Source organism: Pleurodeles waltl, chromosome 10 (genome assembly GCF_031143425.1).
Source record: "Pleurodeles waltl isolate 20211129_DDA chromosome 10, aPleWal1.hap1.20221129, whole genome shotgun sequence".
Classification (NCBI taxonomy): Eukaryota; Metazoa; Chordata; class Amphibia; order Caudata; family Salamandridae; genus Pleurodeles; species Pleurodeles waltl.
This window is the reverse complement of record NC_090449.1, coordinates 566,156,747-566,228,835: the sequence shown is the minus strand read 5'-3', so window position 1 is coordinate 566,228,835 and position 72,089 is coordinate 566,156,747.

The window sequence follows — 72,089 nt, the reverse complement described above, 5'->3', positions numbered from 1 at the left end:
ATTCTCTAAAATCCTCGCAATCTTTTCACACAATCTGCGGCAATAAGCTGTGCAAGCGCAAAATCCTAACTTCACTCATACCATCACTAGTACCGCCAACGCTGATGTCACACCTCCATTCTCTTCATTCGCAAGCTCCGAGATCCCGGGAAAGTCGCGGTGGACTTAGCCCATCATCATTCTGTCAATCTGTTTTACCCAAGAAAAATCTAATTCAACTTCTCGAGTGGGATCTCAAAAGTCGAAACCGTTAATTCAACACCATGTATGTCTCGAGTGGGGTCCCAAAAGTCTAAACCGTCCTCTGCTACCATCTACTGATAGAGCGTTCTGTACTAATAATTTACCTGTATCTTGGACGCTCTTTAGGCCGATGAATCTTTTGGCTAAGTGGGACTCTCTTCACCCGAGATCAGTCAATTTAATCAAATCAATAATCAATAACGAACGTAAGCAATGCCCTGATCAACATAACACTTAACAATTAATCCAGAATACATGTCGGCGAACCATGACCTTCCGGTCATGAATAACCACACCAGTTTATTCAAAGTTAGTGAATTTATTTCCCTATATTAACAAAGCTAGCACAATATAGATGTGTCTCAACACCAAATGATAAACGTAAATGAACATTAATAGCTGTCCATAACGACGAAACAGGTGCAATCTATGCAGCATTTGAATAACAAGGCATTCGATGATAGCAATGCAAATCACTAAAACTATAATCTGTAATGGGCTAATTGCGTACATTTAGTCAGCATAACAAGGTCTCAAATTGCATCGTGCAACAAAAGGAATCCTCATCTAACCTCAAATTAGCATTGGCATGTGGGACTTCATGCAAAAACAATTTAGCAACATTAATTTGGAAAACTCCTAACTAGGGCTCTTATCAAAAATCAGCAGTTGGTTACCTAAAAGAAACACAATGCAATTGTACAATTTCCTTTCATATTTACCAATTACAATCAGCATTCAAGGAAGTCTTCGTCTCACAGGTACCGTTTCTCGATCAGCATGGGACGGGGCAAAGGGGCAGGGGTGGACGGGGCAGTTGCCTCACGGCGGCAAGATAAACTACTACTTCATGCAAAGGGACAAATCAAAGTTAAAGTCTCTAGGGTAAGAATCATTTAAAGTCTCTTTCTCTCGATTAGAGAAAGCATCAAAGTCTCTTTCAAAATGGCGTCGCAGCAAGGTGGGCCATATTAGCTGCAATGTCCTGCAAAATGGCGGGTATCGGGCTGGTAATGGCTCCTTTCTTCTCGTGCACCTGGTTTAAATAGACAACAGTTCAAATCCAGTAGGGTCTTCCATTGGAGGGTTCATAGGTTGGCTTCAAATTGTCCAATCAAAAACAACAGTTCTCAAGCTTTTACTTAAGCATACATTATCCTTGGAGACGGGTACGCAAGTTGCAACATTTTATACCAATTAACTCACTTTCAGAGCTTCCATTGTCCGCACCTGCAGATTGACCTTGGAGCAAAGAGAAAAATGCCAGGCTGGCACGAAACCTTAAGATAAGCATGTGAACGATCTCAGTGGAAAAGTACAGCTTCAAGCAGAAATACACGTTTATTAGCACATTGGAAAAATACGAACATCTAAACCGTGAGACCAGGCAACTAGGCCGAAGCCTCCACTAAAGTAATGCTAAGCTAAAGCATTTCAAACAAGCAAATCATAGCACACGTTTACGATTATGTCAGATTAGTACAGTTCTAATACATCACGTTATATAAAGCACGCTTATAAATGTTGGCAAACTACTCTGAGGGCACATTTTGTCCCCGTACAATCTTTATTAGTTCGGTTAAAGTCACTCTTGATTATTGCAGCACTACGTTTAAGCGCTAATAAATGTAAAACCTTTATTTCTGCGTCATCACCAGCCACCCCCACGAGGGCTCCGATGCAGCTATGGGCAGCACCTCCAGGCAAAAGGAGAAAAAAGGCCTTTCACCTATCGCCACATCCGAAGCCCTTGGGAGGCGATCCTCAAACAGCTAAAAGAGCAGGTGAGAGAAAAAAGGAAGCTCTCAGGTGCTTGAGCAGGCACAGGCCAGCGTCAGTGATCGTCGGGCCAGGCAGCAATGTGTAATCTGGGCAACCTTGCCTACTACTTAACATGTCCTGCTGTCCCCGATGACCTCCCAGGCGACCCTGCCACCAATATGAACAGGCAATGGTTGTTCCCCGTGGAAAAGAGGGAATTTCAAAAAAGCTGACCACTGCCCATGACCAGTCCAATCCAGCTCACACATGTCTTCGGTGCCTGGGACCTGGCGGCTTGGCCCCTAGTCCAACAGTCATTGCATTCAACAGATGAAAGCGTTCTACTAAGACAGGAAATGCAAGTAAACACCAATGGGTATAAAGAATACACCTACTCTCACACTACATATGGGCTATGTAGGCTGAGCCAGTTTTTGATTGCCATTCAAAGTAACAAATGGGAAAGCAGCGCTGATTCAAAGCCCCCTTTCTCTAGTACCTGTATGGATAACAATGTATTATTTCTCTGAAAACATAAGCCAGACTCTGGAATGACTACTGAACATTTTGTGGTGGGTCAGAAATTTGGAAGGCTGCTGTTGATAAGGAAAGTTGACAGAATCCAGTTATTTGTGTGTAAATGTCTTCGCTCCAGTGTAGATCCCGAGGAGATGAAGGTTGGGATCAGTTCGGGTCAATTAGATTTCACCGAGGTGCCATATGCTCCCTCCATGCTTCTACTTGCAGTTATTTCTCCTCCTTACTTTCACTGTTTTCTGCCAATCAATACGCATTTCAAATGCTAATCAAACGTTTTCTATCAGTGATAGTGAAAACTGAAACATTTAATGCAATGTACCAAAGCTAAAACCAACCTTTGTAAATAACAAAGCGCCCGTTCTACATTATTCATTGTTCTTGCTGTGCATGTACCTGAATCAGAAAACAATAGCACAATATGTAGTTTAAGACTAATAAGACATCAGCATGGCACTATATTTCAGAAGTAATGTAGAATTACCTATTGATTTATATTTTTTTATTTTATGTCTTAATTATAAAGGTTCCAAAATGATTTGATTATTTCGACAATTGTAGAAGAATCTGTCAGCTGATTTACAAAGAGTCAAAGTATGGCCTTTATAAAAATAGGAACAGATTTACTATTATTTGACGCTGTACTGCGTTGTGCGAAAGAGAGACAGCAGAAATGCGCCATATCTACTAAGATAGGATTTATTTCTACTCTCTCACTGCACTGGTTCACAGTGTGCTGCCTACCCATAAGACAGGCACACTTGCACCATGCCCCTCAAGCACTTGTGGCACAGGGGGGCCTCAAACCATTCACGGGGCCCCAACCATTACCAGTGGCCCCATTGAGCCCAAGATGAAATAATATCTGTGAGATATGAAAAACTCCTGGGCCTCTCATCCTTTTCTACAGGGGCTCCTTTCTTTTGCGTTACGTCACTGTGAGCAAGGTGCCTGTGTTAGGATGACGATTGCTTTTGTGAAGGAAGGGATGCCCTCCTTTACAAACACAATCTTTAAAGACATCTTCCTCTTTCTTTGTGTGTTGCAGAATGGAGCACACATCGAAATTGAAAGTAAGGTATTTCTCCTTGTTATGTCCTGCTCTAGGAGGCACATCATTTTGACACAATCCCAGGTTTACTGATCTTCCGCAATCGGGGATTGTGTCAAAAACCATAGGTGGATAGATGGGAACGGCCATACTTCATCCCTGCTGCTATGCGCTTCCGTTTTCCTACCCTGTTTTATACTAATGAAATGATGTCACTTCTGTATAATGACTTTGACAATGGATTAAGGTCTAATTTCAAATCACAATACCCAGCAGGTTTCCAATGTTTTCTAGAGGAAATAAAAATAAAGTTAATAGTGCATATCCCCAGTGTGCAGGCAGGTTTTAATATATTTATTGAGGTGACTAGTGTTGCGGGACCCAAACTATTTTGCATCTACAAGCAGTCTAGTCACTTGACTTTCAATAGGAAACTTACCACTGACCTCCCGAAAACTCTGTACTAAGACATCTGAATAGTTCTGTGTGGTGTAGTATTGCCATACCGATGAACAACACATACCTTATATGCTGTGGGAAACTGGTGTGAGGGCAAGTGCACTCAACTCTCTTTTATTGACAGGACCTTCTGACTAGTGATGCTCGTGAGTGATGGCTGTGCGAATCAATGTTAGCCCCTGCTTCAATGCCTATTGAGAGTGTATACATGACTAGACAGAGTGATAGTGGACACTCTCTGTGGTTTCACCCTTCTTTGTTGTGTCATTTCTGATAGGGGCCCAAATGTCCCCATTGGTGAAGGAACATCCTGCACTTCTAGTAGTTTCTCCGGTGAAAGGAAAAAAGTCAGGTGGCTGTGGAGCTTTACTGATGCAGCCCTCCCTTGTGGTTCAAGTCTTTTTCTTCATATCTCTGGGTGAAAACTGCAAAAGTGGTGTGCAAGCGGGCAGTAACAAGTTTGGTGAGAATAGGGATTTGCACCGAGACAGGCCCTCTGAATATCTTCTCTAGTTTATTTTTGTTGGGAACTTCAAAGTTAGAAATTGGTTCTCTAGTTGGCAGAGGTATACTCCCTGTTCAAGTAGGGACCACAATCCTAGTCAGGGCAAGACAAGTATACAACCTAAATTAACCTGTGCTCACTCTTTGGTAGCTTGGCACAGAGCAGGCAGGTTCAACTTAGAAGGCAATATGTAAAGTATTTGTGCAATACACATGCAGCAAGTGCAGTGAGAACACCATAAAATGACTCCACACTGGTTTTATGGTAAAATAGAAATTCTTTGTTTGGCAAATCAAGACCAAAATGGCAAAAATGCAATGGACATAAACTATTCAAAGGATGTCAAGATTAAGCGTAATTTGTGTGTGTGTGGGGGGGGGGGTCATTGCAGAGCCTTTATGGTAGTTCTGAAAAAGCATGTGTATTTCCCTATGAAAATGCAGTGAAGGCTTGTCGGGGCCATTCGGGTCAGACCAGAGTATGGGATTCAAATTCCTAGAGGTGTTGGTTCCTTCATTGCAGAGAGCAAAATGGCAGTGCCATGATCACCCGGTCCTCCATGAAGCTGATCATTTTGCTGTTCCCGTAAACATTGTAGGTGCTCCTATTATGGGTTGGACAGTCCCCCTACCTTGGCTGTAGCGTTGGAGCATCCGTGCACTTTTCAGGAGAGAATTACAGTGGTGAGACTCCCCACTGAGCTCTTGTCTCCGGGACGGAGCACGGTGCATAGGGGCTCTCTTTGCTGTGTTCAGGGCTGGCGGCGGGAGTCCTCGTTACCTGTGATATTGCCCACAAAGCTCATGGTGCGGGTTTAGGTTGCGCTAGCGCAGGGCCCATGCAGGGATGAGTGGGCCTGTGGCATGGCACTATCAGATCCCTCGGGCAGTCCCCCAACTCTGGGAAGAGGACACAGCAAGTAAAGGCTTGGCACGCCGAACAGCACGAACAGATGAGAGTGGCCCTTGTGCTGCCTTAATCTCCAGTGGTGGTTCAGCATGCCTGGCCCTGGGGATCAGCACTCAGTCAATGGGAGGGCCCGTGCTCAACCTTTCTGTAACGAGAGGCTCACATGGTCATTCTACTAGGCGAGGGGGTCTTTGATGTCCTGGAGACCCTCAGTTAAGGCAAGTCAGAAAGCCCTTGGAGACACTCTGTAGGTGACTATTAGTCCTTAGAGTGCGGGGCAGAGATCAGCAGGCAGCAGGGTGGCACCACAGGGCAGAGCAGCAGTTCCAGGGAACAGTCAGGTGCGGCAGAGTGGCGATCTTGGAACACAACAGTCTTTACTCCAGCAGAGTTTCCTTGAGTCCAGAAGTGTACTGTCTTTAGTGAGTGAGAGACCCAGTACTTTTACTAGAAAGTGCCTTTTATGTGGGGGATGACTACAAAGGGTTTTTGTGAAGTGCACAGATCCCCATTTCAGCTCAGCCTTGGCTCCAGGCAATCAACGGAGGGCTACCAGCCCCTTTGTGTGGACTCTGGTCACTACCCTTTAAAGTGTAAGTGTGATCCCTTTCAAATCTCCACTCCAGAAGACCCATCAGTATGCAGATGAATGTAGATGCAGTTGAATATCCTGTGTTGTGCGTGTCTGGAGGGAATGCAGAAGTGTAGCTGTCATCTAGGCCAGGGCAGACGTGTATTGGAGACAGGCTGTAGACTCACAGGACAGTGAGAGCAGAGAAGTGCCCATTTTCTAATCGCGGCATTTCTAAAATAGTAATAATAAATCTGAATTAACTAGTAAAGAGGATTTATCATGTTCATTACAGTGATACTAAACGTGATGCAGCTACTTCTCGCAGATCAGAAATTACAGTTTAAAAGTACTTTAAGGAATTCCCAGTGCTGGCCTAAGAGAGGGGCAGGCAGCACAGTAATGAAAAACGACTTCAGGATTTTTTTCATTACCAGGACATGAAAACTTAAAAGTACATGTCATGTTCAATCAATCAATCAATCAAATTATTTGTAAAGCACATTACATACCCGTGAGGGTTTCAAGGCGCTGTGGGGGGGGGGGGAGTGCTGCTACTGCTGGAAGAGCCAGGTCTTGAGGACTATTCTGAAGGAGAGCAGGTCCTGGGTCTGTCTTAGGTCAGACAGGAGAGTGTTCCAAGTCTTGGCAGCGAGGTACGAGAATAATCTGCCGCCGGAAGATTTGCGCCGGATGCGGGGGATGGAAGTGAGGGAGAGGTTGGTGGAGCGGAGCGGAGTTGCCGGGTGTGGGTGTAGAAGTTGAGTCTGCTGTTCAGGTATGCTGGTCTGGTGTTGTGGAGTGCCTTGTGTGCGTGGGTGAGGAGCTTGAAGGTGATCCTCTTGTCAACAGGGAGCCAGTGAAGGTCTCTTAGGTGGGGGGTGGTGTGGCTGTGGCGAGGGATGTTGAGGATGAGTCGGGCGGAGGCGTTTTGGATGCGTTGTAGGTGTTTGGATGGGATGCCGGCGTAGAGGACGTTGCCACAGCCGAGTCTGCTGCTGACGAGGACCTGGGTTACTGTTTTTCTTGTTTCTGTTGGGATCCATTTGTAGACTCTGCGTAGCATGCAGAGGGTGTTGTAGCAGGAGGAGGAGACGGCGTTGACCTGCTTTGACATGGAGAGGGATGAGTCGAGGGTGAAGCCGAGGTTTTGTGCGCTGTCGGTAGGTGTCGGTGGGGGACCCAGCGAGGTCGGCCACCATGAATTGCCCCAGGCAGAGGGGGTGGGCCCAAGGATGAGGACCTCTGTTTTGTCCGAGTTCAGTTTTAGCCTGTTGTCTCTCATCCAGTCGGCAATGGCTTTCAGTCCCTCATGGAGGGTGGTTTTGGCGGTGCGAGGGTCCTTGGTGAGGGAAAGGATGAGTTGGGTGTCGTCGGCGTAGGAGATGATGTTGAGGTTGTGCTGACGGGCCACCTGTGCCAGGGGGGCCATGTAGATTTTGAACAGCGTCGGGTTGAGGGATGAGCCCTGGGGTACGCCACAGACGATGTTGAAGGCCTTGGATTGGAACGGGCGGAGGAGGACTCTTTGGGTTCTGCTGGCGAGGAAGGATGCGGTCCACTCGAGGGCCTGGTCTTGGATTCCTGCTTCGCGGAGGTGGGTTTTCAGTGTGTGGTGACAGACAGTGTCAAAGGCGGCCGAGAGGTCTAGGAGGATGATGGCTGATGTTTCTCCGTTGTCGAGGTGGCTTCTGATGTCGTCTGTGGCTGCAAGGAGGGTGGTTTTGGTGCTGTGGTTACGCCTGAAACTGGACTGGGAGGGGTCGAGGATGTTGTTGTCTTCGAGGTGCTGAGTGAGCTGAGTGTTGACGATTTTCTCAATTACCTTTTCCGTAAAAGGGAGCAGGTAGATGGGCCGGAAGTTTTTTAGGTCCTTGGGGTCCGCCTTTGGTTTCTTGAGAAGAGCGTTGATTTTGGCGTGTTTCCAGCTTTCCAGGAATCTTGCAGTTTCGAAGGAGATGTTGATGACTTTCCATAGGTGTGGTGCGATGGCTGTGTCTGCTTTGTTAAAAATGTGGTGTGGGCAGGGGTCTGATGGTGATCCGGAGTGGATGGAGTTCATGGTCTTGCGGGTTTCGTCATCGCTGATGCTGGTCCAGGAGGTCAGTCGGCTGGAGCAGGTGGAGTTCGTGGAGGGCAGAGTGGGGGTGTCCGAGGTGTAAAGGGAGTTGAAGCTGGCATGGATGTCGGTGATTTTCTGGTGGAAGGCGGTTGCTAGGGTGTCGCATAGTTCTTGGGAGGGGGTGATGTCGTTGACGGAGGTGCTTGGGATGGAGAGTTCTTTTACGATGTTGAAAAGTTCTTTGCAGTCGTGGGTGTTGTTTTCTAGGCGGGCTCTGAAGGAGGATCTTTTTGCTATCCTGATGAGTTGGTGGTGTTTGCATGTAGCATCCTTGAGTGCCGTGTGGTTGTTTGGAGTGCGTTCGAGTAGCCATATTTGCTTGAGTTTCTGGCAGTGGCGTTTGGAAGCTTAGAGGTCGTCTGTGAACCAGGTGGCTTTTTTGTTGATGTGGTTGTTGGAGGGTTTTCTGAGTGGAGCAAGGCGGTTGGTGCAGTCGTTGATCCATAGCTTGAGGTTGTGTGCGGCGATGTCAGGGTCGGTGGGGTTGGCAGTTGGTTTCTGGGCTAGGCCGTTGGTTAGTTGATCTTCGGTGATTTTGCCCCATCGTCAGTGGGTTGGTTGTTCAATGAGGTGGTTTCTGTTTGTTTCTTGAAGGTGAAATGGATGCAGTGGTGGTCGGTCCAGTATAGTTCGGTGGTATGGTTGAAGGTGATGTGGTTTCTTGTGGAAAGATGGGGTCAAGAGTATGACCGGCTGTGTGGGTGGGTGTGTTGACGAGCTGTTTGAAGCCGAGGTTGGCGATGTTTTCGGTCAGGGTGGTGGAGTTGGTGTCATTGTTGTTTTCGAGGTGAAAGTTCAGGTCCCCGAGGAGGATGTAGTCTGTCGAGGCGAGTGCGTGGGTGCTGACCAGGTCGGCGATGGCGTTGCTGAACGGTGCCCTGGGTCCTGGAGGTCAATAGATGAGTGTTCCTCTGAGCGTGGTGTTGGGGTTGGTGCGGACTTGAAAGTGAAGGAGTTCGGCGGCGCTGAAGGAGTCGTCCAGGGTGGTCTTGACTTTGAGGGTGGCTTTGTGGACGATGGCTATACCTCCTCCGGTTTTGTTGGTGCTGTCTCGACTAGAGACTTTGTATCCGTCCGGGATGGCTATGGCGATGTCGGGTGCTGAGGAGTCATTCCACCAGGTTTCGGTTAGAAAGGCCACGTCCGGGGTGGTGGAGTCGAGCAGGTCCCAGAGTTCGATGACGTGCTTGCGTGCTGAGCGGGTGTTGAGGAGTATGCAGCGGAGGTGGTTGGTCTTGGTTCTGGGAGGTTTGTGGGCTCTGGTGCAGGTGAAGCTGCAGTTGTGGCAGGAGAAGGGTCCGTGCGTGCTCTTTGGAGAGGCCTGGAAGCAGGTGGTGTCTAGGCCGGTGTTGAGTGCACGGAGGGTGTCGGCGTTGTAGTGGATGCTGATGGGGATGCTGTTGCTGTTGCCGGGGCCAGGGGTTCTGGCGCTGGGCCCGGTCGATGCACGGACTGGCACGCCCGCTGCCCGCGTTTACACATCGACCGCCATTAAGAAGGGAGTGGGGAGCAGCTGGGAGGCAGGCGGAGTGGGCGAATGGGAGTGCGGGGAGCAGGGAAAAGGAGCGGGAAAACAGCAAAAGCAAGGAAATGGGAAAGGCAAAAGAGAAAAGATGGAAAAAGGTAGAAAGGCAGAAAAGAGGTAAAAAAGGAGTCAAATGCTTGAAAGCAAAGAAGAGAGTCAAGGTTGACTGAAGGAAAAAGAGTGAAGGCTGTAGGGGCAGAGAGACACTCTAATGGATCGAGTCCCGAAGGGCCACGATCCCTAGACGCAGCGAGGGCGGGGAGGGGGAGACATGGGCATGGCTCGGTGGTGCTGTGCACGTGGGAAGTGTGCTACCTGGCCAAAATAGGTCAGTAGACACTCGCCCTAGCGTGCAGCGACCGCCATTAAGAAGGGAGGAGCAGCTGGGAGGTGGGCGGAGTGGGTGAATAGGGGTGCAGGGGTGGGGGGAGCGGAAATAGGAGCGGGAAAATGGCAAAAGCAAGGAAATGGGAAAGGCAAAAGAGAAAAGATGGAAAAAGGCAGAAAGGCAATAAAGAGGTAAAAAAGGAGTCAAAGGCTTGAAAGCAAAGAAGAGAATCAAGGTTGACTGAAGGAAAAAGAGTGAAGGCTGAAGGGGCAGAGAGTCACTCTACCCGATTGGGTCCCAAAGGGCCTCGATCCCTAGACGCAGCGAGGGCGGGGAGGGGGAGACACGGGCACAGCTTGGTGGTGCTGTGCACGTGGGGAGTGTGCTACCTGGCCAAAATAGGTCAGTAGACACTCACCCTAGCGGGCAGCGACCATCATTAAGAAGGGAGGGGGGAGGGAGGAGCAGCTTGGAGGCAGGCGGAGTGGGCGAATGGGAGTGCGGGGGCGAGGGTGCGGAAAAACAGCAAAAGCAAGGAAATGGGAAAGGCAAAATAGGTCAGTAGACACTCCTTCATGGCACAATGCCCATTGGGCTACCTTAGGAGTGACTTATAAGTAAAAGAAGAAATGAGAAAAAGGGGAGTTCAGGGCTTGGCAAGAGGTCTTAAATGCCAAGCCGGGGTGGCAGTGAGACTGCACACACAGGCTCTGCAGTGGCAAGCCTGAGGCATGTTTACAGAGCTACCTAAGTGGGTGGCACAATCAGTGTTGCATTGCCATTAGTACCATTCCATTTACAGCCCCTGGGTATATACCCAATTTATAAGGGACTATTTTACATATAAAATAAATGTGCCATTTGTGGATACACCAATGTTATCACGTTTAGGGGAGAAGCACATGCACTTTAGCACTGGTTAGCAGTGGTAAAATGCTCAGTGTTCTAAGGCCAGCAAAAAATACAGCATCAAAACAAGACGTAAAGTCAAAAAGTCTGGGGTAAGACCACCCTAAGGATGCCACGTCTCAATTCCAGGCACAGTGTTTCATGTAATAAGCATGAATGATGCAGAGTGGACAGTTTCTTTCTGTGGCACCTGGAGCTCAACTTGGCTAGGTTTGCATTGGCAAGGAGATGGGAGATGTTTTCAGGGCTTCCCCTCTCTTTTCAGACTGCTAGTTCAAGTTGATGCCTCTGATCTACAAAAATCACTGTGTTGCTCTTCTTTGACTGGCAACTCACTTCTACTGTGAAGGAATGTGTGGTTGTGTGTTGGCAGGTGTGCCAACAAGGACAGGAGCAATGTTAGTAGAATAAGGGCCACCTCTGCTCTGTGATTTCCACAGCGAGTCAGTCAAGGTGAGCTGGCATACAAATGGTAGCTACTTGCCATCAGTTGTCACTTCAGAATTCTCCAATGACTCCTTCTCTGGATGCATCAGTGGCACAGGCTATTTCATTGCTTCAGAGCAGAATTGCATGGCTGATGGTGCTTCAAGCAAGGCAACAAGTGACAGCCCATGTGTTCCACGTTGGATCAGCATTGTGGATATGAGCATGCCAGTTACTGCAGGGAGGCTTCATCAGCTCAGTCTTCTTGGGGTGACATCATTGCAGGAGACCTTCTCAATAAAGCAGAAGTGGATCCAGAAAAAGTAAGTGCCTTTTGATGGGGGGCCCAAAGGCCTGAATATTTTTTCCCTTTGTGGCAGCAGCATGGGAAAGCAGACAGTTTTATGTCAATTCTGGGTGCAGGGGGATACTTTTTGGGAAGGCAGCCCCTTTATGTCTGGTCAAGATCAGCTGCAGGGACTAACATCAATCATCATGCCAGGGGCATGCAAGTTGGTTTCTCCTTTCTGGAGTGGGAGGTTATTTGGTAGGTGAGTGACTCCGCAATAGGCAGTTTCATTGTCTCTAGCTGGGGACTATTGCAGATGGGAGTATCAAGACACAGAAGGGGCTATAAAGGCACCTCCTAATGCATGCAGACTGCCACATTTGTCTTCACCTGGATCAGCCTGCCTTCATTGTTGCATGGGTGGGCATGAAGGCTCATACTGAAGACATTAAGTGGGCAATGATTAGCAGCAGACTTGCTGTGATTAACAGACTTGTCTTCGATCTGTGCCTAGTTGGCCTGATGAATCCTTCCCTGGGACTGGCCTACCCGTCCAATCAAACACAGAGAAAAGGGAGTTGTGCTGTATGAGTGGACAGTGGATACTCGCAGAGAACAGATGTTGACAGGGGCGTATGTTCAGGGAGTTACCCCCTAAAAATGTATACTGTAGTAAATCGTTGGGTGCAAACCCTTTATTTGAGTTTGGTGAGGTGTCTGTCAGATTTCACCTGGGATTTTCACATACACACAGAGAAAAAAACACACAAACACTTGCTCTCTTGTTTCTGTTTTAAAGGTCTTACAAAATGTTGGTTGGTTTGAAAAATATTGGGCAGATTTGAAAGAAACTGGCACAGTGCTGTGCAGCACCAAATTCAGCAGCACCTGCTGCACCAGTTTTGAAATTCAGGGCTGCACCGTATTTACAAGAATATGGCGCAGCCCTGTGTTTTTCCCTGCATGGGCTTTAAATGAAGCAGTCTGCACCAATGCAGGCATCCTTGCACTATAGTGAATGGGTGTCTGCGTTGAGGGGAGTGATTGTTTATGTGCAGGAAGGTGTCCCTTTCAGCACATAAACAATCAACAATGGCGATTTGGCACTTCTTTCTGTGCAGCAGAATGCAGCACACATAAAAGTACCAAAGCATAATTTTTGAATGATTGTTTAGGTGCACGAAAGGACACCTTCCTGCACATAAACTATCATCCATGACATTTTGCTTCTTCTATGTGTGCTGCAGAATGCCACACACATGGAAAAAGCAAAAAACAGGGAGCAATAAAAGTATTCCTCCTCGTTTTCCTATGCTAACGCCACCCCTAGGGTGGTGCTAGTTTTTGGTGCTGCCACAGATTTACGATTTCTCGTAAATCTGGGATAGCGTCAAAAGCAATTGGTGTTGCAATGGAACAGCCACTGCAACATCCACTGCATGCCCCTCTGATGCAGAGAACTGCGTCAGAGGAGCCAATATTTCCAAGGAGGCATAAAGCCACAAAAAGTGGCGTTACACATCCTTGTAAATATGGAGAAGTGGTTAGCACCACCAGAGCGGTGCAAAACGTGACACTCTGCTGGTGATAGGCCCTTGTAAATCTGGCCCATTGTGTTTTAAGTACTCTTAATGCACTGTCCATTAAGCCCTCTTCATGCCCTCCTTCTCATATAATGTATTTTCACACCAGTGGGATTGTTTGGAAATCTGAAGTCCCCCTACTCCAATCTTACTGACCAAGCTATGCCCCTGTGTGTTGGACAGCAGTGCAGAGTAGCCCTGAGTGGCCCTCTTCCTACGCAGGGTGCTACTGAAGTACAGCCCTATCCACATGGACAGTACAATGATGTGATATGTATATCTCTGAAATAGTTAATTCATTCAATCAAGTACTCCTCAGTCCCTTTATGTTTTGGGGACCACTCCTTCCAAGTAGTTGGATCAGGTATCCTTCACGGGGTCTGATTATTGTTTCACACAATAACAGGGAAGTAGCTACCAAACGTGCAACAAGTGCAGTGATGCCAGAGCCCAGGTCTCTAGGGGCCTACTGCAGCCCAATTGTGACTTTTTTTTTCAACTCCAGAGGCATAAGGAGTACCTCTTTATTGCTTGCAATGGTGTAACAAAGTCCCCCGCAGTCCCTGCGGTGCATGGGGCCCGAGCTCCGGGGGGCCCGAAGCACAGCACCTGGCCGGAGGGAGTTCAGAGGGGGGTGGGCTCCATGTTCTTTGAAGGGGGGCCCCTCCAGTTTCGTTACACCACTGATTGCTTGCACAAGCTCCACAGCACAATAAAGTTTATGATACTATTTCCACCAAGCTAGTATAGTCTGAGCTCACTCAGGACGCATAGTCAAAGGCTGGGTTCTGTGAGGACTGTCAAAGTAAACTGCTATTGAAGACCATTTGCCTGGGTATATTGAGCAAGGCAATCTAGTGAGCTACGTGGGTTTTTTCAGTGCTTTGAAAGAAGAATGGGAAGGTAATCTTTGATACTTGTGTCATCCCGAGTATTAGCAGCAGTGCTTTCAAGAACACATCTGCTGCTTCTGGTTTTTGAAGCATACTCAGTCATCCAAAAATAGCACAATTCAGAGGCCCATAATGTATAACTTAAGAGTTTTCATTGACCTCCCATTAGCTTTTCTGCTACTGCTTTAGAAACTCCCGAGGCCTGTCCAGGAAAAGCTCAGCCTCTTGTCAGTGGTAAAAGAAGACAGTGTGGCGATGACTCACAGCGCAATGAGCCTCTATCCCGAAAGCACTGCCCTCAAGGGCCTTTAGAACATCAGCTCAGATAAAAAGGCAAGTAAAACTTTAATGTGTAGGAATGTGTAAACTTGTCAGTTAGTTGTCACAAATTGGAAACATCCCCAACGATGTGAAATGCAAATCCGTCATCTTACGCTATATTTTAGTGCGACATGTGTCCTTGTTTCCATTTTGGGTGCCACTATGAATTTCGTGATAAAAAACAATTGTGTAAAAAACACGTGTCGTGAGCAACTGCCCATCACGTTCTGTTCATTCACATTGCTGCTATACTCCTGCAATAGGATTTTTATCAAACAGACCTGAAATTATGTTACATACTATAGTTCCAAGAATTTCATGTACTAAACATAAAATAAAATGCCGGAAATGATGCCATCTTACACAGACGTAATGAAACTGTAATCGATGGCCAGTAATGCGAAAAGCGTTACTCATGCTACGAAGATGCATCTACCTGTTCTGTGCTTGACTTTCAGCTACAAAAAAAAATTGCTAAACCATGCTGTCATTTATTCGATTTGCCACCAACACTAAAAATACATCATCTGGGTTGAGGGGTATCGGAAGCCTTTGTAAAGTCATTGAAAAATGGTCACAGCTGGTCAAACTCTATGCCCATATAACACAGCCCTGAGTAATGAGTTGCTTAGTGTGGTTACAATTCTAGCAGCAGTGGGCACAATGCACTAAAAGTCTGGCCACAAAGCAGTCTCTGTTTTCGCACACAGGGCTCCTTTGCATGCCGGCCTAAATTTTGGACTGCGACCAATTTACTACTCTGTTGCACTGCAAAATAACCATTCAGCAGGAGTCATAGGCTCCCGATGCATTAATACTGTGGTGATGGAACAATTTGCAGAGTGGGGCATTGGCCAGTCAACCATATCACTGGCCAACTTCATAGAGTTTTAAGCAAGCAGGGAGGTAACGAAATAGTAAATATAGAAATAACCAAGCTCTTTAACTGGAAGAAGGATAAATGCCCAAGCTTTTCTCTTTTCCAAGGCAGGAGGAGACATGCTTTAAGATTTTCTCTGTGAATTACAGTGTAGCAGATAGCCACACATTAAATCTCCGGAACTCAAAAAAGTTTAAAGATTTCTATTTAGACTCAGAGTCAAGCTTACATATATGAGTTTTAAAATCATAGTATAAATGTACAAAATCAACCAAAGGAGAATTGGGACGTCTCACGATATGAAATGTGACCAACAGATAGAACACCACCAATTCAATAGCGATAATGCAGAAAATAAAGGAAAAACGTTTGATGCATTAAATTCAAATCCAGGTTTTCCTGCCTTAACATTTACTCTAAAATCTTAACTATCCTAATATCTATGGGTTTCAGAAAGAAAAGTAGTCAGCATGACGGAATTTCTGTAGAAGTTTCCATCAAGAGAGGTATTGTTCATGAAGCCACATAGGAATGAAAGTTTAAGGGATGTATCTCAGTAAAGTCTGCTCTCAGCAAAGAACAGAAGGAATCTGAATCTTACTGCTTGCTAAGCCAGTCTTAAATCTTGATTCTTCCAAGGGTGATCTCATAGGCAAATACCTTTCCCAAATCAAAACATAACCACAAATCATAAGTTGCTAATTTACATTTTAGCCCTCTGAAGTCTTCATCCTTCGTCCTTGGTGCACCCTTGTGCTTTGGAATTTCACAAGAGTTACAGGTGCCAACCCAGAATACTCCTCCCATCCTTGATAACCATTCCTCCGAGCTTTTCTTATCTTCCTGCATGATGAGCTACCTATTATCTCAATCTCAGATCCTGACAACTACAGCTTTAGAAAAATGTGCAAAAAGCAAACTTTACATTGAAGGCTAGAACACAGGAAAAATATGGGCCTTCACTCCAGCCAAAGTAATTGAACACAAATACACTTTTCAGGTTAAATGAATTCTATACATCTCTTGTGTCAAAATATCAATTATAAACAATAATGTTTCTAAAATACTATAATATAAACATTCTTTCAAAACATTGATAAAATGTGGCATACATGCAACATTACATTTATCTGTGCACTTTACTCATATGTATTACAGTGTACCACGTTTAAATTAAAGTATTTCTCATGTTATGCAGAAAAATAACCATGTCTTCATTTCATGTTTTAGGAGAGGTATGGCACAGCCAAGATATGCTCTCTCAACACTCCCTCTGATGACTTAGAATCATCCTAAATCCCTCTCATTCTTGAATGAGACTCTCTGAAACCTGGTTGTTTTGAACAGTTTTCGTCTTAACACCTCCAAACGACTAAAATCATCATAATATTGACACTGACTATCTTCTAATTCAACCTCTGCTCTCTTTCTCTTACCACCTCTCTGACTCTTCCTCCTCTGAAAGATGTTGTATCCAATCAACAGAACTGTTCCCACTAAGAAAATAATCAACAATGGCCTTAGCACAAAACCTACAATTCCATTTCCCAAATACACAAACCATCTGCCAAAGGCAGAAAATCAATTTCCAAGAAATTCCCATACACCAGTCGCTTCCAACTCCTTCAAATCCTTTGCCAACCTTGAAATATTCTGAATATACTTCTGTAAATCCCTGCTCTTATCCGGAATGTAATTACAACATTGTTGGACCTTCAACATCTGACAGACTCAGCTCTCTTTTGCGAGTAATAAGTCTAGGACAAGGCAATTTTGTAAAATCACTGATTTGATTGCTATCATTGAAGTATTCATGACCAACAAATCTCAATCAGTACTAATTTCTAATCTATGCACAATAGTAGACAATCTTTTAATCTTTAAAACATTCAAGATCACTCCCACAGATGGAATAAATGCACCAATGATGTCAGCTACTATTTCCCCTGCACTCACACCTCACTTAGATCTAAACCCCTGAATTTAAACAGGGTCATTAGGATGTTCTAGATGATAAATATTGGGATAAACAAACCCCAAATAACACGTACCATACCATCCTTTTGGCAGTCTGAAATAAGCATCCTCTCCACAAATAAAATAAACTCCAGGGATAACAGCATCCTCTTCATCTAGATATAACTTGTAGTTTCCTCACACTTCAAAAGTGTGTTCACATTCACTCTTTCCACAGACACATTTTCAGAATACAATCTTCCCATCCAAATACACAACTTTCCCTTATGTTTCCAATCTAGAGCTAAAGCAGCTAGATTTCTAGCTAACCAATATTCTATTTCTTCTTTGGCCCACTTATTTTAGCTGCGAAAATGATCGTACGGTTTGGAACTGGATTCCAATTCCCTCTTTCTGTCCTCAACTAAGTTTAAGAATTTATTTTCAACATTTGATAATATACAGGGTAAACAGTGTTATGTGCATAGACTGTGTATAAAGTGGCAACAGGTTTAAAAAATCTTGCAATTATCTTTATTTCCAAAGTATCTGGATGTCTGTTCAAATCAATTATAAGAATTTCTGAAAGAATTAAACCATCATTTGAAAAATTATACTGATATCGTCCTGTCTCATAAAAGAAACTGAACAAGAGACTACATAAAATCCCATGGGTTACAGGAATATGATGATAGGTAATGCCTTCTGAAACATAAGCAGGGAAATGGAGTGCAGATGTAACAGTCTCTTGCCTTCATGGTATCAACATATTGATATAATAAGAAGAAATATACGTTTTCAGAATAATCTCCCCTAAATGCAAGTGTAATGGTTTCTCATCTAACTTATTTCTTTTCTCAAGATTAATAGTTTGTGGGGAAACCATTGAAGATAGCTCCCCTTCTGCAGGATGTGTACAGAAAATGCTCCTACTAGCAACACTACTAATGTTATAAGGGAAATAAGCAAAAGGGCACCTATGATGCATGCGCATCTAATTTTCTCATTTGGTTCCATTTCATCATTAAAATCAGATCTATCATCAGCTAAGCACAGCAGCAGCAAGGTATTTCTACGCTGGTTTCAGTATTGAGAAGAGCAAAAGAAAATTCGAATTTCAAAATTCATTTATCAACAATATACACATTTTTGTGAGACTTCCCCAGCCCTACTCCATGTTCTTCTAAAGGTTAACCCTGTTTCTTCTACTGGGGTCTAGGAAATCTTCTAAATTACCCATCCAAATCAATGTAAATGTCTCTAATCTCCACACAAACCAAGTTCATTTGATGATAAATGCAAGATACAAGATATTCAAGATACACTTTGACCACCATATTCAGTTCATGAAGGTTCAGCCAAACCTGTATGTCGATTTGAATATTCACAGAACTCTTTATCTGTGACTGTGTCATTTGCAAATTAGGTCCACTCTGGCGAAAAATACCTATGACTAGGCACTCTTGTTCTCGTTGACTTTCTTAGTGCCACACCTTTGTCTCCACTTTCACTCAGGTCAGAGCTTTCAGTTCCTTCAGCAAATGTTGGTGGCACAAGCTCTTTAGGTAGGCTCCCTTTCCCTCTTTCTTTCCTTCTTGGTCAGTGGTTTACCACTATAACTCACTTTCTTCCAGCAATAGTTCCTTCTTCAGGGTCAGATTCTGAGCCCGACTCTTTCACCAGACACAAGGTTTGATTGTCTCTGTTTTGGTCTCAGATATGACTTGATCTAGATCCCCTTTAGCATCATCAAGTGCTGTTTCAAGCTCAGTTTGGTCCCTGGCAACCTGTTTGTCCTGCCCCTGTCATCTCTCTCACACCACTAGTTCTTCTGGAACAGGTGCTGTTGTGTCGAGGGGACATTCAACTCTGTGAGTCTGGAAAGTGTGTATCCAGTTGGTTAGACCCCCGCACTATACAGCAGTTATTGATCACCTGGTAAGAACCACACCAATGAGGTTCTAGACAAGTCTTTCTGACATGTTTCTTCTCTAAGACCCAATCACCGGGATTAAGGTCATAGCACTGCTCTTGATGTGGAATGGCTGTGGATGCTCCAACCTGATGAGCACAGAACACACCACATCAGCTAGTCCTTTTCAACAGTCTAGGACCATATCATCAGTAATATTTGCAAGTGCATTTGAGGAATCACTGGCAGTCTCATCACCCTCCCTGTTATATTCTCATTGTAAGACAGTCCAGTCTTTCAATCAGGTACACTCCACAGACTCATTAACACAAGAGGCAGAACATCAACATTTCAATGACGTAAAGCACACACTTTTGCCAGTCTGCATTTCAGTGTGCCGTTCAACTGGTTCACAAGACCAGAAGCCATGAGGTGTATAACTGCAATGTTATCGCTGCTCCAATTGCAGAGTTGCACACGACAATTTCAGGACCTCATAATTGAAACAAGTTCTTCAATCTGATTCCAAAAAGGTTGGGATACCTACCCTGGGAATGAGTTCCCTCAATAACAGTTTAGCTACAGTGAGACTATCATTTTTCCTAGTTTGGTAAGCCTCGGCCTAAAGAGAAAAAACACACACTACACCCAAAACATATCTCAATCCATTGCACATGGTCATGTCAATGAAATTCATTTGTATCCTGTTAAAAGGTCCTCCTGGCCTTCCTATGTGACTCAGTGTAACTGTAGTTCATTTCCCAACATTGTTCTGTTGACAAACAACACACCAATGGCACAATGCTTCAGCCATCACCATTAATTTAGGGTTGAACCGAGTCTGTCCAAACAGCCTTACCATGTCATATCTACCAATATGAGCTTGCCCATGAAAATATCTAGCCATGGGAGGTAGAAGACTATTTGACAACTTCAGTCATCCATCCACTGAAACCCAAATGTCATCCTCTCTCTTGACACAACCTACTCTGACTGAACTCTATTGTTCCTTCTCGGATACTTCATCCTGGAGCCGTTTCACTTCATCCCAGGTATCAACTGTTGCCAACAAGAGGTTAACGTTAGTCTCATCCATTCCTTCATTGTTGAACTCCCCTTTAAATGAACAAACATTGTATGCACAATATTTTGCAACCTTGTTGGCATACCTATTGCCCAAAGTCACATAATCATCTCCAGAATTATGTGCAGGGCACTTACCCACTGTGATTTGTTCAGGTAATTGTAGTGCATTGAGGAGTTTTATCACTTGTTCGCCATGCTGGATAGGAGATCCAGAAGATGTTATGAAGCCTTGCTGGGACCACAGTTGTCCGAATTCATGAACAACACCAAAACCGTACTGACTACGGGTAAAGACTGTCACTTTCAATTGATGGGAAACACAACATGCTCTAGTAGGAGCAATCAATTTGGTTACTTGGGCAGAGAATATTCCCTTAAAGCCAGAAGGCTTAAACAACCCCAGAAAGGGTACATACAGCATAATCTGCTTTTAAACCTCCTCCATTGTCTCTCAAGCATGATCCATCAACCGAAAGGACATAATCAGATTTGGATAATGGTTCTTCTCGTATGACTGGTACCAGCTTGGTACATAGTTCAATGAGATCAAGACAGTCTTTGTCCCCTTCACAATCTTCATCAATTTTCTGATTTGATACTGGCAACAGCGTGGCAGGATTCAAAAATCCCACAGTGTTTGATAGTCACATTCTTTGCAGCCAAAATCACCTGCTCATATTTAGTAAGTCAACTGCTTGTGAGATGCTGTGTTCTTGTTCTAGTCAACAAAAGCTCCACAGAGTGGAGTGGGGCACATACACAGTTAATGGGAGAACCACAACAATATTTTCACACCACTCTATGCTGGTGCTGACCACAGCTACCGATATTAGACATCTAGGCAATGCAGAAGCAACAGGATCTAAGGTGGCTGAAAAATATGCCACTGATCTCTTAGCATTTCCATGCATTTGAGTCAGAACTGAGAGAACACAGCCCTACCCCTCACTGCAGAAAAGTGCAAAACGTTTGTTATAATCTGGCATCCTGTAGGAGGCTGGCCTGGTTTGTAGTGGGTACCTTGGGTACTTACACCTTACCCCAGGTCCAGTAATCCCTTATTAGTGAAATGTAGAAGTGTTCTTGCAGCTTAGGCTGATAGAGGTAGCTACGCAGAGCACCTTAGGCTAAACTAGGGGACGTGCAACGCTCCTGCAATACCACTCATAATTACATAGTACTCATACACAAATAAAGACAATACTCAGCATTACGAAAAAATAAAGGTAGTTTATTTGGGTGACACAGTACCAAAAGTATCTTAGAGGCAATAATCCTTCAGGAGGTAAGTATTGTACACAATATATATTCTAGACACCAAAATAAGGCAAGTAATTAGACATAGGATAGTGCAAACAATAGGAAATGCTATAGAATGCAATGGGAGAAAATAGATCTAGGGGCAACACAAACCATATGCTAAGAAAATGGAATGTGAATCACAAATTCCCCCCTAGACAAGTGTAGTGTGTGCAGAATCACTGGGAGAGTAAGAATACAGTAAGGGTAAGTAAATTACCTTACCCCAGAGCACAGAAAAGCAGGAGTAAAGTACTGCAAGTCTCCTTAGGACACACTACCCCTTGTGATTAGAGTTATTGCAAGAACCAACCAAGTCTGCAAACAATAAATGGTGGATTCCTGGACCTGACGACCTGCACAGGAAGGAGACCAAGTCCAGAAGTCGAAAGAAGTTCCAGGAAGGCCATGAGCCCCTACCAACTTAGAAGAGAGTGCAAAAGAAGAGTCCCTGGTTGGACGAAGACAGCAGAAATGCACCCAAGGAAGTTGTCAGCATGTTCCTGCATGATGCACTGGATGTCTAACGTTGTGAAGTTGGATGCAGGTGAGTTTTGGCACTGGATTCCTCCAACAAGCCTTGGTTCTGGCAAAGTCGCATTTTGCGTAAGATAGGCACTATCTGGACCTATGAGTGACCTGGGGGCCTCAACTCTGACTGAGGAGGAAGAGGGGGACCTCAGCACTTCAGAGAGCCCTCAGAGCCCCAGATAGCACCCACGGGAGTCCCAGGACATAGGGACAAAGGAGGTGCAAAATGTGTTTGGTGCAGCACTAGAAAGGAAGGTCCCAAGCTGCCGGAGAACAGCTCTGCTGGTTGAGATTCGGAGTATAGAGTACTGGTGACCTGGGCCAGGCTGTGCATTAAGAAATTTTGCAAATAGTGCAGAGAGGACTCAGGAGATGAAGAAGACGTGGTGGATAGGGGTAATGTCGTTCTGGGGGAAGGCAAGGTCTTACCTCCTCCAAATTAGGACAGCGGGACCTTAGGACAATCTGTGTTGATGGAGTCCACCCTCTGTGTTCCAGGGAGCACGCTTGTTGCCAGGAGATGATTCCAAGAGAACCGGTCAGTGACTTAGAAGGTGCCTGCTTCAGCAGGGGAGTGACTCCATCACCCCACAGGAGATTTTTTCGGTCCTTCTGGTGCAGGGTGAAGACAGGGAGTCCTCAGACCATGCACACCATGGAAACTGTTGCAGTTGCTGGCTGGAGCTGAAGTTGCAAAGGAAAAGTATCCTTTCTGGATACTTTGTTGCTGTTACAGCAGTTCCAGGAGCAGGCTGCGGGTAATCCGAAGTCAGAGGATGAAGTAGTAGTTGCAGAGGATTCCTTCTGGAAATCTGCAAGTAGGATCTGAAGAGAACCCACAGGAGAGACCCTAAATAGCCCTAAGAGGGGATTGGCTACCTTATCAGGTAAGGACGTATCAGGAGGGGTATCTGACATCACCTGCTGGCACTGGCCACTCAGAGCCCTCCGGAGTGCCCCCACACCTTGCAAAACAAGATGGCTGAAGTCTGGGACACACTGGAGGAGCTCTGGGCACCACCCCTGAGGTGGTGATGGACAGGGGAGTGGTCACTTCCCTTTCCTTTGTCCAGTTTTGTGCTAGAGCAGGGAAAAGGGGTCCCTGAACCGGTGTATCCTGACTTATGCAAGGGGGGGCCCATATGTGCCCTTTAAAGCATTTCCAGAGGCAGAGGGAGGCTACCCCTCCCCAGCCTGTTACACCTATTTCCAAAGAGAGAGGGTGTAAAACCCTCCTCCCAAAGGAAATGCTTTGTTCTTCCTTCCTGGGACTGAGCTCCTCGGACCCCCAGGAGGACATAACAATGTCTGTGAGGTGGCAGCAGCTGGAGCTGCAGTGCAAGCCTCAGAGAGCTGGTTTGGCAGTACTGGGGGTCCATGGTGAAGCCCCCAGGATCATGGAATTGTCTCCCTGATACCAGATTTGGAATGGGGGACAATTCCATGATCTTAGACACCTTACGTGGCCATATTCGGAGTTACCATTGTGAAGCTACATATAGGTATTGACCTATATGTAGTGCATGTGTGTAATGGCGTTGCCACACTCACAAAGTCCGGGGAAATGGCCCTGAACTATGTGGGGACACCTGTGCTAGTGCAAGGGTGCCCTCACACTTAGTAACTTTGCACCTAACCTTCAGCAAGTGAAGATTAGACATATAGGTGACTTATAAGTTACAAAGGTGCAGTGAAAATGGCTGTGAAATAGTGTGTGCACTTTTTCACGCAGGTTGCAATAGCAAGTCTGTGGAAGGGTTTGTCTGCGCTCCTTATGGGTGGCAAAAGAAAGGCTGCAGCCCATATGGATCTCCTGGAACCCAAATGCCCTAGGTACCTAGGTACCATATACTAGGGACTTATAAGAGGGGCCAGTGTGCCAATTGAAATTGGTAAATGAAGTCACTAGCCTATAGTGACAGATTTAAAAGCAGAGAGAGCATAAGCACTGAAGTTCTGATTAGCAGAACCTCAGTGATACAGTCAAACACTATACACATCACACACATTAGGCAATAAACTATGAGCACTGGAGTCCTGACCAGCAGGATCCCAGTGAGACAGGCAAAAACATACTGACATGCAGGTAAAAATGGGGGTAACATGCCAAGAAAGATGGTACTTTCCTACACAACCCCCTCCCCCCCAAACGAGGGACAATAAGGCTCACCTTGCCCAGATGAGTCTTCATTGTGAAAGTTGAAATATCTGGTGAGTCCATCTGCATTTGAGTGGGTACTCTCAGATCTATGTTCAACTGTAAAGTCCATACCCTGTAGGGAAATGGACCACCTCAATAATTTAGGGTTTTCACATTTCATTTGTTTAAGCCATAAAGAGGTTTGTGGTCTGTTTGAACAATGAAGTGAGTCCCAAACAAGTAGGGTCTCAGCTTCTTCAAGGCCCAGACCACAGCAAAGGCCTCCCTCTCTATGGCAGGCCAACACTTTTCTCTAGGGGCCAACCCCTGCTAATGAAAGCAAAAGGTTGATCCTGGCCCACTGAGTTAAGTTGTGATAGTACAGCACCTACCCCTAATTGAGAAGCATCTGTTTGGACAATGATTGTTTTTGGGGTAGTTTGGGCTCTTTAAGACTGGTGCAGAGCACATAGCCTGCTTTAGCTCCTCAAAAGCTTTCTGGCAGTTAGCTGTTCCACAATACCTTTTTAGGCATTTTCTTACTGGTGTGGTCAATATGAGGGGCAACAATAGAACCATAGTTCTTAATGAACCTCCAGTAATACCCAGTGAGACCTAAGAAGGCTCTGACCTGGGTCTGTGTAGTAGGGGGAGCCCAGTCCAAAATGGTCTGAATCTTCCCCTGTAGTGGTTCAATCTATTCTCCACCTACCAGGTGGCTCAGATAAATGACTTTCCCCTGCCCTATCTGGCAATTTGAATCCTTGATAATTAGGCTTGCCTTTTGCAGGGCCTCCAAAACTTTCCAGAGGTGGACCACATGGTCATCCCAGGTGGAGCTAAATAGAGCAATATCATCTCAGTATGCTGCACTGAAAGCTTCCAAACCTTGGAGGACAGTATTCACCACCCTTTGAAAATTGGCAGGTGCATTTTTCAAACGAAAGGGCATAACTGTGAATTGAGAATGCCCTCCTATGGTGGAAAATGCAGTTTTTGCTTCAGCATCCTCTGACATTTTGATCTGCCAATACGCTGCAGTCAAATCAAAGGTGCTTAGATACTTGGCAGATGCCAGTGTATCTATGAGCTCATCTGCACCTTTGTATAGGGTGAGCATCAGTTTTGGTTACAGTATTAGCACCCCTAAAGTCCACACAAAACTGCATTTCTTTCTTTCCATCTTTGCTATGCAGTTTGGGGACAAGCACCACTGGGCTGGCTATCATAAGCCTCAGTAACTCCTAGATCCAACATTTTCTGAACTTCTGTTTTTATGCAATCTCTGACATGGTCAGGTTGCCTGTAAATGTTACTTTTGACAGGTAAACTGTCTCCAGTGTATGTTCACACAAAGTAGTTGTACCAGGTGTGAGTGAGAAGAGTTCAGAAAACTGTCCTAGGAGATTTTTACAGTCTTCCTTCGGCTCAGCAGAAAGGCAGTCTGCTAGAACCACTTCTTCCACTAAGCCATCAGCTTCAGTTTTGGAGAAGAGGTCAGGGAGAGGGTCACTCTCTTCGTCCTGCCCCTCATCTGTGGCCATGAGCAGGGTGAAGTCAGCCCTGTCATAGTAAGGTTTCAGGCGATTGACATGAAGCACTGTAAGGTTTTTTTTGGCAGTGCCCAGGTCCACCAGGTAGGTGACCGCACCTTTCTTTTCGACAATGAGATGGGGTCCATTCCATTTGTCCTGGAGTGCTCTTGGGGCCAAGAGCCAATACCCACACCTTCTGTCCTGGGTAATACTCTGTCAGGGCAGCATTCTGGTCATGCCATTGCTTTTGGGGTTCTTGGCTGGCCTGAAGGTTTTTAGTGGCCTTTTTCATGTACTCAGCCATTCAACTTCTTAGGCCAAGTACATAGTACAGAATGTCTTGCTTTGGAGCTTTTAAAGGTTACTCCCAACCCTCCTTAACAAGAGCAATGGGACCCCTAACAGGGTGACCATGTAGGAGTTCAAAGGGGATGTAGCCCACTCCTTTTTGGGGTACCTTCCTGTAGGCGAAAAGGAGACATCGCAAGAGGACATCCCATCTCCTTCTGACTTTTGCAGAGAGTCCCATGATCATGCCTTTGAGAGTTTTATTAAACCTCTTAACCAATCCATTAGTTTGTGGTTGATAAGGGGTGGTGAACTTGTAGGTAACACCACACCCCTTCCACATTGCCTTGAAGTATGCAGACATGAAGTTACTATCTCTGCCTGATACAACCTCCTTATGGAAACCTACCCTGGAAACGATTCCCAGGAGGGCTTTTGCCACAGCAGGTGCTGTAGTGGTCCTTAAGGGGATAGCTTCTGGGTACCTTGTGGCATGGTCCACCACCACAATGATGAATCTATTGCCAGAAGCTGTTGGAGGGTCAAGGAGGCCAACAATGTCACCCCCTACCCTTTCAAGGAGCACCCAACCACTGGCAGTGGGATTAAGGGGGCCTTTGGGGTGCCACCAGTCTTGCCACTGGCTTGACAGGTGAGACAGGAGCGACAAAACTCCTTTGTGTCTTCTAACATATGGGGCCAGTGAAAATGTGGAACAAGTCTGCCCCATGTTTTACTCTGGCCAAAATGCCCAGCCAAGGGAATGTCATGAGCAAGAGTTAGGAGGAATTCCCTGTACTGAAGGGGGATGACCAGTCTCCTGGTGGCACCAGGTGTAGGGTCTCTTGCTTCAATATAGAGGAGATTATTCTCCCAGTAAACTCTGTGGCTGTCGTTGACATTCCCATTCTGCTGTTTGACATCTTGCTGTCTGAGACCCTCCAATGTGGGACAGGTTTGCTGTGCAACACTCAGCTCTTCCCTGGCAGGTCCCCCTGCACCCAAAAGCTTAGCTGTATCAGCGTCCAGCTCCTCTGGTGTAGGTTCTGCACAGGTAGAGAATTCCTCTTCCTCAAAAGGGGAATCATCTATGGGGGGAAGTGGACAAGGGTTTGCCCTTCTTACCCCTAGTTTTTGGGAGCACTTGGTCCATTATTCCAGGATCCAAGTTTCCCCTGTCCTCTTTGCTTCTTGGCCTGAGCCCTGATAAGAGCAAATATATGCCCAGGAATGCCCAGCATTGCTGCATGGGCCTCCAACTCCACTTCAGCCCAAGCTGAAGCCTTCAAATCATTGCCTAACAGACATTCTACAGGTAAATAAGTGGCTACAACAACAGCCATGGGGTGGCTAACAGTGTTGCAATGGGTGTCTGTCACTTGGTACTGGTGACCACGTAGGTGCTACTCAGGGGCAACCAGTCTCTCCATCACCATTGTGTTCCTGTAGGCCTCAACCTGAACACCATTAATCAGGGATAGCTGCTTGTACTTATCCATATTCAGGGGACAAGCAACTAAAGTGGTGCAGTCAATGCCACCATCAGAAATGAAAGCAGCCTCAGTGATCTCCCTAACTAGACCAACCCCAACTACATTACCAATGGTGAGCCCAGCAACACCCTTTGACTGGTTATTAGTAGTGCTCCTCCCTCCACCACTGCTATTACTAGGGGCACTAGTGGTTGCAATTGGGGTTGTGGTGGTGGGAGGTTTGGTGTTTCTTTTTGGACAATGAGGATCAGTTGCCCAGTGGCCTTTGGCTTTACACAGATAACACCAAGGTTTCTTATTATTGTGAGAAGAAGATTTCAACCCACCGCCCCCAGAGGATATTTGTGGGCCTGATGAAGACTCTGATGATTTTCTATCTTTGTCCCCGCCCTGGTCATGTGACTTACCATCCTTCTACTTGCTGTCCTTGTCACCACCTGTATGAACCTTTCTGTTCACCCTTGTTCTGACCCATTTGTCTGCCTTCTTTCACAATTCTTGGGGAGACGTCAGATCTGAGTCCACAAGATACTGATGCAACAAGTCAGACACACAATTATTCAAAATGTGCTCTCTCAGAATCAAGTTATATAGGCTTTCATAGTCAGTCACCTTACTGCCATTTAACCAACCTTCTAGGGCCTTCTCTGAACTGTCTACAAAGTCTGTCCAATCCTGTGATGACTCCTTTCCGGTCTCTCTGAACATTATCCTGTATTGCTCAGTGGTTAAGCCCAGACCATCTAAGAGTGCACTTTTATGAATTTGGTAACTATCTGCATCATCCTCTCTGACAATAAGGAGTCTGTCTCTCCCCTTACCAGAGAAGGATAGCCACAGGATAGCAGCCCACTGAAAATTAGGCACCCTGTGAACTTTGCAGGCCCTCTCAAGTGCAGCAAACCCTTTATATATGTAATCACCATCCTTGTAAAGAGGGACAACTTTATGTAGATTCCTAGAGTCAAATGAAGGTTCCCTAATATTTGAATTTCTGAAACTGATGCTGCCACCATGGGAAATTAACTCCAAACCCTGCCTTTCCTCTTCCACAGCCAGGGATTCCCTGTCTAAGGCCAACTGTTGCTGCAATAGCCTCAGTCTGGCAACCTCTAACCTCAGCTTTCTGAGTTCCCTATCTAGGGACTGGTCCTCAGGGTTAGATGTGTGGGATGCCTCTGAAACAGAGGTATCATGGGATTGTGCAGAGGCCGATCTATCTCTAATTGGAGCCACCCTAGTGACCTGGCCTCTAGGTGTGAAGGGAGCCCTACTAGTGTGTGAACCCTTCCCTCTTCCAGTTGTACTAAGGGGTCTGTTAACCGATAAATCAGTAGAAGAACTCTCTCCAGGATTGTCAGTTTGCTCCTCTGAGCCTGTCTGGTTGGAATCTTCCTCCATCCCCTCCTCCATCTGATCTGGACCAATTGATCGTAAACACAACATCCTCTAATAGGAGCAATCAATTTGGCTACTTGGGCAGAAAATATTCCTTGAAGCCAGAAGGCTTAAACAACCCAGAAAGGATACATACAGCATAAGCTGCTTTTAAACCTCCTCCATTGTATCTCAAGCATGAACTATCAACATAAAGGACATAATCAGATTTGGACAATGGTTCCTTGAGAGCTGAGAGACCAATCACAGCAACGACTTTTGTTTGTTTTGATGCTTATTGCCCGGCGGCAAATTTGCCATAACTGGATACGTTCACAACCTCCTACAGTGCAGGAGTGGCTGAACTCGATAGATCGATTATATAAACTGGACAGAGATGTTTTATGGGTGGGATGGGAAAATATTTGTCAAAGTCTTACTTGATTGGTTAAGTTTGCTCACGTAGTCCGATGATTATATCTGATCCCCCCTTCGGTACATCTAGTCCTACTGTCCATTTGGAATATTGGGTGGAGATGGGAAGGATTTGCCACGGTTATAAGGGGATTAATGGAAAAGAACGCCAGGTGGAATGGCCCGTTGATATCAGGGGGCTAGATACCTGGGGTAAACAGAAATGGATCCTCTCGTTATTGGCACGGGTTAGTGAGATGAGGAAAAAAAAATGGTTCCTCTCGTATGACTGGTATCGGCTTGGTACATAGTGCAATGAGATCAAGAAGGTTGTGGTCCCCTTCACAATCTTCATCAATTTTCTGATTTGATACTGGCAACAGCGTGGCAGGATTCAAAATCCAACAGTGTTTGATAGTCACATTCTTTGCAGCCAAAATCACCTGCTCATATTTAGTAAGTCAACTGCTTGTAAGATGCTGTGTTCTTGTTCTAGTCAACAAAAGCTCCACAGAGTGGGGTACATACACAGTTAATGGGAGAACTACAACAATATTTTCTCACTACTCTATGCTGGTTCTGACCACAGCTACTGATATTAGACATGTAGGCAATGCAGAAGCAACAGGATCTAAGGTGGATGAAAAATATGTCACTGATCTCTTAGCATTTCCATGCATTTGAGTCAGCACTGAGAGAACACAGCCCTCACTGCAGAAAAGTGCAAAACGTTTGTTATAATCTGGCATCCTGTAGGAGACTGGCCTGGTTTGTAGTGGGTACCTTGGGTACTTACACGTTACACCAGGTTCAGTTATCCCTTATTAGTGAAATGTAGTAGTGTTCTAGCAGCTTAGGCTGATAGAGCTAGCTAAGCAGAGCAGCTTAGGCTGAACTAGGAGACGTGCAACGCTCCTGCAATACCACTTATAGTTACACAGTACTGATACACAAATAAAGACAATACTCAGCGTTACCAAAAATAAAGGTAGTTTATTTGGGTGACACAGTACCAACATTATCTTGGAGGCAATACTCCTTCTGGAGGAAAGTATTATACACAATATATACACTAGACACCAAAATAAGGCAAGTAAGTAGACATAGGATAGTGCAAACAATGGGAAATGCTATAGAATGCAATGGGAGAAAATAGGTCTAGGGGCAACACAAACCATATACTAAGAAAGTAGAATGCAAATCACAAATTCTCCCCTAGACAAGCGTAGTTGTTGCAGAATCGCTGGGAGAGTAAGAATATAGTAAAGGTAAGTAAATTACCCCCCCCCCACCGAGCCCAGAAAAGCAGCAGTAAAGTACTGCAAGTTTCCTTAGGACACACTAGACCTCATGATTAGAGTTATTGCAAGAACCAGCCAAGTCTGCAAACAACAAATGGTGGATTTCTGGACCTGAAGACCTGTAAAAGAAGGAGACCCTAGAGCTGGGGCACGACAGATGCATTCTCTCAGATCTTGAAATGGGAAAAGGCAGTCATTCACCCATGATACAGGACTTGACACATCCTTATGTGTCAGCCTCCGTAAAGGCTTGGCCATCAGGGAAAAGTTGAGGATTGAAGGTAACCTCCATTTCCAAAAACATCCTGACTTCCCTCTATGTAGTTGGTGGATTCATTTTCAGTATGGCTGAAATTCTCTCTTCTGACACATTTCTCACTCCCTTTTCAATGTAGTGTCCAATATATTGGACTTTTTTTTCTCAATGTTGTAACTTTCTTGGTGATACTGTATGTCCATTCTCAGCCAGGTGGTCCAGCAATGCAATGGTGTTGTGTTTACAAGCTTCTTGAGTGTTGAACACCACCATTAGATTATCAATGTATTGAATTAAGACTGAGCTGCAAGGCATAACCAAAGATTGCAAATTGTTGTTTGAAATCTGAACACAAATAGATAGAGATTCAGTATACCCTTGAAGGACACAACACCAGGTTAAAACCCTTTTTTGCGAGCTGGAATGCAAAAAGGAACTGACTGCCCTCATACAGTGGTATCAAAAAGAACGGTTGGCACAAATCAATAACAGTGAACCACTCAGCTTCACATGGAATTTGAAACAATATTACAGCTGGATTCAGTACCACAGGGCAACAGAAATAGCACTATTATTCATTTTTCTAAGCTCTTGTACAATCTTGTATTTGCCACTCAGTTTCTGAAGACCCATAATGGGAGAATTACAAGGGCATCCCCCTTATCTCCTTCAGAATTCCTTTGCTGTATCATGAATTTGATCACAGGAGTTATCCCAGCAGTCGTTTCTGGTGTCAAATTATATTTTAGGGTTCTCGGGAATTCAACATTTGGCTTAACAGATATCTGGACAGGTTCTACATCTTTAACCAGTTCGATATCCTGAAAAATCCCACACTTCGAGGCAGATTTATGAAAAGTGGAGCTGCACCTAGTGCAGCACCAATTTTCATGAGCCTCTTAACGCCCCCTAATGCCACCATGTGTGTGCCGTATTTAAAATACGGTACACCATGGCAGTAGTCAGGTGACTAACGTCATCATTTTTCACGCTAGTCCTGCACTTCTCAGGATTAACGTAAAAAATCATGATGCTAATCCTGCAAAGCACCCAGAGGCCCATTGCAAACAATGGGAGCCTCTTTTTAATGCCTGCTCTTAGCAGACATAAAAAAATGCAGACAAAAAAATACAGAAAGAAATCTCATCGATTTCTTAGTGCCATTTTTACAGTCCCCTTAGTGCCAGAATGCCCCCCCTTTCATACATTTTGCATGGCGCATGCAAAATGTGGCGGATGGGGTTACAAAGTGGCGCAATGCAAGCATTGCGCTAGTTTGTAAATCTGGTGTGGCGTTTTTGATCTTCCAGCGCCACATTAGGGTAAAAATAATTACGCTAATGTGACTCTGGAATGTCGCTTGGCCCACATAAATCTGAGCCTTCATGTTCAACAGTCTCCCTCAAATCTGGAGGCAAATGATCCAGTGTTAGCAATGTCAGAAACATACAACACTGATTATTTTTCATTAGCTTGAAGACAGCATCCTCATTATAGGTTTAAACTTCTATCCCTGTTGGACTGCAAAAGATAACACAATACAATTTTGAAAGTAAATCTCTTCCCAAGCAATTTACTGGACTGCGATCGCATATTATAAACTTCTGCTTATCTTCAAAAGATCCTATTTTCACTGTGACTCAGGCAGTTTCTTGAGTGGTCATTTGTTTATTCTTCACACCAACAACGTGGACTGTTTTTCCCAAGAGGGGTAAGTTTGGGACTGCTATTGTTCTCAGTGTAGAACAAGTAGTACCAGTATCAACCAGGAATGACATATCAAGGCTATCCACTTCACTATCTATAAATGGTCCACTCTTGTCCACCTCTAAGGCGGTGCCAAGTACCCAGTCTTCCTCCCCTCTCAGGCACCGACAGGCTGATTGATCAAAGCCATTTCCCTCATTTGAATTAAACGGCGGGACATTGTTGAAATGGATTATTATCCTTCATCAGATTCACATTCATTCTCAAACCCTGATTCATATTCTGACCGACACAGCAGCATTTTGCTGTGGCATTTGAGGTTGAGGGACTTGCATCATTGGAACTTGGAGCGCATTAAAAGTTTATCTTCTGGGTCTTTGCACACCCTGCATCTGATTGAGATTATTATTCGGAGAAGGTACAAATCTGGCGTTTTGGACCTGCTTAGCTGGATTTAAGTGACATTCCTGCTCCAATGTCCCATCCTATTGCAGATGTGGCATGAGTTTATCTTTTTAGACTATTTATATCCATCCCGGTACCTGCATCTACAGGGGGCTCCTCGACCTCTACCTTGCATTGGATTTTGTGGTTGCTGGTATACACCTTGCATTGTGCCCATATTATTCACAGCTAGGCATGTCTGCCTAGTATTTTGAGCTGCTTTCATTTGAGATCAAACCTTGACAGAAAATGTCCCATATCCTTTGCTTCTAACATCTCCATACAACTGTATTGTTTGAATGCCTATAACAACCCTCTTAGTAAGCATGGATTGACTCCTTCAACTCTTGAGTCGTTCTGTCAATTTTGACCCAATCAACATCCTGAGAAGGCAATTTTCCTTTCAGGAATGTTATGAACTTCTGATATTTCTTCATTACCAATGGTGAAGGACCGGTAGTTGTCTCATTTCTAGTCGGTTCCATCTCAGGCCACCAGACAGCTATCTTACACTCTGTCCACAATGTCAAACAACATATTCAGATCAATCCACAACACTTGTGATATTTTCACAAATCTTTAAACCGGTTGATGCCACTCCACTGGCTTCTCCCGTAACTTTGGGAAGTCATTGGTAAATGATGCCAGATCATTGGCACATGTACATAACCTCCACCAGACACTTCTCTCAAAGGAAAGGCTGCAACACCTCCCTCTGATCCAACCAGAGATGGTTCATCTGAAAGTTTCTTTACCTCTTTCTTTTTCACCCATTTAGTCTCCCACTGACCAAATTCATTCCTTTTCCTAATATTCTGAATTAATTCTTTAATATGAGCTTTCAGTTCTAGAGTTTTCATGTCAGCAATATCCTTTTCACTAAAGCATACTGAATAGCTTCTCAGCAAAGCCTTAGTCTTATTTCAATCAACCTCATATTTCTGAACCAATTTATCATGAACTTCACCCGCTCGCTCATTGATGTCCCTACACATAAATGTGAGCTAATCCTCTTGATAAATCACTAATTGCTCTAAGCCAAGATTTCCAGCAATCATTGCATCCAATTCTATTTTCAGCTTTGCTACATTCAAAGTCCTTTACCTCGATGCTAAAGAAATTGTTCCCTGACTCACTTCTGTACTCTTACTCTCTCTAGATGGAGTACTTCTATTAAATAATTGTACCCATTCATGTTTTTTCTTCACATTAATGGTTCGAGTTACCATAGGAACTTTAGCTATGGAATCATTTCCCTGAGCTACATTCCCCAAGTCAGAGGTGGTTCCCATTCAGGAGTAGTATGTGTGGGCATCTTTTGATAAATATCTATTGAGGCGCATCCTGACATATTCAAAGTCATATTTGCACTTGCTCCGCATGGAGTGCTTATGTGTGATGGAATTAAAGGAACAATTTTTCCTAGTACCTGAATTCTTTGGAGCATCAGTTGGTCTACCAACACTATTGGGTACCACCACATTGTATGTGCTTCTCCCAGACCCTTCTGGTTTATACATAGGAACTACCAGGTAAATAACAACTGGAACTGTGAGAGTATCAACAGTACTTACGGTAGGATCAACTGGGACACACACACTCAAATCCTTACTTTTTGGTCCTCAAGGCATTTTAGTGAGGATAGATGCCACAGGACTAAAAGCCATCTTAGCTGGGGCAGTAGGGAAGGTATATATGCCACCGACTCCAGTACCATTATCCCCACCCTAACTTCTAGGTTCGTAGGATTGGACGTTCAGATAGTAACACATCCAAAAGACTGTCTCCAGAATGACCATCAATATTTATGCTCATGTCATTGTGCTCTTTTTGCTTCTTCTCCTTTTTTTTGAAAGCCTTCCTTTCCCCTTCTCCCTCAGTCACATATGTAGCCAAAGCCGGATACAGCTTAACTCTTCTATCACATGTGTTCTTCACCTTTTTTTCTCAGCATCCCATCTAGCATCTGCATAAGTAAGTGAGAGACCTGGCATCCTTGGCGTGGTCTCTCCTATCTATCTTGCCTCTGCTTCCCATATTTTGATTGTGTCCTGGACTCTGTTTTTGCTGTTTTTGCTTCTCTGGCTCCTTTACCACTGCTGACCAGTTCTAAAGTGCAAGTGCTCCTATGTAAAGTATATATGCAATTGGCTTTTCCATGATTGGCATATATGATTTACTAGTAAGTCCCTAGTAAAGTGCACTAGAGGTTCCCGGGGCCTGTAAATCAAATGACACTAGTGGGCCTTCAGCACTGGTTGTGTCATCTACATGAGTAGCCCTGTAAACATGTCTCAGACCTGCCACTGCAGTGTCTGTGTGCAGCTTTAAACTGCCAATTCGACCTGGAAAATGTACCCTCTTACCAGGCCCAAACCTTCCTTTTTTCTACATGTAAGGCACCACTACGGTAAGCCCTAGGTAGCCCCATGGACAGGGTGCAGTGTATTTTAAAGGTGGGACATGTACTGATGTGTTTTATATGTCCTAACAGTGAAATACTGCCAAGTTCGGTTTTCACTGCTGCAAGGCCAATCTCTCTCATAGGTTAACAGGGGAGGCTGCCTTTAAATATCCTTAAAGTGCAGTTTACCTTTGAGAGCAGATAACAATGGAGTTTGGGGGTCTCTGAACTCACAATTTAAAAATACATCTTTTAGTGAAGTTGGTTTGTAGATTGTTAGTTTGAAAATGCCACTTTTAGAAAGTGGGCATTTTCTTGCTTAAACCATTCTGTGACTCTGCCTGTTTGTGAGTTCCCTGTCTGGGTCAGACTGACAGTTGGGCTGTTTGTGAATCTCCTCTAGACAGTGACACAAGGGGAGATGAGGTGTAGCATGTATATCCTGATGAGCCATCTGAGCTAGAGTGGAGGTGGGAGTGGTCACTTACCTGAATGGGCTATGCTTGCCCTCACGCAGTGTAGTCTCCAACCCCCTGGTGTGTGTCTGGGGCTTGGCCTGGGCAAGGTAGGATCTTGTGAACAACAGAGACTTTCCTTTGGAGTTTGCCTATTTCAAAGGTAGAAAGGGGTATAAGTAGCGGATTGGACACCTCAGACTTTAGATTTCTCCAAGATCACTTCTGGAACCAAGAGGAACCTCTGCCAAGGAGAAGAGCTGAAGATCTGAGGAGAAGTGCTGTTCCTGCCTCTGACTGTGCTTTGTTGGGCTATACTGCAGTTGCTGCTTCTGCCTATGAAAGGGGACAAGAACTGGACTTTGTTGTGCACTCCTGCTTGAGAAGAATCTCCAAGGGCTTGAACTGAGCTTGCCTCCTGTTTTGAAGTCTCAGGGCCATCTACGACTTCCTCTGCCAGCACCTGGACTCTCTGCTGAGACTCCTGTCCTGCCAAGTGGTGCCCTTTCTAGTCCCTGGGCCCTTGAATGGTGAAGGTAGCAGAACAAGAGCTGAAATCCACGCACAGAATACCGTGCAGGGAAATTCTCAACACACCACCTGCAAGCAGCTGATAAACTATGCACCACCCACTTTGCGGCTAAAATCGATGCTCCACCTGCATTTTGGCTGGGAGTTTGACGCATCACGGCTGGAGAAACGACACAACAGCTGCTTGCGGCTGCTGATAATGACGCAAACCCCACGTAGCATGGTTTTCTAACACCATGCAACCGGATTTTTCACGCATCGTCCCTGGTCATCAAAGTCATCGTGAACCTGCGTGGATCTGAGGTACCGCCTTCGGAAATCGATACGTCGCTCTCTTGTGAGGGAGAAAAATGATGCATCACCTACCCGACCAGAGAAGAAATGACGCATGGCCTCACTTGCGAGTAAGGAATCGACACATCGCTGACTTTTCTGATGCACTCTCACCTTTTCAGCTTTATTTTTGACGCAAACCAGGTACTTTGTATAAAATCAAGGTTTCCATTGTTTTCTATGGAGTAAGACTCTTTTCTTTTCAAAATTAATATCTTGACTTGTGTATGTTGGATTTTTGTCGTATTGGTCTTGTTTGGTTTAGATAAATATTTCCTATTTTTCTAAACTGGTGTGGTGTCCATTTCATAGTGTTTCACTGTATTACTGTGTGTGTTGGTACAAATACTTTACACATTGCTTCTGAAATAAGCCTCACTGCTTGTGCCAGGCTACCAAGTGGGCGAGCAGGGGTTATCTTGAGTGTGTAATTTCAATGCCCTGACTAGAGTGAGGGTCCCTGCTTGGACAGAGTGCAAACTGACTGCCAACGAGAGACCCCATTTCTTACATTGGTGATCAGAGGTAAGGATATAGCATGTATTTGTACTTGACATACAGTGATTAAGTGTACACTACTGTTTTTAGTGCAGACCGTTACGTGACCACATTCTACTTGTTTTTGCTTTTTCTTTTTTGGATTATTCCTGCTTCCATTTTTTGTGTTTTGTTTTTAACTTCCCTTGGGAACTATCTGTTCTTTTTGGGACTATGTATTTTTGAATGAACCTTACCAACATGTCTCAATCTGGGGATGCACTAGCTGTGCTTACAAATGCTGTTTTTGAGTTGGAGAAACTGAAGGAGTATACATTGGCTAAGCTGAAGCAGTTTTGTGTGGATCTTTCCTGCCCAATCAGGAGGTCTACCAGGAAGGAGGAGCAGCAAAAGGCATTGAGGGCCTGGGTGGCAGCCAAGGAGGCTGGGGAAAACACAGAGAAGAAGGATGAGGTGAGTGTGAGGAGGTGCAGAGTGTTCATAAAATAGTGGATGTACCTGTTCTGCCTGGGGGAGGGTCTCCAGGGCTGGTAGCAGTGTGTCATCCAAAGGTCTGACTCCTGAGGAGTTGCAGGACAGAAAGACAAAGAGGATGCACCAGTTAGAGAAATCTAAAATGAAGATGGTGGAGAGAAGGTTGGCCAAAGAGGCATGACGGAGAAAAAAGATGCTACTGGCTTATGAGCTCAGTTTAGGGGGACTTGATCAGAGGAGCAAGTCTAGGAGAGATGGTGGCAGCAGTACCTCAGTTCAGCCTGAGAGGAGGGTACATATTCCTAAAGATCTGGTGAAGGATTACAAGAGGGAGGATGACATCTATCTTTGGTTCAAGGGGTATGAGTCTGCTCTCCACATGAACATGGTTCCTTAAGCACATTGGGGTTGGGTCTGTGTAAGCACTTTGAGGTAGAAGGGATTGACACTCTGATATCCTTAGGGGATCCTCGGGGACTCACCTTCTCTATCATAAAGGACGTCCTGCTCGCAAAATATAGTCTCACCCCTGAGCAGTACAAGGACAAGTTTAGGTCCTACAAAAAGAAGGAATCCCAGACATGGCTAGAATGTGTTGACTGTTTTTGCAGGTCACTGGATAGTTTGGTGAAGGACAGTAAGGCAACAACTTATGAGGGGCTTTACAACTTACTTGGGAGCACTTGTACAGTCTTTGTTTTCCAGAGCTGCACTAGCACAGTATTGACAGCAAGCTAACTGACCCCACAAAGCTTGCTCAGGAAACGGACCTGTGGGAAAGCACCAGGGTCCAGATGAGGTATGGGGGAGACCATGCCAAGGGTTGGCGGGCTACCATCAGATGAAGTGGGGGTAAGGGTAAACAGGGGAAGATCTCTGGAGGGCCATGGGTCTCTAAAGGGCAACCTGCAGAGAGGGGTCCTCACAAGTGCTATGCATGTAATCAGGTGGCCCACAAGAGGGGGGGTCCCAAATGCCCCAAGGGGACACAGACACCCATCCACTGGTGCTCAGTCACAGGGTTTGGCCAGTGTAGCTCTTGGGACGAGTTGGTTCCAGGTGGGTGGGAGCCAGCTGAGATGACCCTTGTCTCACTAGGGGATAGTGAGATGGTCCAGAGGGCCCTTGCGCCTGAGAACACTAAAAAGTATAGGCAATGGGTGATCATCAATGGACACAGGTGGAGGCACTGAGAGACACAGGAGCCAGTGTCGACTACTGTGAGAAGTCACCTGGTGTCTGAGGAGCAGGTAGTTCCCCTTGAATGGAGGTGGAACACAGGTCTCACTAGGAGGTATCGAGTCTGCCTGGATAAGCGTGTGTGCCACCCGGTTAATGGTGGCCCATCAGGGTGATCAGGAGTCCCTGGAGCCTGAAAGAGTGGCCCAGGTGTCTACCAGAAGGAGGAAGGGCAAGAGGCATGGGAAACCCGCTCCAGAATTTCCCATGGTCCGGAAGGAGGCTGAACCTGATGGGGGTGTCCCAGAGCCTACAGGGAAACAGGTGGCTGAACTGGGGGAGGGCCTTGAGCTGACTCAGTGGCAGCAGAATGGGGGACCGACCAGGGAAGCATTCTGTGAGGCACAGAAAATATGCCCTGCTGTGGAGGGTTTGCGGCAGCAGGCTGCAGACCAGGCATCTGGCAAGGCGTCTGGACTACACTTGATTTATTTGGAGGATGGCCTCCTGTATAGTGAGCCTAAGGTTGCTGAGCCTGGGTCAGCCCATGTGCTGGTGGTACCCCAGTGCTTCAGAGCCTTTCTACTCGGTTTGGCTCAGGATGTGCCTTTAGCTGGACATTTCGGGCAGGACAAGAACTTTAAGAGGCTTGTCACCCACTTTTACTGGCCCCAAATGTGTAGGCACTCAGATGCACACTGTAGGTCTTGCCAAACTTGTCAGGCAAGTGGAAAGAGTAGGGGAAATGTAAGGCTACCCTCCAACCTTTTCTTGTTGTCAACACTCCCTTTGACAGGATTGGTATTGACATTGTGAGGCCTCTGGATCCCAAGACAGCCAGGGGCAACAGGTTTATCATGGTCTTGGTGGACCATGCCACCAGGTACCCAGGAGCCATTCCTTTGAGATCAATCACTGCCCTTGTGGTGGGACATGCATTGATGGGGGTTTTTATCCACATGGGGTTCCCCAAGGAGGTGGTATCTGATAGGGGTACCTACATCATGTCTACCTAAATGAAGTCTCTGTGAAAGGAGTGTGGGGTAACCTACAAGTTCACTACTCCTTACCATCCCCAAGGAAACAATCTGGTTGAGAGATTCAACCGCACCTTGAAGGGCATGATCATGGGCCTGTCAGAGCCCTTTAGGCATTAGTGGGATGTCCTCTTGCCATGCCTTCTGTTCACCCACGGGGAACTGCCACAAAAGGGTCTTGGACTTAGCCCTTTTGAGTTGCTGTATGGCCACCCTATCATGGGACCTTTGAGTCTGGTTAGGGAAGGCTAGGAGAAGGCCTCCAGTAAGCCCCCCCAGGGTGTATTCAGTTACATGCTGGCTTTTAGGAACCAGACTGCCCACTTCAGGAAGCTTGATCAAGAGAACCTAGAAATAAGCCAGGAAGATATGAAATGGTGGTATGACCAGAATGCCACTCTGATTGAGTTTCATCCTGGACAAAAAGTGTGGGTGATGGCCCCAGTGGAGCCTTGCCTATCCAAGACAAGTGGACTGGGCCTTTTGAGGTGGTGGAGCGCAAGAGTGATGTCACCTATCTGGGGAACTTGCGGACTCCTAGGAACCCTTTGACGGTCCTACATGTGAACCACCTCAAGCCTCACTTTGAGAGGACAGAGGCGACTATGTTCTCGGCAACAGATGAAGGGGTAAGGAAAAGAGTGAGCCTCTTCCTGACCTCATGTCTACAAAAGAGAAAGATGGTTAAGTGGAGGTTGTGAACCTCTCCCCTACTTACTCTAGAACAACAGAGAGACTGTCACCAAGTGTTGGGTCAGTTTGCCTCTCTCTTTACCTTGATCCCAGGGGTCATATGTTTGTGCACACATGATATGGAGACTTAGGACAGGGTGACTGACAAGGTTAGAGCCAACCTTAAGGATGAGGTATCCAAAATGTTAGTTCTTGGGTGATTGAGTTGGGCCAGCCTGTGGTCTTGGTCCCAAAGGCTGCTGCTCCTGGTGCCACTCTAGAACTCAGGTTCTGTGTAGATTATTGGGGGCTCAATGCAGTCACGAAGACTGACACGCACCCCATCCTCAGAGCTGATGAGCTCATTGACCGGTTGGGGGCTGCCAAATATCTCAGCACATTTGATTTACCATCTTGATATTGGCAGATTGCTCTGACGGGGCCACGGAGAGGTCAGCATTTTCTACCCCAGAAGGCATTACCAGTTTAGAGTGAAGCCCTTTGGTATGGAAAATACTGCTGCCACCTTTCAGAGGCTGGTTAACTAGGTGTTGGCTGGATTAGAGGACTTCAAGGCAGCCTACTTGGGTGCCATTGCTGTGTTCAGCTCCACTTGTGAGGAGCACTTGTAGCACCTCTGTAAAGTGTTAGAGGCCCTGCAGAAGGCAGGCCTCACTATTAAGGCAAGTAAGTGCATAATGGGACAGAGTTCTGGGGTGTACTTGGGACATCAGGTGAGGAGTGGCTAGGTGGCATTACTTGTCAGACCGCGGATAGAGTGAGATCTAGGGCCAGCCCTAACCAAAACAACTGTGTTAACATGGACACCTTTGAGCGCTAAACCATTATGTTGAAAGGCTCAGGAGGCCACCAGTGCTGCTAACTGGTGGTCTTGTTGTTCATATTTACATTGACCTGCTTATAAATATCATTAAGGCCCTCATTGCCACCCTGGCGGCCGGTAATACCGCAAACAGGCTGGTGGGAAAAAAATGGGATTACGACCGTGGCGGAAACCGCCAACATAGACAACCACTTTAACACTCCGACCACCACGGCAGTACAAACAAACAGCGCGGCAGACACCACCAACAGACAGGCAGAACACAATGTACCGCCCACCCTATCACAACACGGCTATCCACCACCTTTTCCTGGAGGTACCAACGCGAATAAAAACACGGCGGAAACCATACACAGAAGGGAAAACACTCACCTCTCCACACCCACGAGGAAACAGGACGCCATGGAGCCCAAACTGCAGATCCTGCCGGCGATGGTCTTCCTGCTCCTCTATCAGGCGCTCCAACAAAGGCCGCCACGACCACGGTGAGTAATGCACCTACAACACAAGGGAGGGGGGAGGGAAAAGAGCGTGACACACACATGTAACACGCAACACCCCTACCCTCACCCACAACAGCATACACACAAACACATGCTGCCACATTATACATACACACCCCACCCCCCTGAATAATGCAAGGACAAAAGGAAATGATTGTAACGATTGTAATAAAAAAATATCCATCAGTCAAAACTCAAAATCCAGTATATACAATTATGTACACCAACTACACAAGTCTGGATAGTGCATCAATCATTGTCCGTGGACCACTGGGCCGAAAATGCATGGTTGAGGCCCACACTAGATACCTGACTCCAAATGGAGAGAACACTGGAGGGGCATCACATAGAAAATATACAGGCACCTTGGGGGGGCTGGGCACCTCAGCCTGATGACCGCAGAACGCCACTTCTCCACAAGGGGGCTCCATGCCCATTGATGTATCCTGGGGAGTGCAAAGCCACAGTCTCTCAAGTCTCTCCAGTGGGTGGTTTGCCCACTGCTGCATCCTGGGGAGTGCAACTCCACAGTCTCTCAAGTCTGTCCAGTGGGTGGTTTGCCCACTGCTTTATCCTGGGGAGTGCAAAGCCACAGTTTCTCAAATCTCTCCAGTGGGTGGTTTGCCCACTGTTGCATCCTGAGGAGTGCAAAGCCACAGTCTCTCAAGTGGAGAACAGTCTCCACTGGTTCTGGAGGGGGCTTTGTGCCCAGAGTGCTTCATCCTGCCAAGGACTGAGGTAGTGGATGTGATACTCCACTGGTTCTGGAGGGTGCTTTGTGCCCAGAGTGCTTCATCCTGCCAGGGACTGAGGTAGTGGATATGATACTCCACTGGTTCTGGAGGGGCTTTGTGCCCAGAGTGCTTCATCTTGCCAAGGACTGAGGTAGTGGATGTGATACTCCACTGGTTCCGGAGGGAGAACTTTGTGCCCAGAGTGCGCCACGTGCATTGTGGCCGTAACAATACACTCGCCTGGGTGTGTGCCACAAGATTGCTGAGGTACAGGTAGTTTGATACGCCATGGAGGCAGAGACATACCCCACACTGTGGCGGCTTCGCATTCCATATGCAGGTGACAACTGTGATGACAGTGATGCTTCATGGAAGCTGCCCAGGCTCCTGGAACTCACCACCAGACTTAGACGATTGACCACTGGGGATGGCAGCCATGTCTGCAGTGGTGCCACTGGCTCAGGATGTCATGGGGCCGCTGGCAGTGCTTGCGGCGGTGTCAGTCGCGGCGGTGCTTGCGGCGGGCTCTGTGGCAGCGGTGCTTGCGTGGGCTCTGTAGCTGTGGTGCTGGCTGCGGGCTCTGTGGCGGCAGTGCTGGCTGCAGGCTCTGTGGCAGTGGTGCTTGCGGCGCGCTCTGTGGCGGCGGTGCTTGCAGTGGGGTCTGTGGCGGCGGTGCTTGAGGCGGGCTCTGTGGTGGTGGTGCTTGCAGCGGGGTCTGTGGCGGCTGTGCTGGTGGTGGGCTCTGTGGCAGCGGTGCTAGCGGCGGGCTCTGTGGCAGCGGTGCTGGTGGCGGGCTCTGTGGCAGCGGTGCTGACAGCAGGCTCTGTGGCAGCGGTGCTGGTGGCTGGCTCTGTGGCGGTGCAGGTGGCGGTCTTCTCCGCCGTACAGGTTGGCGTCGACGTGGACAGAAGGTGTGACACTGGCCCCTCAGTCGGTGCCACCATGCCCTCTCCTGACCTGCCCTTTGGTTTCTGTCCCTTCCCCACCTTTGATAGTGGGGCAGCTGTCTTGCCACTATCCCCTTTATTTTCCCTGACCTCTTGGTGGCAGGTGTTTTCAGCTTCTTCCTCCGGGATATGGGCACCTTTTTCACCTTGGCAGGTGGCGGAATGTCCTTGCCCTTGCTCCGTGGCACACTGGCAGCCCTGATGGTTGCCGCACTCCATGACCCCGCAGATTCTAGCACCACTGTGCCTGGGGATGTGGTGGCTGAGGTGCTGGGCTGGGACTGGAAAGCCTGGCCCTAGGGGAAGGACGGGGGGAGGTGCAGGGAAGAGGTCAATATTAGCCAGGAAATTTTTTTTAGACACAATGGGACCGGTAGATGGAGGGGGTTCGGGAATGGAGGTAGAGATAGTGGTTGTAGGAGGTGTACGTCTGCTGAATTTGGGTGAAGGTGCATGGGCTGGAGGCTATTGTGAGGTGGATGGCTGTTGGGTGGGTGTGCGCCTGCGTTTGTTTACTTTGGGAGGAGGGCTCACAGGCACACTGGGAGAGGACACTGGGGATGTGTGAATGGTAGTGGGGGTGGTGAGTGCACGTGAGCGGTGTGTGGTGATGGGTGTGCTGGTGATGGAGGTAGTGGCTGAGGATGTAGTGCATGCAGGTGTGAGTGGAGACAAGACTGGGAGGGAGGAGGGAGACGTGGAGGAGGGGGACACAGTGGAGGCAGTGGATGTTGGTATGTGTGCATGGGTATGATGCTTGTGTGAGTGCCTGTGGATGTGTGGTGCTTATGTTTGCCTGAGCCACCCTTGCGTGTTGAGGTGTGTGCATGCTGGTCTGATGGTGTGCTTGGGATAGGCTGAGGTACAGGTGATTGGGTCTGTGTGGAGGAAGTTGGAGGGGGAGGCTGGACACAGGGACAATGGCTGCCATCAGTGCTGAGGCCAGAGCCTGAAATGCTCTCTGTTGGGCTGCCTGGCCAGAATGAATGCCCTCCAGGTATGTGTTTGTTTGTTGCAAATACCTCTCAACACCCTGGATGGCATCCAGAATGGTAGACTGCCCAACAGTAAGGGATCTCATGAGGTGAATAGCCTCCTCACTGAGAGCAGCAGTGCTGACTGGGGCAGGGACTGAGGTGCCTGGGGGGAAGGAGATGGCCCCCCTCCTGGGAGAGCGGGCCTGGGACACACACTGAGTGGCTGCTGGGAGGGCGGTGCTGGTAGGAGGGTGGAGGCTGTATCTGTTGATGCAGGGGGCACAGAGGGGTCCGCCACCGAAAGGGAGCTCCCAGCAGAGGAGGAGTAACTGTCACTGCTGTCTGCTCCTGTCCCCGCCGTAAAGTTCCCCTCGTCCTCCGTCCCACTGGTGGCTTTAGACTCCGTTGTTTCGCCCTCCAGGGCCAAGTGGGATGCAGCTCCCTCCTGCTCCGGTGCCATTGCTGCTCCGCCTGATGATTCTATTGCACACAAGAACAGGGAGACCACAAAAAGTGGGGGGGAAGACAGAAGAAAGATTTTCAGTGCATGCAACACCACTACAGTTGGCGAACGTAACAGACACAGCAGCCCTCTGCAGTATGCCATGCACTCATAGTTCTTAGATTTATCACATGCCCATGGGGTACAAGGCCTAAGCTCGATTGCTGCACACCTGGAAGTCACAGGAGCCTGACTATGTGTAGATGGCACTAGCCACTAGTGGGGTTGGGGTGCCACAGAGCCTGCCTCACAAGGGACCTTACCTACAAAGCTTGCCCTGGCCTAGGGGAACCCACTGCCCACCTCCCCCACCCAGACACCTTGTAATGCGCGTAAAGTCAGAAGAATTATAGTGTACTCACCCCCTTGTGGCTGCTGTGATGCCCTCAAGTGCCCATCCAACTCCGGATACGCCACCACCAGGATCCAGAATATCAGGGGGGTCATGGTGCGACGGGCACCCCTCCCACGTTGGGAGGCCATCCCCAGCTGGGCCTCCTCCATCTTCTTGCTCCAGCAGCGAAGGCCCTCCTATCTTTTCTGGCAGTGGGTGCTCCGTCTGTGGTGGACCCCCAGGGTCCGGACGTCCTTGGCGATGGCACGCCAAATATTCTTCTTCTGGTATGCGCTGACCTAGAGGAATAGTACAGGGGAAAAGGAAAATCTTTAGCCGTCTGGACCGTCATGCTTTTTGGCCCTTGTTCCACCCTTGCCCTGACGCACATACACTCACCGTCCGCACATGCAGGCCTCAGTCCCCCCCCATTTTTCTTCCATCCACACCACTCCAAACAGGCATTGCCCATGCAGCATTCTCACAGTGTACTCACCTGTTTGTCTGGAGGACTGTACAGTTGTGTGTACTGGGGGAGGACCACATCCACTAGTTTCTCCAACTCCTCTCAAGTGAAGGCAGGGGCCCTTTCCCCAGACACATGAGCCATTGTCGCTTCCAGACTGATGTCACAGCAGCACTTGCAGTGTAGGTCCTCTCCTGTTGAAGGTCAGGTATCAAGTAAGGGAACAGACAGAAAATGGCAGTCACGTCTACGGCGGTGCGTACCGTCACCCCCGGCGTACATCGTCATTGGCTCCTGGGACCCATAGGGTCCAATGTTAACCAATGCAGGATTGCGCCGCGGTCTTCGACTGACTACCGCGATGGTGTACAAAGCCAGCGCAGTTACCTCATATCCCCTTGTCCCACCTTACAGGTCAGGCAGCCGCCATTTCAGGGGGCCACATGGCATTAATTTTAACTGTGTCACACCAATGTAGGCCTTGCATGCACACAGGAACAGGCACATTGCGAATTAATAAATGTGTGCAAATAACAGTGTTGGCTGACTCTCTGCTCGTTGTTCTTGTCAATAGGGCACGTCCGCTGGGGCAGGTGATGAGATGGCGGCATCCTCTAGTATACAGACTGCTTGTGAACCTGTCGACAATGGAAGAGAGACATGTAATAGTCTCCTACAAACTTGATCATGCAACAATCCATGAACTGTGTGCCCAGTTGGAGCCATACCTGATGTCAGCTATCCGCCATCCCACAGGGATCCCCCCATTGGTGCAGGTCCTGTCAGTACTCCATTTCCTGGCAAGTGGTTCCTTTCAAACAAAAGTGGCCATTGCATCAGGGATGTCCCAGCCAATGTTCTCTAATGTGTTGTCTTGAGTGTTGTCTGCCCTGCTGAAACACATGCGCAGCTACATCGTGTTCCCTCAGGTGGAGGATTTGCCCAAAGTGAAAGGTGACTTCTATGCACTGAGACATATCCCCAACATCATAGGTGCCATTGATGGGACACATGTGGCCTTGGTACCCCCTGCAGGAGTGAACAGGTGTACAGAAACCAGAAGAGCTACCATTCGATGAATGTGCAGATGGTGTTTTTGGCCGACCAGTACATCTCCCATGTGAATGCCAAATTTCCTGGCTCAGTGCACTTACGCTTACATTCTGAGGAATAGCAGCATTGCTTATGTGATGGGGCAACTCCAGAGGCACTGTGTGTGGCTAATAGATGAGGACAAGGACCCTATACCATGTGAATAGTTGTCTGGGGTTGCCCCAACGGGTTAGTGTGTGTCTAACAGTTGTCCCTCGACATTAGTAGGTGACTCTGGTTAACCCAACCTGTCATGGCTACTGACCCCAGTGAGAAATCCCAGGACAAGGGCAGAGGAACGATACAATGAGGCACATGGGTGAACTAGGAGGGTGATTCAATGGACCTTCGGCCTCCTGAAGGCCAGGTTCCGGTGCCTCCATATGACAGGTGGTTCTCTCTACTATAATCACTAAAGGTGTGGGGTAGTAGGGAACCTAAAGTAAGACTGGGTCAGTCTTAAATCGGTGTTGGTTAGGTCGCTTTGGATCCTAACGCGAGGGAATCATTGTTGGAGAATATCCAGACAGGGGGGGGTTTTGTTGCTGTGTAGTCCCACAGGGGAAGGGGGAGTCTCCCTTACGGACTAGGTGGTCTCACACACATAATAGTGTCATGCTTCATCATATGGCCACCTAGCCCCACCCAAGCAAGATGATACTGCTTGGGCGGACTCAACCTCTTGGTTAAAAGAACCAGAGGGAGTACTGAAATTAAACTTACTGGATAGTTACTTAGATCCAGATGAGGTGGGTAATAAAATTACCAAGCATGTCACTGATAGTTGCTGCTAGTTTTAATATAGGTGCATGCTGGTAAGACTAAAAGCAGCTATATTCCACAGTTATTGCAATGACACATTTGTGAAAGCACAGACTGGCTCCAGATTGTTTTGTGATTGAAGTGTGTTTATTTATGTGCAAATAAGTGGAGGGGGTTGTAAAATGGGCAGGGGTGATGATGGAGGAATGTCCATGGCAGAGTCCAGTCTATTTGTTTCACAGGTGCATTGTCCAAAGGGGCATAGGAAGTGGAGCAAGAGCAGTTGATGGATGGAAAGGGTGACAAAGTGGGACAGAAGGGTGACATTCAGGGGGGTCTCGTTTCTTGGCGGGTGTCTTGTCAATGTTCTCTGTCTTGTTCCTGGATCTCGGGGACCGTTTGCGGGGTGGCTCTCCATCTGCAGGGAGTGAGGTGCTGGTGTCGTATTCCTGTGGCGGTGCCTCCTGCCCTCTAGCGCCGGCGGAGGTGGAGGGCTGTTCATCATCCAGGCTAGTGTGAGGGCCCACTTGTTATGCCACAGTATCCCTACTGATGTTGACAAGGTCTTGCAGCACCCCTGCAATGGTGACCAGGGTGGTGTTAATGGACTTCAGTCCCTCCCTGATCCCCAGATAGTGTCCCTCCTGCAGCCGCTGGGTCTCCTGAAACTTGCCTAGTACTGTTGCCATCGTCTCCTGGGAATGATGGTACGCTCCCATGGTGTTGGAGAGGGCCTCGTGGAGAGTGGGTTCCCTGGGTCTGTCCTCCCGCTGTCGCACAGCAGTCCTCCCAGTTCCCCTGTTTTCCTGTTCCACTGTCCCCTGAACCGTGTGCCCACTGCCACTGCCTCCAGGTCCCTGATTGTCTTGGGCTGGCGGGTATGCCTGGGTTCCCTGTAGTGGTGGACACACTGCTGATTGATGTGTCCTGGGGACAGAGGGATGGGCCCGCTGGCTGGGTGCTGTGGTGGTGTTTCCTGAGGGGGTAGGCTCTGTGGTGGCTTGTGCCAGTGTCAGGGGAACCAACTGCCCCGAGGTCCCTGATGGGCCGGGCTGGTCATCTTGATCCAGTTGTGCAGAGCTGCTGTCATCACTGTGGGTCTCTTCTGTGGGGGGACTGGACATGTCTGGTACCTCCTATCCGGTGACGTTGGGCAGGGGTCCTGCAGGGGTGTAAAGGCAAGATTATTGCATCTGTGTGTGCCATTGTGTGCAATGGGTGAGTCACCCTGTACTCCAGTGCTTGCATTCTTGTCTAGGCCCTTGTGTGATAATTGGTTTGGGGTCTGTGTGGGTATCTGTAGTGGACATGCTTGGGTGATGGGTGTCCATGCATTGGTGTTACATGCAGGGCTTGGTTTTGGGATGTGTGGGTTGTGTTGGTGGGGTATCTGTTGGTTGTTGGAGTGATGGGTGTGAGGTGAGGTGAGGGTAAGGGTGGTAGTATGTGATGGCATGCAGGTGGGGTAGGGGGATAAGGTAGTAAAGATTTGCCTTACCAGAGTCCAGTCCTCCTCCTACTCCAGCGAGGCCCTCAGGATGCAGTATTGCCAAGACGTGCTCCTCCCATGTTGTTAGTTGGGGGGAGGAGGTGGGGATCCACCGCCAGTCCTCTGTACAGCAATCTGGTGTCTGGAGACCACGGATCTCACCTTCCCCCGTAGGTCGTTCTACCTCTTCCGGATCTCATCCCTAGTTCTTGGATGCTGTCCCAATGCGTTGACCCTGTCGATGATTCTGCACCATAGCTCCATCTTCCTAGCAATGGAGGCGTGCAGCATCTGTGACCCGAATAGCCGTGGCTCTACCCGGACGATTTCCTCCACCATGACCCTGAGCTCTTCCTCAGAGAACCTGGAGTGTTGTTGAGGTGCCATGATGTGGTGTGGGTGATGTGTGTGGTGGTGTGTGTTGTGATGTGTGTTGTGATGTGTGAGGAGATGTGTTGTTGTGTGTTGTTTGAGATGCATGGATGTTGTGTGAGTGATGATGTTGTCTGTCCTTGGATGCTGGTGTTGTTTCTGGTGGTGTCGCTCTCTGGCGTGGTATCAGAATTCTGGTTGTAAGGGTTTGTTGGTGATGTGGGTGTGTGTTTTATATTGGATTGGGTGTGGTGTGTGTATGTGTATCAGGTGTGTGTATTTCGAATTGTCCAATGTGGTTGTGTTTTGTAAATGTGTGTGCATTTTGAGCGCGGCGGTGTGTACCGCCAATAGAATACCACGGTCGAAAGACTGCCATGTGGATTCGTGGGTCATGATAGTGTGGGTGTATTCTTGTTGGCGTGATGGTGTCGGTTTTGTTTTCGCCAGTTTATCACTGACCTTTGGTGTGGCAGATTTGTGTGGGTGTCTGGATAATGGCGGATTCCGAGCTGTGGGTCGTAATGGCTGTAGCGGAATTCCGCCGCTGCAGCGGTGTGTTGGCGGTCTTCTGCATGGCAGTGAGCGGGATTTACCACCAGGGTTGTAATGAGAGCCTAAGTCTCTTAGGAACACGATTAGACATAATGCTTGTTGATATGCAGCTGTTCATATGTGGTCACCGCTGTCTATTGCTATTATCCTGGCTTTTTCCCTTTTAGATGTGTAGTAGTCTATGGAAGACTATATTTTCCAGCAAGCTGCATGGACGCCATACTGGGTGTATCAGGCAGTAAAATCCCGGCCCCACCCATTGACTGGTGCTCCCAATTCTTTCAGGATCCTCTCAACATTGAGCTGGTTTACTGTCTTCGTCTTCCGGCGTTCCGCTACTTGCAGGTGAGTTTGCGGCAAGCAGTCGCTATTCCGGAGGATTACACTTGTCGTTCCCCGCCATGGCTGCAGTATTTGGAACCCCCGATCTCCTTGGGCCTGTTCTCTGTCTAATTCCTCTGGGGCGTGATTTGCATGAGGAAGTTTATCCCCTCACACACTGACTTAGAACAGGCCATTTTCTGAACGACAAGGTTTATTCGCCATTTCTTTGTCAGGCTCATTATCAAGCTTTTTCCTTGAATGAGGTATTACAAGGATTATCAAGAAGCAAATAGAGTTATTCCAAGGTGAACAATTATCCCTAGCATTTGCACAATTCTATTGCTTGTTGTCATTTGGAAAACCTGGTTGTTGAGTTGCTTTGATAAAAGACCCCTTTGGCTCTGGCAGTCTTTACTGGAATTAATGTTGTTTAGGTGTGTATGAAGGTGAATGCTTTGGAGTGTTAAAGGACTATTGGAAACCAGTGATTATGGGTAAGAAGCCTAACTGATTGTCAGAAAGGGTCACTTTTTTGGCAGTTTTATCAAGGCAGAAAATATCCTCTGCGGTTTCTATGAATCAATAGAGATTTCACCGACATATTGAATTCTGAAGATTGTATTATAAAAATTGTTTGTTCATTTTCTGTTTCAGGTCCCCTTCCCCCTGATCCTATCCCACACCCCTTCCCCTCACCAGGCCACTCTAAGAATCTGTGCTATAATACCATACGATTTGGAGGTGCCTGGAGGTGGTCCTTGTGGAGCTTCATGCAGATCTCGAGGAAGTGACACTCACCTGACACTCCTACAACCAAAGATTGACACCATTCTTGCTTGGGAGGCCTCCCAAGGCCCAGACTGAGGTGAGAGCCTTTTTAGGTGCCACAGGTTACTATAGGATGTTTGTTAAGGGGTATGGCACCAATGTTGCTCCCCTAACAGAGTGAACTTCCAAGAAGCAATCCAAAATGTTGATCTGGACGAGGCTTGTCAGACAGCTTTTGATGCCCTGAAGGCATCCATGTGCACAGCACCCGTGTTGAAGGCACCTGACTTCTATAAATAATTTGGCATGCAGACTGATGCTTCAGAGCATGTTGTTTAAGCAGTGTTGTCACAGCTAAATGAAGAAAGCCTAGACCAGTCTGTAGCCTTCATTAGTAGGAGGTTACTTCCCCAGGAACATACGTTGAGTGCAATTGAGCGTGAAGCTTTTGCTGTGGTCTGGACACTGAAGATGCTAAGACCCTACTTGGTGGGACTCACTTCCTGGTTCAGACAGACAACAGGCCCCTGAGATGGTTAGTACAGATGAGGGGTGAAACCCAAAACTGTTGAGGTGGTCCATCTCCCTTCTGGGAATGGACTTTATGGTGGAACACCACCCTGGAACAAAACAAGCCAATGGTGACGGTCTGTCCAGATTCTTCCGCCTTCGTGATGAGAACTCCCATGAGGATGGGTAATTCACCCCACCTTCAGCTGGGAGGGGGGCAAGTGTTAGACCTGGCTTCTTTGGCATGCTCTCCCCTGTCTTTTTTAGCTCTGTTTCCCAAGTTTTGACTATGTGTTGTACTCTGTTTTTCCTGTTTTTGGTACTCTGGGCACTTTTCCACTGCTGACCAGTGCTAAAGTGCAAGTGCTCCCTGTGCAAATTGTTTGTTTAATTCTATTTTCCATGATTGGCATATTTGATTTCCTAATAAGTCCCCATTAAAGTTCACTAGAGGTGCCCAGGACTGTAAATCAAATGCTACTAGTGGACCTGCAGCACTGATTGTGCCACCCACACGAGTAGCCCTGTAAACATGGCCCAGACCTGCCACTGCAGTGTTTGTGTGTGCAGTTTTAACCTGCCAATATGAACTGGCAAGTGTACCAACTTGCCAGGCCCAAACCTTCCCTTTTCATGCATGGAAGGCACCCCTATGTTAGGCCCTAGGTAGCCCCATGGGCAGGGTGCCATGTAGGTTAAAGGTGGGACATGTACTAATGTGTTTTACATGTCCTGACAGTGAAATACTGCCAATCTCAGTTGGGTTGCCTGCAGTTGCTGCTTCTGGCTGAAAGAGGACAAATCCTGGATTTTGTGGGATATCCCTGCTTCTGCAGAATCTCCAAGGGCTTGGACTGAGCTTGCCTCCAGTTTTGAAGTCTCTGGGCAATTTAAGACTTCCTCTGCCAGCACCTTGGCTCTTTGCTGAGACTTCTGCCCTGCCATGTTGTGCCCTATCCAGTCCCTGGGCACTCGAGAAGTGAAGCTGATATGACAAGGACTGAAATCCACACCCAGGACACTGTGCTGGGAAAATTTTGATGCATCACCTGCAACGTAGCTGTAAAAACAAAACGCCACCCACCTTGGGGCTGGAATCGACGCACAACCTGCATCGCAGTTTGGAAATCGCTGCATCATCTGCATCGTGGATGGAGAAATGACACTGCTGTCGTGCAACATTGTGGTTGCCATCTTAACAATATGACAATATGGTTGATGTAGTCAAGCTCAAGAAATAGTCCCTGCACAAACACCCTAGAATGGGGACACCGCAGCAGGCAGTGAGTGTACAAAGCAAAATCCAGTTCCTTTCACTTGGGTGGGTAACCTTCACCACTAGCAATAGTCTTCCTCCTGCAGATGGGCCCAGTTTTGTCCCAAGTCTCACATTGAGGTGAGCTTCCCTGTTGCCATAATGGCCACGCCACCAACGTTTTTTTTAATATGCATTAATAAACATTAAAAGTGATGTATAGAGTTAATTAATTAAATAATTATTATATTTTAATGCAATTTATTTAACAAATGTCTAAAGGGAAAAAGTTTATAAAAATTTTTTATAATTACATTCAAATATGTACTATTTTTGTATATTTTGTATACATTAGGGAGTATTTATTTGTTTTTTCAGCTATTTTAATTCATTACATTTTCATTAACATTATTTTGACTGGGGTTTACTTTTGGGTTCTTGCCTTTACTGTTTTTATTGGTTGGGTGTTGCACAGTACCAGTGATTGGCCATGTTAGGTGCTGGACTTACTACAGAGTGTCATAAAGTACAAAAGATTTTGTCAAGACATGCCCCTCCCATACATTTGACACACAAGCATGTCCAGGTTGCTCAGTGTAGAAGTATATTATACAGGAAAGTTCATATCAGAGATTGTGCTCAATGGTTAGAGCAGCAGACCCTGATGCAGAAATCTGGCCCGGGACCAGGATTCAATTCCCACCTCGGCGGGACTTGGGCTCAATTTCCTTGGACCTGATAATTGTCGCATTGGTGCCTCATCTAATTCATGGGTCCCACTCTTTAACTCTGGGCAGTAGCTTGCTTAATTTCCACAACAGTGCTGGGATGCCTGGTTTCACCTTGGAGGTTGCCCAGGAGTGGGCACCTCACAGGGAAAAGCCAGGAGGGGTTCCACAGTGGTATGTGTACAGCGCCTTGAGACCCTAATGGGTGGGTAGTGCGCTATACAAGTACGAAGTTTACAGTTTACAGATTTCTTCTAGACTGGATTGTAACACTCATTACAGTAGTTTGAGAATGAGTATGCATGTACATGATGTGGCCTGATTTGGATCTAAAAGTGAAACACCTTTAACTTCATATGCTTGAATGTTGTGGAACAGCAGTTTAAGCTTGCACACACACATTTTCAAAACCAACACTAGCTCATGTCATGCTGCCACAGATTGTCCAGTGTCAAATGAATTGAAATACATGTGAGGTAATTGAAATATGATCTCTACTGCAATGTAATACCTCAAATTACAATACATTGTGTAATTATTCTGACCTATTCCAGTCTGTGTAAAAGGTGGATTGGGCTGCATCCATAATCCAGCTCAGAAATAGATATTTGTGAACAGGATGTGTGCTACTCAGTTATTATTTCATAATGGGCCACATGATGTGTATGAAATATGAATTGTAGTGCTACATTGTCTGGAATGGTCATTCAGTACAATAAAAATTTACAATACAAAATCACATATATATCTAGTTATATATATATATATATATATATATATATATATATATATACATGTATATACATAACATATATGTATACAATATAAATATCACACAAACATATATATATATTGCCTCTCCACTCTTCTCCTTCGCTCCTGCTTTCATCTATGTTCACCCAATCGCTGTCTTTATTTTCATAACTTTGCTCTATAGCAACCTTTTTCACCCTTTGTTTACAGTGCGGGCATGGCGAACTTCTCACACCCTTAAAAAGGCCATACCACGCACCTTATCTTTTGCTGATCACTTCTGTTTTTTACAAATCTCTTCTCCACTAAAGTGTGGGAATGAAGAGTGCTGGGGAGGTTAGCACGGATGAGTGGCAGGCAATGGGAAATTGCCAAGGATTAAAGACCCGATTTAGAGTTTGGCAGATAGAGCACTTTGCTACAAAAATTAGTATCTTGTTTGTCAAACTGGTGGTCCACTCACTCCACATAATGTCAAGTGGACCTTTATGTTTCTGCTGGTGGTGCCTCCACTGGCTCTGCTGGCAGGAATATTACACTGATTGAGTGACAGATTTGAAGCCATCACTGTAAGCACATCAAACGGACTGCCATATTTAGAGTAGATTGTCTGAAGTACTTTTTTAGGTTGAGCCTACGCAGTTCGCATGTGCTGTCTCTCAACGTGTAATCTACTTCTGTGGACTTTCACCGTGCCCATCTCACACCCATCACTTTCTTTCTTTCCTTGGCCTGCCTTTCAAAGGTCCCTTTATTTCATAGGTTAATGCTTTACATTTGTCCCGCCTTGAGGCTGCTTTGTTACCGCCTTGGAGACTGATCTTGTTATGTGGATTATTGCATGATCAGTCATACAATTTAGGGCTAGATTTATACTTTTTGATGCAAAACTGCAGACAAATTTTAGCGCTGGCAAGCGTAATTTCTTAGCGCCACCGGTGCATCAACTTTATACTTTGACACAGGGTGACACTAAGAATAGGTTAGAGTCATTTTTCCTGATGCTAACCATTGCGCCTTGTAGTAAGGCAAAATGACGTTAACGCAGGAAAAATTACTCTAATCCGGGTTGCGACATGGAAAAACGTCACAAAATGGAGATGCGCCATTTTTCCATGCAATATCGTCAAAAAGCGACGCCAATGGAGCAAACAGTGCTAAAAAGCCCCAATATGGATCCCAGAAGCCAAGAGTGACCCCAGGGAGACCCCAGCCAACCAGAAACCAGCCAAAAGGAAACAGACAAGACCCAGGGGAGAGACAAGAAGAAGAGAAAGTGTCGCTTCAGCGCAGAGAAGCATCAAATTCTGGTGAGAGAGGTGACGGAGCACCAGCATCAACTCTTCATCACCTCTAAATTTCCAATTGGGAGGAGAGAGGGAATTTGGCAACAGATTGTGGACAAGATTAACAGTGTGGCAGAGGTCAGGAGAACTGTCACTGAGTGCAAGAAATGTTGGCATGACTGCAAGCGCAGGACAAAGGAAAAAATGTCAAGGAACAGGAAGGCAGCACTGCAGACCGGAGGTGAGAGTCCAGCACTGTAAGAGGACTTGGACGAGATGGAAGAGATGGTTACAGCCATCTTCCCTGAGGAAATAATCACTGGTATCGCAGGATAGGACAGCGCAGACTACCAGGAAACAACACATATGCATAGTAAGTTGCATGGGTGAGAGAAATGCCTAAATGTCAAGTGCAAGAAGGGGGAGGCACATACCTACTACACAATGTATGTCAGCCATAAAAATCAGGCAGTGGAAAGGGCAAAGGGGCACGGCACAGGACTCCCTGCACTGCCCATGCCATGCGCAGGGGCTGTGCAGGGGCATCCAGGGGCACAGCACAACACAACACCAACAAACTTTGCATGGAGGTACACCGCCATGCCAAGCCTGCTGGAAATGCTGAAGCAGACTGTAGGAAGGTGGCCTCTTTCTAGCCTTGTTACCCCCACTTTTGGCCTGTTTGTGAGTACGTGTCAGGGTGCTTTTACTGTCTCACTGGGATCCTGCTAGCCAGGGCCCAGTGCTCATATTGAAAACCCTATGTTGTCAGTGTGTTTGATATGTGTCACTGGGATCCTGCTAGCCAGGACTCCAGTGCTCATAAGTTTGTGGCCTTTTTATGTTCCCTGTGGGGTGCCTAACTGTATCACAGAGGCTCTGCTAACCAGAACCTCAGTGTTTATGCTCTCTCTGCTTTCTAAAATTGTCACTGCAGGCTGGGGGACTAATTTTACCAATTCTCATTGGCACACTGGTACACCCATATAATTCCCTTGTATATGGTACTTAGGTATCCAGGGTATTGGGTTCCAGGAGATCCCTATAGGCTGCAGCATTTCTTTTGCCAAGGGGGAGCTCAGACAGTTCTTACACAGGACTACCACTGCAGGCTGAGTGAAATAACGTCCACGTTATTTCACAGCCATTTTTCACTGCACACAAGTAACTTATAAGTCACCTATATGTCTAACCCTCACTTGGTGAAGGTTAGGTGCCAAGTTACTTAGTGTGTGGGCACCCTGGCACTGGCCAAGGTGCCCCCACATCGATCAGGGAAATTTCCCCGAACTTTGTGAGTGCGGGGACACCATTACACGCATGCACTGCACATAGGTCACTACCTATGTGTAGCGTCACAATGGTAACTCCGAACATGGCCATGTAACATGTCTAAGATCATGGAATTGGCCATGATCCTCCGGGTCTCTAGCACAGAACCCGGGTCTGCCAAACTGCCTTTCTGGGGTTTCCACTGCAGCTGCTGCTGCTGCCAACCCCTCTGACAGGATTCTGCCATCCTGGCATCTGGGCAGCCCCGGCCCAGGAAGGCAGAACAAAGGATTTCCTCTGAGAGAGGGTGTTACACGCTCTCCCTTTGGAAATAGGTGTGAAGGGCTGGGGAGGGGTAGCCTCCCGCAGCCTCTGGAAATGCTTTGATGGGCACAGATGGTGCCCATCTCTGCATAAGCCAGTCTACACCAGTTCAGGGATCCCCCAGCCCTGCTCTGGCACGCAACTGGACAAAGGAAAGGGGAGTGACCACTCCCCTGATCAGTACCTCACAGGGGAGGTGCCCAGAGCTCCTCCAGTGTGTCCCAGACCTCTGCCATCTTGGATTCAGAGGTGTTGGGGGCACACTGGACTGCTCTGAGTGGCCAGTGCCAGCAGGTGATGACAGAGACCTCTTCTGATATGTTCTTACCTCTCTAGGTAGCCAAACCTCCTTTCTTGGTAGCCAAACCTCTTTTTCTGGCTATTTAGGATCCCTCCTCTGGGGTATTCTGCAGATAACGAATGCAAGAGCTCACCAGAGTTCCTCTGCACTTCCCTCTTTGACTTCTGCCAAGGATTGACCGCTGACTGCTCCAGGACGCCTGCAAAACCGCAACAAAGTAGCAAGACGACTACCAACGTCATTGTACCGCCTTATCCTGCCGGCTTTCTCGACTGTTTGCTGGTGGTGCATGCTCTGAGGGTTGTCTGCCTTCACCCTGCACTGGAAGCCAAGAAGAAATCTCCTGTGGGTCGACGGAATCTTCCCCCTGCTAACGCAGGCACCAAAAGACTGCATCACCGGTCATCTGGGTCCCCTCTCATCCTGACGAGCATGGTCCCTGGAACACAGGAGCTAGATCCAAGTGATCCCCACAGTCCAGTGATCCTTCAGTCCACGCTTGGTGGAGGTAAGTCATTGGCTCCCCACACCAGACAGCAAATCTGTGTACTGTGTGATTTGCAGCTGCTCTGGCTTCTGTGCACTTCTCCAAGGATTCCTTTGTGCACAGCCTAGCCTGGGTCCCCAGCACTTCGCCCTACAGTGTTCAACCCTCTGAGTTGGACTTCAAAGTCGTGGGACCCTCCTTTTGCGAATCCGTAAGTGCCTGCTCCGGTACTTCCGTGGGTGCTGCCTGCTTCTGCAGGGGCTCTCTGAGTTGCTGAGAGGCACCCTGTCTCCTCCTCCAAGGGGCGACATCCTGGTCCTTCCTGGTCCCCAGCAGCACCCAAAAACCTCTACAGCGACCCTTGCAGCTAGCAAGGCTTGTTTGCGGTATTTCTGCGTGGAAACACTTCTGCAACATCCAGAATGCCGTGGGACATCTTCCATCCAAAGGAGAAGTTCCTATCCCTTTTCGTTTTTGCAGAATCTTCAACTTCTTCCACCCAGAAGCAGCCCTTTTGCACCTTCATCTGGGGTTTCCTGGGCCCCTGCCCCCCCGGACACTATTGCGACTCTTGGACTTGGTCCCCTTGCCTTGCAGGTCCTCACGTCCAGGAATCCGTCTTCAATGTTTTGGTGGTGCTTGTGGTTCTTGCAGAATCCCCCTATCACGACTATTGTGTCTTTCTGGGGTAGTAGGGTAACTTTACTCCTACTTTTCATGGTCTTGGGGTGGGGTATCTTGGACACCCTGACTGTTTTCGTACAGTCCCAGCGACCCTCTACAAGCTCCCATAGATCTGGGGTCCATTCGTGATTCGCATTCCACTTTTGGAGTATATGGTTTGTGTTGCCCCTAGACCTATGTTCACCTATTGCATCCTATTGTGATTCTACATTGTTTGCACTACTTTTCTTACTGTTACCTGTTTGGGGTTTGTGTACATATAACTTGTATGTTACCTACCTCCTAAGTGAGGGTATTCTCTGAGATACTTTTGTCATATTGTCATAAAAATAAAGTACATTTATTTTAATAGCTCTGAGTATTGTGTTTTCTTATGATATTGTGCTATATGATAAAAGTGGTATAGTAGGAGCTTTGCATGTCTCCTAGTTCAGCCTAAGCTGCTTTGCTATAGCTACCTTCTATCAGCCTAAGCTGCTAGAAACACCTGTATTCTACTAATAAGGGATAACTGGACCTGGCACAGGGTGTAAGTACCATAAGGTACCCACTATAAGCCAGGCCAGCCTCCTACATTGGTGGTGCGGTGGTGGGATAAGTACTTGTAACTCCTTTATGTAGGAGGCTGGCCTGGCTTGTAGTGGATACCAAGGGGTACTTACACTCTGTACCAGGTCCAGTTATCCCTTATTATTGTAGAAGAGGTGTTTCTAGCAGCTTAGGCTGATAGAAGGTAGCTATAGCTGAGCAGCTTAGGCTGAACTAGGAGACATGCAAAGCTCCTACTATACCACTGGTGTCATATGCACAATATCATAAGGAAACACAATACACAGATATACTAAAAATGAAGGTACTTTATTTTTATGACAATATGCCAAAAGTATCTCAGTGAGTACCCTCAGTATGAGGATAGCAAATATACACAAGATCTATGTACACAATACCAAAAATATGCAGTAATAGCAAAAGGAAGTAATGCAAGCAATGTATAGTCACAATAGATTGCAATGAGATCACATAGGTATAGGGGCAACACAAACCATACCCTCCAAAAGTGGAATGCGAACCACAAATGGATCCCAAACCTATGTGAGCTTGTAGAGGGTCTCTGGGACTGTAAGAAAACAGTGAGGGTTAGAAAAATAGCCCACCCCAAAACCCTGAAAAGTAGGTGTAAAGTGCACCTATGTTCCCCAGAGAGCACAGAAGTCGTGATAGGGGAATTCTGCAAGGAAGACCAACACCAGCAATGCAACAGAGGTGGATTTCCGGAGGAGAGTACCTGTGGAACAAGGGAACCAAGTCCAAGAGTCGCGACAAAGTCGAAAGATGCCCAGGAAATGCCAGCTGAGGATGCAAAGAAGCTGCCACCAGATGGTAGAAGCTGTGGATTCTACAAGAATGAAGAGGGCTAGAAACTTCCCCTTTGGAGGATGGATGTCCCACGTTGTGAAGAAGCTTGCAGAGGTGTTCCCACGCAGAAAGACTGCAAACAAGCCTTGCTAGCTGCAAGGGTCGCGGTTAGGGTTTTTGGATGCTGCTGTGGCCCAGGAGGGACCAGGATGTCGCCAATTGCATGAGGAGACAGAGGGGGCACCCAGCAAGATAGGGAGCCCTCACAGAAGCAGGCAGCACCCGCAGAAGTGCTGGAACAGCCACTACGAAGAGGAGTGAACCAGAGCTCACCCGAAGTCACAAAAGGAGATCCCACGACGCCGGAGGACAACTCAGGAGGTTGTGCACCCCAGGTTAGAGTGTTGGGGACCCAGGCGTGGTTGTGCACAAAGGAAATCCTGGAAGAGTGCACCGGAGCCGGAGCAGCTGCAAATCACGCGGTACCCAGCAATGCAGTCTAGCGTGGGTAGGCAAGGACTTACCTCCACCAAACTTGGACTGAAGAGTCACTGGACTGTGGGAGTCACTTGGACAGAGTTGCTGAGTTCCAGGGACCACGCTCGTTGTGCTGAGAGGGGACCCAGAGGACCGGTGATGCAGTTCTTTTGGTGCCTGCGGTTCCAGGGGGAGGATTCCGTCGTCCCACGGGAGATTTCTTCAGAGCTTCTAGTGCAGAGAGGAGGCAGACTACCCCCACAGCATGCACCACCAGGAAAACAGTCGAGAAGGCGGCAGGATCAGCGATAAAAGGTTGCAGTAGTAATCTTTGCTACTTTGTTGCGGTTTTGCAGGCATCCTGAGCAGTCAGCGGTCGATTCCTTGGCAGAAGGTGAAGAGAGGGATGCAGAGGAACTCTGATGAGCTCTTGCATTCGTTATCTAAAGAATTCCCCAAAGCAGAGAGCCTAAATAGCCAGAAAAGGAGGTGTGGCTACCTAGGAAGGAGGATTGGCTAGCAACACAGGTAAGAGCCTATCAGAAGGAGTCTCTGACGTCACCTGCTGGCACTGGCCACTCAGAGCAGTCCATTGTGCCAGCAACACCTCTGTTTCCAAGATGGCAGAGGTCTGGAGCACACTGGAGGAGCTCTGGGCACCTCCCCTGGGAAGTGCAGGTCAGGGGAGTGGTCACTCCCCTTTCCTTTGTCCAGTTTCGCACCAGAGCAGGGCTGAGGGATCCCTGAACCTGTGTAGACTGGCTTATGCAGAGATGGGCACCATCTGTGCCCATCAAAGCATTTCCAGAGGCTGGGGGAGGCTACTCCTCCCCAGCCCTGACACCTTTTTCCAAAGGGAGAGGGTGTAACATCTCCTTTGTTCTGCCTTCCTGTGCCAGGCCTGGCTGGACCCCAGGAGGGCAGAAACCTGTCTGAGGGGTTGGCAGCAGCAGCAGCAGCAGCTGCAGTGAAACCCCGGGAAAGGCAGTTTGGCAGTACCCGGGTCTGTGCTAGAGACTCAGGGAATCATGGAATTGTCTCCCCAATGCCAGGATGGCATTGGGGTGACAATTCCATGATCTTAGACATGTTACATGGCCATGTTCGGAGTTACCATTGTGACGCTGTACATAGATAGTGACCTAAGTCCAGTGCACACATGTAATGGTGTCCCCGCACTCACAAAGTCCGGGGAATTTGCCCTGAACGATGTGGGGGCACCTTGGCTAGTGCCAGGGTGCCCACAAACTAAGTAACTTAGCACCCAACCTTTACCAGGTAAAGGTTAGACATATAGGTGACTTATAAGTTACTTAAGTGCAGTGGTAAATGGCTGTGAAATAACGTGGGTGTTATTTCACTCAGGCTGCAGTGGCAGGCCTGTGTAAGAATTGTCAGAGCTCCCTATGGGTGGCAAAAGAAATGCTGCAGCCCATAGAGATCTCCTGGAACCCCAATACCCTGGGTACCTCAGTACCATATACTAGGGAATTATAAGGGTGTTCCAGTATGCCAATGTGAATTGGTGAAATTGGTCACTAGCCTGTTAGTGACAATTTGGAAAGCAAAGAGAGAGCATAACCACTGAGGTTCTGGTTAGCAGAGCCTCAGTGAGACAGTTAGCTATCACACAGGGAACACATACAGGGCACACTTATGAGCACTGGGGCCCTGGCTGGCAGGGTCCCAGTGACACATACACTAAAACAACATATATACAGTGAAATATGGGCATAACATGCCAGGCAAGATGGTACTTTCCTACACAACCCCCCCCCCCCAAATGAAGGACAATAAGACTAGCCATGTCCTGATGAGTCTTCATTGTCTAAGTGGAAATATCTGGAGAGTCCATCTGCATTGGAGTGGGTACTCCCAGGTCTATGTTCCACTGTATAGTCCTTTCCCTGTAGAGATATGGACCACCTCAACAATTTAGGGTTTTCACCTTTCATTTGTTTTAGCCAAAGTAGAGGTTTGTGGTCTGTCTGAACAATGAAGTGAGTGCCAAACAGGTATGGCCTCAACTTCTTCAGTGCCCAGACCACAGCAAAGGCCTCCCTCTCTATGGCAGACCAATGCTTTTCTCTAGGGGTCAATCTCCTGCTGATAAAAGCAACAGGTTGATCCTGGCCCTCAGAATTGAGTTGTGATAAGACTGCCCCTACCCCTAATTCAGATGCATCAGTTTGAACAATGAATTTCTTGGAGTAACATGGGCTTTTTAGGACAGGTGCAGTGCACATGGCCTGTTTCAGCTCCTAAAAAGCTTTCTGACAGCTAGCTGTCCACAATACCTTTTTAGGCATTTTCTTTGAAGTGAGGTCATTAAGAGGGGCTGCTATGGAGCCATAGTTCTTTATGAACCTCCTGTAATAACCAGTGAGGCCTAAGAAGGCTCTCACCTGGGTCTGAGTTGTAGGGGGAATCCAATCTATGATAGTTTGGATTTTCCCCTGAAGTGGTGGAATCTGTTCCCCACCTACAAGGTGTCCCAGATAAACCACTTTCCCCTGCCCTATCTGCCACTTTGAAGCCTTGATAGTGAGGCCTGCCTTTTGCAGGGCCTCCAAACCTTTCCATAGGTGGACCAGGTGATCATCCCAGGTGGAGCTAAAGACAGCTATATCATCTAGATATGCTGCATTAAAAGCCTCCAACCCTTGCAGGACTGTATTCACCAACCTCTGAAAAGTGGCAGGTGCATTTTTCAAACCAAAGGGCATTACTGTGAATTGGTAGTGCCCTCCAATAGTCGAAAATGCAGTTTTTGCTTTAGCATCCTCTGATAACTTGATCTGCCAATACCCTGCAGTCAAATCAAAGGTGCTTAGATACTTGGCAGATGCCAGTGTATCTATGAGCTCATCTGCCCTGGGTATAGGGTGAGCATCAGTTTTAGTTACCTGGTTGAGACCTCTGTAATCCACACAAAACCTCATCTCTCTTTTACCATCTTTAGAGTAAGGCTTTGGTACAAGCACCACAGGAGAGGCCCATGGACTTTCAGAGTGCTCAACCACTCCCTGTTCAAGCATTTTCTGAACCTCTTGTTTTATGCAGTCCCTGACATGGTCAGGCTGCCTATACATCTTACTTTTGACAGGTATGCTGTCTCCAGTATCTATAGTGTGCTCACACCAAGAAGTGGTGTCTGGCACAGTAGAAAAGAGTTCAGAAAACTGACCCAGGAGATTTATGCAGTGGTCTTTCTGCTCAGCAGTAAGACAATCTTCTAAAACTACACCTTCCACTAGAGCATCTTGTTCTGTGGAAGAGAAGAGATCAGGGAGAGGGTCACTCTCTTCTTCCTGTCCTTCATCTGTTGCCATGAGAAGGGTGAGATCAACCCTGTCATAGTAGGGTTTCAGGCGATTGACATGGAGCACCCTAAGGGGTCTCCAGGCAGTACCGAAGTCAACCAAGTAGGTGACTTCTCCCTTTTTTTCAACAATAATGTGGGGTCCACTCCATTTGTCTTGGAGTGCTCTTGGGGCCACAGGCTCCAAGACCCACATTTTCTGCCCTGGTTGGTACTGAATCAGAACAGCCTTCTGGTCATGCCATTGCTTTTGGAGCTCTTGGTTGGCCTGAAGGTTTTTACTGGCCTTTTTCATATACTCTGCCATTCTTGATCTTAGGCCAAGTACATAGTCCACTATGTCTTGCTTAGGAGCTTTTAAAGGTTGTTCCCAACCCTCCATTACAAGTGTTAGGGGACCTCTTACAGGGTGCCCAAATAGGAGTTCAAAGGGGCTGAAGCCCACTCCTTTCTGGGGTACCTTCCTGTAAGCAAAAACGAGGCAAGGTAACAGGACATCCCATCTCCTCCTGAGTTTTTCAGGGAGTCCCATTATCATTCCTTTGAGAGTTTTATTAAACCTCTCAACCAGTCCATTTGTTTGTGGATGATAAGGTGTGGTGAATTTGGATGTTACACCACATTCCTTCCACATGGCCTTTAAGTATGGTGCTACTTATGTAAAGTAAAAGGCCATTGGACAACTGATGCCAGTTGTCCAAAGAAAAGCACCAAGCCTCCCACTACCAAAACCCCTACTGCTACACCTAGTGCCCCTAGTAATAGCAGTGGTGGTGGGAGCAAACCTACTAATAGCCAAACCAAGGGAGTAGCTGGGCTACGTTTCTTACTGTTACTTACCTGTTTTGGGTTTGTGTATATATAACTTGTGTATATTACTTACTCCTATGTGAGGGTATTCTCTGAGAAACGTTTGGCATATTGTCATAAAAATAAAGTACCTTTATTTTTAGTAACTTGAGTATTGTGTTTTCTTATGATATTGTGTTATATGATATAAGTGGTATAGTAGGAGCTTTACATGTCTTGTAGTTCAGCCTGAGCTGCTTTGCTATAGCTACCTTCTATCAGCCTAAGCTGCTAGAAACACTTCTGTTCTACTAATATGGGATAACTGAACCTGGCACAGGGTGTAAGTACCACAAGGTATCCACTATAAACCAGGCCAGCCTCCTACACAGTCCAGGAGGGTAGAAGGTAAAACTGGTCTGGTGTCACAGAACAGCTGGTATTGTCAGACTGTAAACTAGGGGACAATATGCAGTCTCAGGCCATTGGCTCAAGCACTATTTACCATTGACAACAGTTGCCACTACTACCTGTGCTGTGTGTGCTGGTCAATTAGAAAATGGCAGTTAGGTGCCCATGGCAGAAACACACTCAAAATGAGGGTTCAGTATGCCTATGTGATCAATCCCCATCAATCCCTATCCAAGTGCAATCTCATACCCATGCTGCCCATTCCTGGGTTTACCCCTGTGCCTGTGTCACAATAGCTGCAATGCCACCATGCAACATCTCAGGTGTCATAGTGCTCAGACAACTGCATAGAGGGGGAGGACATACATGTGTAGGAAGGCAAACACACCCGCACATTCACAAGAGGAAATGGAACTCTCCCAGGCCCCTCAGTGCAATGCAATGTAGCACACATATGCAAACATCAACATGAGAAACTACCAATGGTAACACTTGTATTGTCTCATGGAACTGACATACATGGTATGGTGCTAGGCCTCAGCACCGCATATTTGTATGTGAAAAATGATAGACTGGGACATGGCCATATTGTTATGTGGGGTGCTGTGGCATCAGCACACCAACAATCATTGCAAGGCCTCACCATACTAATGGAAGCAGAGGAGGGTTGATGAAGACAAGATAGGGGCAAGCCACAATTTGGACAGAACCCACCCCTAGAAGATGTGATGCAGACAATTTCGCAAATTGCCCGCACTACATGTGACATGCATGTGGGGCATAGGGCTAAGAGACTTTAAGCATTAATGACAGGAACAATGCATGGAAACCAACATGACAATGTACCACCAATAGGAACTCAGTGACATCACATTACAACTGGCACAACACAGACCCACTCGTTGTACAATATCTCATTGCAGAAGACAATGGCTCTCCTATGGATCTGTCTGTCCTGGACTACCCTGATGACCTGGATGACCAGCTGACAACCATCAGCCAGGAAACACTCCAAGATGTCCTGGGAACCCTCCAGACACCACCTCCAGTTGCAAGGAGGAGCATACATGTAGCAGCCATCCCAGAGGGCCCACCTACCACCCCAATAGTACGACACAGGGACCACCTTTGAGAGGACAGTATTGGGAGTACAGTGGGAGCTGGCCAAGGAGGTGTGCGTGGGGCTCAAAACTATGGAAGCCAGCCTTGAGGGGATGCGCATGTGCATGATGACGTCCGCAGAACAGTCAGCAGCCATACAAGTCACAAAATCCCTACTACAAGGAGTCAAACATTATATGAGGGACATAACCACTGCTGTGAGAGAGTTGCCACAACACCTGCCCTCCCACTCTTGCTGCTGCATGTATGACAACAAGCTGGAATCCATGCTCCGGGAACTGGACTCCCTCAGGTCAGACATTGCAGCCTACCACAGGGATGCTGCTGCCATATTCAATAATCAGCAGCTCCTCCTTGCTGCAGTTATGCCATGTAGTTCCACAGATGTCAGCTTCCAAGAATTTGCTGTCCACTTCTCCAACCACTGAAGTGTTTGTTGCCCCCTCAAACCCACCACCACCACCATCAAGGGCACAGGAGACTACACACACATCAGAGGATGAAGATACGGAAAAGATCATATTCACCTGTAGGAGTACCCGGTAGCACCAGCCCATGCCACATGGGCACTGATTTTCCCTTGTACTGTGCTTGACAACATCCCAGTGTTGCTACAGTTGGTGACATGCACTCTTCACAGACACACTGTTAACCTTTCCATTATGGACTCACAATTGTCTCTCACTACTCCACTGCCAATTCATGTTCCTCTTCTCTGAACGACACTTCATCTCAGCATGTCCAATGACATGTCCCTCAACCTTGCTCTTGTGCTGCGTCACAATAGAATGTTTTACACTAATGGCGTCACAGACCTGGACTATGTAAATATGGCACTACATCACTTTTAAATAAACAGCACCTACACAACCATTTTGTCTGTGTGTAATGTAGCACATCTACTTTGCTGGAGATTTGTGATGCATGTAATATGTCTATGGTCACAGAGTGTCAATACCAGAGTGCAGAAATAATGTGGGCAGATATCTAGGCACAAGGGCCCTGACTTACACTTATTTTGAGCAGCATAAACATAATTTTTTATGCAAAATCGTCACAAACTTACAAAATCGTATTTTGTACGTTTGCGCTGCTTTTGTGTCAAAAAATGGTGCAAATGAAGAGCTAAATAAGTATTAAACAGGGCCAAGGTATCTACAAGATGAAAGTCAATGCTGGTCACATCCCCTACTAGCAAGTCATTGTGTATGTGACATTTGCTTTAAAACATACATGCCTCGCCCACAATATACAGCAGGAATGGCTGTGTGAGAGTATTCAGACAATAATATCAGCTGGGAGTTCAAGTAAAACACATAGGTGTGAAATTTGTATACTTGACCTCATCTGAAATTGGCACTACTCAGTTTAGCAGTGTTGACATGAACTTCTGGCTGCAGGCAGACGTCCCACAGTGCCCAACATCACAACACAGGATCAAAACTATTACAGCTTAAAAATCACACCTACCCGTTCAATACATGGGAACCATAGTCACCTTGAGTGGTGGGTACAATGTATGGCAGATGCATTGAGATTTAGATTTGTTGTAGCTGCCAATGTGACAGCTCAGTTGGAAGTGGGAATTAACATGTCAAGAGAGGGGTGTGGATGCAGCACGGAATAAACAGTTCAAAAGACAATTGGCACTGTACACTCATGCAAAGACCCTGAGCACCAAGCATATGACACATGCAGTAAGGGAGTACCTAAGGGCGAGATGTACAAAGTAGTTTGCAAATCGCAAACAGCGAATTTCACTGTTTGCGACGTGCAAAATGCAGGCCACCATCCCTGTGAAGGCTGCCAATTGTAAGGGGGTCGCAAATTGCGACCCACCTCATGAATATTCATGAGGTGGGTCTGTGCGACCCCCTTGCGATTCGCAGATGGTGTCAGGGACACCATCCAACATTCCGAATTGCGACTCGCAAATTGCGAGTCGCTCTGACTCGCAATTTGCAGGTCACAATTCGGATTCTACCTACATCTGGCCATAAATCTTTAATAACTATGTAGCAAATAAGACTTAAAACTATGTAACACGCTTATACTAACCTAATCTATCCTAACTATACATTACCCACAACTGAACCTAACTACCCTGTGCTAAGCTTACTGATCACATTTAACAACACACTCTAAACATTTGCCCCCGAACCCTATTATATGACGAGACACATGTAGGACAATATATACTAACCTAAACGTATACTAACTAATACTAAACAAATATATGTTTTTTTGTATTTTTTTAAATAATTTAATTTTTTTAATACACAAAAGCCCCAACATCAACATCCAACCACCCACAAACTAATGTGTAATAATATGAACCCCCAACCTACTTATCCTATCTACACCACTACCCTACTCTATCCTATCACAAAACCCCCTAAATCCACTAGAAAACAGGATGAGGAATGAGGTGGGAGGGGACTGAATCAGGGGTGATGGGAGGCAAGAGTTCACAGGTTGTGTCTTTTTCATTGCCTTGAGCCTCTGGGTATTTTTGTCCATATTCCTCTGTATTGTGTCAAGCTTTTTCAACACTTTCCTCATGTCCCTCTGGAGCTCAGCAATTGCGGCCATGTTCATTGCAGAAGATGTGGTGGTCTGTGTTGCTGAGGTTGACGGTCCAGCAGGTGTGGTGGTTGGTGGTGCAGATGTTGAAGGTGCAGTAGGTGTGGTGGTTGGTGGTGCCGAGGTTGACGGTGCAGCAGGTGGGGTGATGTGACAGTGGCTGCTGTGGTACTGGCTGCAGTTCTGGCTACAACCTTTGTGGTCAATGCCGGTCTCATTTGGCTGAAAGACCACCATTCTCCTCTGTCTCTCTCTCTCTCTCAGAGCTTTTTGCCATACTTCAGTACCCAGACTCAACATCCAATATGTGTCTGTATCTCACTGCCCGCTTCTGGAAAGCCCTGATCTCCGCTACATTCATGTTGGCAGCTGTAGAAATTAGACAGGCAACCATCAATGTCATCATTATGTGATGCATGTACAGATGATAATCTAACACTCTGCCTCAATTTGCACATGCAGTCCAAATCACAGTACAGATGATATAATGTCCCTGATGAATGAAATGGCAACGTTGTCTACGCATCATGTCTTTTAAACCACAGCAAAGCACAACAAGAGTTGGACCAAATAAAGTGAGCTGTGCATTGATGTAGTGCAATGTGTTACAATGCAAAGACAGCAACTATTTCACATGGGCCAGGCCGACCAATCTTTTTGTCATCTGAGTCAACTTCAAGGCACCCAAGACCAGTGATTTGTAGTTGTAATTGGCAGGATTGGTATGCAGTTGATAATCATAAGGGGTCAGTGTTGTTTGGGGCACATGCATGATTGAATGAGATGACTGTCATCTACACTGTGACCATCACATCTACCTACCTATATGTTGTTCCCCAACCACTGTGCCTCGGGGGGAATGGGAATGCAATACATCATCACAGCTGTCGGGGACAATGACGAAGGCATGTCCTCTTGAACATGGATTTAGTGAGTGGAGCACATGTGAGGAGGGCTACCACCTAGTATCCATTGGTCATTCACATCTACATTCATGTGTCCAATTGTGGACAACCATCAACACCTGATCTGAAAACAAAATTCCCAAAACATCCACAATAATGCTAGCACACGTCTGGCCTTGACCTGCATGCACGCCTATTGCATACCACATAAGTGCCACGTAAATGGAGTACAACTTATGGGGCTAAATGCTGGGGGACAGTTACACATACAGTCCTACATGTACATTACAATACAGGGATGCACAATTTTGTGTGGAAAACTGATACATCACTGTCTTGTGAGAATGAGGGTATGACTCAGTGACAATTTACTGACACCGAAGCACTTCCAAGTCACATGTGGGCCTACATGTTGCTACTAATCACTTTGTTCACACGCTGCTGCCTATTGCACAGCACAAGACTCCCAAGATGTGCCAGCTCATTATATCTTGCAACGAGTGCAACACACAAGAGTCACTCACACAACAGTTGCAATCACTACACAGGACAGACATTATCACACTTACTGGATATGTCTGGGTCCTTAATTCAAGCCACTTCCCCACTGGTATGGGGGCAGGTCCACCTGTAAGACATTGAAAGGAAATATATGCTCAATGTCAGATCACTGTACAAATGTGTGGACAACATATCACAGTGCGTAACATTTTACATGAGTGAGATGGTGATCCTGCATGTAGATACTCCAACAGACATACCACTGCAAACTCACATTGACATTGACAATCCAGTGAGTGATAGCCATACACCTGCCCACATGCACTGGGACTAACAGTCATGTGGTGCTAAACCCGACAACAAACATTTGTGGCTAATCCATTTCAGATGCTACTCCATGTCATGATTTGTATTTTGGTGACAATTTCAATGGCAAGTCCCTGGTGCACTGCCATACAAGTGACTCATGTATTATGGTTTGTGCATCAAGGGACACTGAGTTAGTGTGTGTTGGACATGTGGCTCAATTTTCAGTCTGCAATTATCAAGCATTCAGTGGTCCATAACAGATGTGGCACAGTTGTATGTAGTTAACAAATGCCCCATTGGCAGTGTCCCCTAAGCTGTGTATGCCCCCTTTGGCAACTATTAAGCAGGGATCATGTGTGTGTAATGATGACAATGTAGCGCTAAACATGGATTAGCCACTTTACTGTCCTGATGCAGTGAAAGGTGCTATGCTGACAGTGTCTTACCTGATCATCCTTGACAGAATGCCTGGGCACAGGTGTTGTCATTGCACTCAAAATATGTTACTAATTGCCACATGTACGAAGATCAGGTTTTGTGAGTCACCCATTGCAAGACTTAGCAACTCACAGTTTGCAAGTAGGATGGACTGAAGTACAACACTGTCAATGACACTGTTTGCAAATCACAATTGGGGTAGCAAATGACCTACCTGATGAATTTTAATGAGGTAGGATCTCATTTGCAAACCCCTTGGGAATGGCGGCACTCAGAGGGATGCTGGCCTGCTGGGCTCAGCAGACAACCATGTCTGTGACTGCTTTTAAATAGAGATATATATTTTTTAAATAAATGCAGCCTTATTTCATCAAGGGTAAACAGAAACCATTTAAAAAACCAATATTATGGCTTTAATATTATTTTTAAAGCAGCCAGTGGTCCGTGGAACCACTTCCTGCTCTGAAGCAATTTGTGGGCATGCATTCACAAAGGGGAAGTATTAGAGTATAGCACAGGACCAACAGCAGCAGCCACCCCCACCCCAATGTGGCCCCCAAAGACAACACAGAAGGCAAGAGAGGGTCTTCAGGAACAGGACAACCCTCCATGGCCTCAGGGAACAGGACATCATCCGGTGGTATAGACTCAACTGGGAAGCCACACAGCAGCTGCTGCACCAAACTGAGCCACAAATAACAGCCAGCCTGCAGACATCATACAATCTACCACCGGTGACCAAACTGCTAGCTGTCCTGCATATGTTGGCAAGTGGCTCCTTCCAAACAATGGGTGCCCTGGTCGCTGGGGTATACCAGCCCTCATTGTCCACCTTCCTGCCCAAGGTCTTAGATGCCATCATCTCCCTCACACCCCCTACATCAGCTTCCCCAACACCCAGCAGAAGCAGCAGGAGATAAAACAGGGGGTTTATCAAATCCATGGCTTCCCGCATGTGCTTGGTGCAATTGAC